At 40.1% G+C, this 68,529-nt stretch overlaps 1 protein-coding gene across 2 annotated transcripts; it reads right to left on the bottom strand.

The window, feature by feature from the left end:
* Positions 1-42,942: 42,942 nt before the first annotated feature.
* wnt9a (wingless-type MMTV integration site family, member 9A) lies at positions 42,943-60,718 on the bottom strand. 2 transcript variants are annotated; one of them, XM_019267108.2, is made up of 4 exons: positions 60,592-60,718; positions 47,259-47,518; positions 46,843-47,105; positions 42,943-44,055 (listed from the first exon to the last, which is right to left on the bottom strand). In XM_019267108.2, exons 1-4 carry the CDS (start codon positions 60,681-60,683, stop codon positions 43,549-43,551), a joined length of 1,122 nt encoding a protein of 373 aa, XP_019122653.1. In that variant the 5' UTR covers positions 60,684-60,718; the 3' UTR covers positions 42,943-43,548. The 2 variants fall into 2 exon arrangements, with proteins under 2 accessions (XP_019122653.1, XP_027146475.1); XM_027290674.1 differs by lacking the exon at positions 60,592-60,718 and adding an exon at positions 60,048-60,176.
* Between the last annotated feature and the right edge of the window lie 7,811 nt (positions 60,719-68,529).

Below are 68,529 nucleotides of genomic sequence, written 5' to 3' on the forward strand. Positions count from 1 at the left end.
TGGCTCTTCTCTGACATGCCTGGGAAGGGCAAGGAAAGGAAATGGGTGGACCAGCCGCTCTCTGTTCCCCCAGAGCAGGCCTGGGAGAAGCCAGCCCAGTGTTTTTCGACTTAGCCGAGCTTGTAAGGGAGCACAGCCCATCTGGTTCTAATAAATCCTCCATGCGGCTTCGCAACTGGAATTGCCTGACCTGTTTGGGGACGTGATCACTGATACAGTCATTTCGCAAAACAACAGGGAAGCGCTTGAGAGCAGTTGTGAACGTCATCAGACTTGTGGTCCCCAAACATCTTTGTACTCTGAGAGTGAGCAAAGCTCACACTAAGCAGACCTCCCCAAAAGCCTACAGGGCTAGGTGATGGATGTGTGGTGTAATGGTGACCATATTGTAAATATGCATTCCTGCCAACGGTGGGCAGTATATCACTGTTTCTTTCTTTATGACTCTTGGTAATTTTTCAAACACAGACACACTAAGGGGTCACGGCCAGATCAACACACATTTTTATAATGAGTTTTAAGTGCTCACTTAACCAATTTGTAATTTCTGTGCTATCATGCAAGCATTAGGTCAAGGACATCTTATTGGCATGACCCCTGTAATAAGCACAAAGTGTAAAACACTTTCCTGCCATCACCATCTAAGTGAAAGTGTTCTAACTTTCCTGCGAACTGCATTCAATATTTAGAGAGAAGAACTTGTACCCGCTTTGATTAGTATCACCTTTACCTCTATTACACCAGAACAGTAAATCTATTTTGCTGTGTGAATGAATGGTAGTATGGGCACACCAAAACAACACACTACGCCGTCTATAGCTGCCAGATCATTAGGTCATGCAGCGCTATGTTGGTAATGTCTGCCTCCCGATCCCAGGCATATATTTATGACCTGTTGGCTGCAAGAGACCTGCTGACTCGCGCTTATGAGGTCAAAGCCATCAAAGTGACCTCACCATCAGAGACAACACAACATCTGTCCTCATCTTTCACACCTTCAGTGGCTGGGTTTCCTCAGACCTCCCTGCCTCTCCCAGCACTCACTTCCCTCTAATTAGAAACAGTTTGATTTAGCACTCTGAACACGGTAGATAAAATAACAGGAGTCAAGCCTATTAAGACTTAACGGGGAAAAATTTACAGTGGCGTGTTTTACAGATCAGCGTAATGCATTTCGAATTAAACTCATCAGAAATGACTTTTCACGTGACATGAAAATAGTTACAGTTCTCTATCTTACAATATAAGCTTGTCCACTCTGTCTGCTGACATTTGACTGCCAAGGCTCGTGTGGAATGTGTAGGATTCAATGGTAGCGCCTATTCCCCCATTTTTCAAACACATCGACTGAATGAACAGTAGCAGTCTCTGTCCACGTATTTGTCTCCTCGGGAGTGAAATGGCATCTCAAAGCAAAGCATGTGATGCAAGTGTCAATCAGTTGTATATTAATAATATTAGCAACAATAATGATACAATATCCCACAGGTATTATCCTGTAATTAAAATGGGTAATAATAGGATTTGGGTGGGGGTTTAGGGCAGGAGACCACACATTGGGTAAGCTTGTATTGTACATGCTTAATCTGATTAAAACTTTAAATGTGATTATGAAAAAGAGTGACACAGACTTCACAGGAGTGTTGACATCCACTGGGTTAGTTCTTACGCTCCCTCCTGATAGGGCATGGCTAGTAATGTTACTATAAGTCTCCTCACTGCAGCTTTAAGAGACATTTTTTGGAGGATTTACACTCCAATATGGGCTGACAGAAAGTTAGTGAGCTGCTGGTATGGTTTTGCACATCTGGTACTGGATCATTTGGGTTCAGTAAAACACAGCGAAGAATAATAGGACTTGCTTCAAGAGGCGAGGGCGTCTGATGAGGACGGGCCTTTTGTTATTGCTGATTTCTGGGGATGAATCATACTGGGTTGGTTTTTGGTGTTACCTACAATACGCTAATTAATATGACAAGGGCCTGTCCTGGCAACTTTATCTACTGGTAGACATGAGCATTACCTCACTTGAAGAAGTCATGCAGCTCATTGTCTAACACCCTCTGATCTAAAGGGACTTGAAATTAGCTGGGAAATTAAGTTCCCCCCCTCGCCCTGCGCCCCCACCTCCATACCAAAGTGGTATGACAGCTTTGAGTGCTACACTGTGATAAATTCAAAACAGCCAACACCAGAAATTCACCTCACATTTTCCATGCATTTTTCTGTGAAGTGTGTGATATTGACCACCCCTTGACTTTTAAAGGAGACACCCATCAACCTGACAGGCAATGAACAAAGCCTCTAATTCCTTCCTTCTTATCTGTTTATAATCTTTGTACTGAATTCTTTCTTGTGACCTTTTTTGTTCATTTTGTCCATTGCACTATTGGCCTTTGCCTTTACTTTGTGTCTTGGAACTCAGCTATAATAAATTGTCTTAGCACTGTGGTAATAACAGAAACATCTGAGGGCCACATGGGATGCAACAGACCCCATTGCCTCTTAGACACAAAGAAATTAAAATTCATTTCTGCCACAGGATAGCACAATATATTTTAGACAAAAGGCAGCCCCTTTCACTGTAGCATACCAATATGTGTGTGTGTTTCTTTTTTTCCTCTTTTCTTCCAGGAATGAAACCTTTATCTTGAGAAGGCGACATGAAAAGACACCTGGTATGTATCAGTAAATTGAAGGGAGGAAAGGGAAAGCCATATGTCCACCTTCAGTCTTCAAAGGAGCCAGAATGTGTATCTAAGTGCATTCGAAGATTGAAACAATCCAAAAAGGAAATTTATCACTGAGCTGAAATTTCTGGGCTCTTAAGGATTTAGTTTCATAAACATTGCATGCTGAATGATTTTCAGCTAAGACCGATGCCATTTGAGTTCAGGCATCTGCAACTGTCGGGATATTTTCTGTTGACTTGCCAAAGCAATGCAAGACTTTCTGTAATAGTTTTACTAATGCCATATTGATCACTTCTGTCTTTGTGCACATACAAACAAGATTCTTATATGTATTTTTTTTATCATTGAAACTGGTAAAGAACAGTTTTACCTTTGAGGAAATGTGCTTATTCGCTTTCTTGACAGCTGAAGTAACATTTTATGGACATCTGTACACGTGCATTTGCTATGATGACATTACTTATGATCAAAAACTACAACTTAACACAGCCAAACATCAGTCAAGTGCAACAACTCCAAGACACAGCGGCCAACTAATATCGCTTATTAGTCCAGCAACAAGAAGCCCAGCTCTGCGTCTGTATTCCATCCTTTTATTTCAAGAAGCTCTCGCCAACGACTAAAATGATTTATTCTTGGCATATTTCTGGCTTTGGTCTCTTCTCCTCTGCCATGCTCTGTCTCTGCTGAGCCTCACAGCCTGGATAGCATTGTTAACTAAGTGAGCCAACTAGCAAACGGCAGCCACAAAGATCAGAAATCTTTCCTGGAGTCCAAAGTTATGTAGTGGATTAATAGCTGTACAGAGCATAGGGTGAAAATGACTGTAAATAACTGTATTACAAGTCAATGAAAAATCAATTTTTAATATTTTAAATCCAACTGCTGACTGTAGCTTCATATTTACATTACCATACACCAGTGGTTCTCACACTGCAGGTGGGGGGCAGAACCACTGCAGGGGAGGTGTGGATGACCAGGAGTGAAACAAAGTTGAATGAATGACCTATGGAGGGAAAATAAACACGAGTTTGCTGATAGGTAAGGTCAGTAAATTATAAAGAATTGCGTGGCAGGGGGACTTCAGCTTCTGAAGTAGGGCATGACAGAAGAAGTTTGAGGATCACTAAATCTAACCCTAACCCTGACCCTAACCATATTACTCTGTGCAAGAAAGCAGGCTTTTCTATAACGTTCAGATTATTCATGTAAAATGTAATCATGCCACATTTGGGATTATAGTGTCTTGATCTGGACTACCCATTAGTAAAATAGGCTGGAACATAAAACTTCTCGCTGGCTATCCAGTTTCCTCCTCATGGTCCACCAACTGCGACATGATGTTGATAGGATTTTTAATGGCCTTCCTGTGTCTCATAGTCTGTCTCCATGAATCATGCCCACTGCAGTAGACTCTCCGGACAGTGAGGTGTCATTTCATAATAAATAACATGTGCACTGTTTCGAGGGGGTGGATGATAAGTGGACAGAGAGAATCATCATTTACTCTGCCGGGGAAAACAAATACATATGGTAGTTAGATAAACTTCAAAGAGGGGACAGACATCCTGAAACCAGAGGGCTGCTTTGCGTGTCTCTTCGGACCATAGAGGAAAGAGAGATTTGGCTGTGTTTAGAATGCAGAAGTCCCCCCTGATAAGATATATTAAGATGTCTAAACAGAGATACAGTATTTGTTGTGTTTTGTTTCTTTGAATGATGCGATTTCTGGATTGCGCCTTTTCAGAATTGCTGCAGCAGTTCATATATTTATCATGCTGAATTTACAACCGTTTTAAGTTTTAAATATTTGTGTTTCCCCCCATTTGGAGGGTTTGGTTAAGATAAAAGATGTTTTGCATGTGATTTGATAGTACAGTGTGGCAGTGTAATGTTCATGTTTTCTGTTGTTTTCAGGAAATCTTCATATTTTTAAGTGAGCACACTTAGTTGCCAGTTCATTAGGCGCACCTAACTGTAACTAATGCAGTCTAAAAACAGTCCTTTGATAAATTATGTGATGCTGTAGTGCATCATTCTGGTGTTTCTATCATTTAGATTACCCATGCTGATCCGGGGTGGACAAAATAATAGAAACACCTGTCAGTATAACGCAGTACAGTTCAACAACATCACAAACTACATCCTCTAAAATGACCGTGAAGCTGAATCGACACCTCTAAAAACAACTTTATAGCCTCCATGGAGGTAGAATTTATTACTGCATCGGTGTTAGGTAGGTGTATCTAATAAACTTGTGTGTGTATCCACTCATTTACTCATTCTTTTGTTGACAGCATTTTAGAGAAACTGTGATGGTGAAAATACCATCATCAGAACATATAAGTAAGACAAACCTCCACATACATAAAAGCATTGGTGTGTGTATTTTTAGTCTGTATTGGGTATACCCACTTCCAAAGCCTCTCTAAGTGGTGAAGGCATGACACAGATGTTCAGTTTTCATGAATGGATGGAGTAAGGAATAAGGAATACTTTGCCCAACATGAATTAATTATGTAGTTGTCTCACCAGTCTGTGGCCGCCAACATTGACTTGCAAAATCTGCACCTCTTCTGTTCTTCTATGATCCTTACTCCCTGAAGTCAAGCAGCAGAAGTTAAGTGACAATGTGTAAATACTACTGGCCTGTTTTTGGGTGAGCTAAATATGCAAGTGTACCCTTTATAACGCAAGGTGTTAATCCTTTGCTGGACGGGCCGGTCAAAAAAAGAAAAAAGGAAAAAGGCTCCAGGCACCACTACATGAAGATCATCCAAAATCTATTCATTTTAAGTTTTAATTCTCACTGTCACTTTCTAGAAACCTTTACACTGTTTGAATATACAGTATGATGCATTTTCTATCTATGTATGTGAATCTAAAATATTTTTTTCAGTATAAGAAAGTGATTACATGACTTTAAAATACTCATTTTTTTAATGAAAGGACATGAATTAGGGCAGGGTTAAAATTGTAGACATACAGTATTCACTGACAGTGAATAGAAAAAGATTGGCATATGTAACATCCACGATTACCTTTTACCTGCATTTAGATGTAGCTCATTCTGCACCTGTTCAGTTCCAATGAACTGAATCTTGAAACAAACATTAAATTATTTGTGTTAAACAAGTTATTGACTATTACAGGCCGGAGCATTATATGCATTTCGTGGAAAATGAGGGGAAAATTTGAAAATGTTTCCCTTGGGTTTGAAATCGTAAGTCAGACGTGCCTGCAGAGAACTAAACAAACAACTAATTGCTAAAACAAACACACAAACATGTTGATGGACAGGCCTCACAGGCTCCCTGTTCAGGTGTCCTGTGTTTTCACTTTAGGTCATCCTTTACCTCCTGCTGCACCACCTTTGCCTGTGTAACTGGCTCAACGTCCCTCGTGGCCTCCACCCTCATGGGGCCCGCAGCCTACATGTGTGGCACCCGTCAAGCTAACACCAACAGATAGCATCATTGCAATCCTGACAGAGGCACAGACAGTGAGCGATGGTTTCCCCTGTATAACATTTGGCCCACGGAGAACGGGAGAGCTTGACACACAGAAAAGGGATTTTCCCACAGTTTTCTCCGGGGAACTGCATGTTTGTCTGGTACCTGTATGGTCAAAACAGAACATAAATACATCTCTTAGTGATATTTAAAGTTTTCAGTTACCCTCATAAATGGGAACATGTTGGAAAACAGCACGTCACCAGAACTTGGGATACCCAGAGAGCCGCCATAGTAACATGATAAACATCACGCCTGCCATTAGACGGAATAAAGCAAATAAAGTGAGTCACTGATTCTCATTTTTCATCCTTCTATCCATCCTGCATCAGCAACATATACGCTAAAGAAAACAAGTGGGCCAAAAAGCACTGGGTGGATTTTGTGTTTCAGTTTCAAACTTGGCTTTGCTCTCATTAAAATTGGTGAAGGAAAATGTGAGCTGAGGGCGGGGTCACGCCCAGTCAGCGTCAGGTGAGTCATTTTATGTGGCAGTTCAGGTTGCAGGCGGTCCAAACCGCCCGCGTCTTCTTGTGGCCAGCACAGGTCAAACGCTGGGTTTGGGGAGAGGAGGGGAAAAAACGAGGTAGACTTAATTCATCCTCGCCTGTGACAGGTGTGTGTTTATGTTTTTGTTTTCTTTTCTAGTTCACCTAAATCCTTCTTTGCTGGACAGGGTGCGAGTCGCTGGTGGCACTGCCAGATGTCTGCACTGCATCTGTCGCTGTGAGGCTTGCAACAACTCTTCACATTATTATTTGGACAACCTGCTGAAATGTTGTTTTGAGAAAAAAATCTGGTAGATTGAAATCATGTCACATAACTTCTCTCACACCGGTGCAGTTACAGACGGTACACAATCAGTTTTGACCATTCACCTCTATTTTAACTTTCTGGCAATTTCTCTACAAGCATGCATGGAATCTGCTTCCATTGTGTAAATAGATAAGATAAGGTTAAGAAAGTTAATAAACGAAGACGTTACAGAAGACGGAGATTTATTTCCCCCTGCTGATTTAAAAAATTTGATCATGTAGACATAATATGAACAAGCTAGCAACTCTGTAAGGCTGTAAGCATTCAGTGTTTCAAACTAACATGAGTACGCCAACATAATAATGTTAACACTGTGACATTTATGAGATATAATGTTTACTGTGTTCACCATCTACCTACTATTAGGCTGTTTGCATGCTAATTCATAAATCCACTAGGTTGAGATATTTCGCTGGATAACTTAAAACTTCACTGTGTTGGTGGAACCAGAGAAAACGTGTTAGTTGACTTCGTCCTTTTGGGAATATGGAGACTTTTATGGCAATCCATCCAATAGTTATTGAGATCTTTCAGTCTGAAACAGTGGTGGACTTACCAACAGATCAATCCTGTGTGAAAGAAGTGTCAAAACCTGTCTGTGAATTTCCCACAACCATTAGAAGAAGAAATATGTAATGTCTTAGAGCCAGTCGTGGATCCACTTAGACAAGAATTTTCATGCTGCTGTTTAAAACCAGTTGACGACAATTAGAGAAGAAATGGGTAGACGTGGTTCGATCCATGTGTTTTTATTTTCAGAAAAATTTATAAAATTCTTTGTTTTTGAATCCAGGGGTTGACCTGTGCCGTGCCTCCCTCCTTCTCACCCTCTCCAATCACGTTTAAGCCTTTAATCAAACGGACATCTGGATTGCATTGAGTGTTGCGGAGAGAGAGGCCTGATTGCTGTTAAGCAGACCACGCGATGATGTCACTTTTCATTAATAATGATGCTGCCCATAGCAGTCACATTTATCTTCCTGTCTAACGACGCAGAGACCACAGGCTGAGGACATGACAGTGACCATGGTCGTTCGACTGGCTCGCTGAGAAAACAGGCAGCCACTTTTGTGACGGCTCCTCTTTGTGATTGACTCAAGAACACGACAATGAACCAGAAGTGCGCTACTTAAAGAAGACAATGCCTAAATGACCACTAACAGCTTGCGTAATGAGAACAAAGACTCAATTTTTATCAAGTCAAATGACATGTAACTAACAAGATACTAACCGTATCACCAGGATTGATGGTCTGCGAAATGGAAAGAAACATTCACTGTGTCCTGACAGGTACGAGGCAATTTCAGATGCAAACATTTTCTCACCCTCTTCTCTTATTGGTCATGTTCTTGTCATGCATGTGGCAGTCAACTATTGCAGTGTTTATCCAATAAAAAAAAACTCACTGGTCGTCTGGGTTTTTGTGGTGATTTATTTAATAATTTTCTGTGAAACCGACTATTGGACAATTTGTTGACAGCAGAATGTATCCTGAAAAAGTGGGAAATAAATTGAAAATCAGCAAGATACTTGTTTTTCTGAAGATTTGAAGACATCTTTGGTTATTTCTTTGGCATTTGTCACATTTTTAAAGTTCACATCACTGTTTCCAGAGCTTTGATGTGACTACAAGCAATCAAATCCAGAAATGATTTATGGTGGCATTTCAAAATTAAGAAGGAAAAGGGAAAAATTGGGCAGGTAGAGTACAGTCCTCATAATGACCGATGTTACATGTGTGGAATAAAAGTTCACGTCTTCATGTGCACACAAACTGGATGACCCTGCAAAAGTTCATTCCTGACACACAACTACTCCGTGAACTCTCCGAGCCTTTCCTCTCAACTCAAGTTTCATTTAGTTTTGACAGTCAGGGGTGGGCTCAGTTTTAGGCCATTGTGTTCATAAATTTAATCTGTTACTGTTAAGTCTACGCCCTTTTCCAAAACTGTTATGACTGGCTTATATGCTGTGCAACAGCGTCAATGCAGATTAAAAGCAAAATGAAGAAGAGGGGGGTAGATGTAGGCCTTTTTCCTCTCCTATAAAAAGTTATGCTACGGTAGAGGTATGCCTCTTGAGTCGTAACACACATAACTACACAGTGTTGCTCTCTATTTATCTATTTAAGTTACAGTTTTTGCTAAATATGACATGGAAAGACAATGCATTTTTTACAGTAAAGATGTGTTATCTCTTTATTTACAGTTACAACACATCGTGGAGTGGCTCATTTTTCAATTATATTACCGGTTAGCAATAAAAAGTGATTAAAATTTTTTAAAAATAATATGCAAGAAAATCACAGAATCTCACATATGGCACCTTTAACCATCACAACTTGACAATCAATTTTAGTCATGATGTAATAAAATAAAATCCTCATTCACAGCACCTATGTCCTGTCAGTCTCACTTTAATGATATAATCATAGTGTAAATGTTTCTGTTACCCACTTATTTCTATCAAGAGACACAGACTAAAAGTGAATTTTAAAAAAAACTTCACATTTTTTAAAGGTCTGCAGGCCATCTGATATGCATTTCTGTATGATGTGAACTGGAGCACCAGGAGAAACACAAGGGATGTAATTATAATCACGATGTACTAATCATATATTAGAGCACGTTTAATTATTTCTTCTTGATCAGAAACCAGGTCAGACACCAATCACGGCCTTACAAAGTGACTGACCATGACTACTTGGCGAACAATAATGGATCACAAACACATTGTAGTTTTTTGTGAGATGGCTGCATTTCGAAGATGTCAGGCCCATTTATTAACATTCACTTAGAACTGAACACATCAGTGCATATGTAATAAAGAAAGCAGGTAGTTTGGGTAGTTTCCCAAAGATAATATTTTTAGAATAAGCAATAGATGGCTATTACTGTGTCTGCTCAAAAACATGTTAGTCTAGCTAAACTGTTTGAGTAGTGCTGTAGCCTATTTAAGTACAAATTTGAGGTTACTTGTACTTAGGTACACTTTCTACCACCGCAAATATTGTACTTTTTAAATTCAACTACTATGACAGCTTTACTAACTTCAACATTTTGCATACAGAACACATAAAGTTTCTAAAATGTTTTGTTATGAATCAAAGTATCTGAAATGATTGGTTGATTGACAGAAAATTAATGATGAGTAATTTTTGACACCAAAATATTTTGGCTTCACACATGTGAGTATGTGCTGCTTTCCTTTTAGGTATTTAATTCAGTTTTAATATTTTGAGGTTTAGACTGTTGGTTGGACAAAGCAAACATTGTGTAGGTGTCACTTTGGGCTCTTGGTAATTGTATTTCTCACTATGTTTAGACTTTCTCCAAACAGAACAATCAAGTATTAGAGAAAATACTCAGTAGATTAATTAGTTATGAAAAAAAAAAACAACCAACCAACTACAACTGCTTTGAGTAATGACTAATAATCTAATGATATAATAAATACAGTTAGTGCCAAAGATAATGGCTGTCTAATGGCAAGGTAAAGTAGTGAAAATATTCTTAATATAGCATATACTTGAATGGTTATTGACTTTAAATGTGGGCCCTTTTCATGTGGCTGAAATACATTTTTTCTGCTGACCATGTTCACAATAGTGCATAGCTCTTCAGGGCCTCATACAGTCTCACTTTAAAATACCCAAACTATCCTTTTAAGTACATCCTGATTATATTGACATACTTTACTTAAGTAAAGGCCTTGAATACTTCCTCAGGACAAGACCATCTCACGACCAAGACCAGAGAGTATATAGCCTACTAAATATTTGGTAGCTAAAACTTGCCAAATCTCTTTAGTTAAGGCGTCGTCCCAGTAAGCGCTGCGTTGCTGTTGTGTGTTTTCCTTTTTTTGGAGACTCTTTGTGGTTTAAGTGGCCAAATTTTATTACAAAAGATTTGGTTGACATCTCATCTCAGATAGCCACAGCTTCTTCTCCAGGCTCCTTTATTCACTTTCTTGAAGTACGAGCGCATGGCGGCAAATAAACCCTGACAATGTACAGGCAATTTAGTGGGGTCCCTGTAGTCGTGGTCTTGACTGGTCTTGAATTAAAATCCAAAGTGTCACTGAGAAAAGTAAAAGGTGCAGTCAACTCTGAGACTTCCTCAAAAACAGTTCAAAAAGGAAGGAGATTGCACAACACAAATAAATGAATGAGCATAAAAGATGAAGCTAGTGTTGTATGTTAGGAGTGAACGAGGGAGCAGAGAAGGTGGAGAAGGAGCAGGCCAGCTTTAAAAGGTCACTTGCTCAGAAGTCCAGGTGAATCTCGTCTCACTAATGAGCCACCACCACACTGTAACCTCACTTCCTGAAAGGACTAGCATGCAAACCAGATCAGATATACCACCAGTCATATGTTCATAAACAACTTGCCAACTTGTTTTCATCTGTAGACTATAAGGTCAAAGTTAACTTACCTAAATCTGTATTTATCTTAAGGTTTTCTCTGTGTTTTGGTACAACACAGTGGAAGAAATTCAACATTTTGACGTTTAGCCATTTTGTGGATGATAAAATGTTGAATTATTACAAAATGCTTTGATGCTATCTTGTAGTTTGTAGTCCATTGCATGTTCCTTTCCAAAAATCCCAACATTTGTTGGCTATTTAGAGTCATGTAAAAGCAATATTGTTCACAATTCACATTTGTTTGTCTTTTTTTGGTAATATTTTACATTTTTTTCCTACTATCCCATTAAATTTTATTAGATCTTATATTTACAAATGAGAAATACAACTATACTGCCACAACAGATAAAAAAAAACTTGTTTACAACTGCATGAAGAATATAACTCTGATGATGAGTACAGCACATATTTAAGTATAACCATATGTTGTATTGTATTTCAGTTTGCCTGGATAACTGTAGAGTGTAATTGAAAACAGCAGGAGACTTCATGTTGGGTGCTTTTAATTTGACATCAGCTGATAGTTACTAACAAAAAACGCATTCTTCACAAAATTAAATATTTCAAATGTTTTCGGTGTTAGAACAATTCTTGGAATAAAGTGATAGCATAATGCGGTATTTCTGAAGTTAATAAAAAAGCTTGAACTCATTTGTGGTGTTGAATGACCGCATATGACACACGTTTAACCGATGAGAGGCCTATTAGGTATTTGAAATGCTAAAACACGGATTACATATTATTTATGAATATTTTGCATGTAAATTTCACATCGATGAGAACAGCAGAAGACTATATTTGGACATCTTTTAAACATTTTAAGACATTCCTCTGCCATCTGCTTTTGATAGTCATTAAATTCTGTTTCTCCTCTAAATTATGTCTTGCTGTTTTGGTCCGTCTGTTGTTAGACTTGAAAGTTATGTAAATGGAAACTCAAAAGGATCTTTTTATTTAAAAAATGTGAATCTGCAGCTGGCATGTTCCTTTGTAATTTGCACATAAAACACTTTGGTAAATACAAAGCCAGATTTATTTTTTATTATTATTATTTTTAATGTATTTTTCATTTCCGCTTAAAAAAAAATCCTGTTTCATGTTATTTACGCCAAAGCCAAAATAATTGGAGTGACTGACATATTTCTAAACCCATTTGCTCGTGAACAATGAAGCTTCAACTCTTCAAAAGGGTTCAACAGAGCATGGATTATATCCAAACTGACTTAAGGGTTTAAACAAGAATGGCCTGCTTCAAACTTGGAGCTAACATTAATGAGGGAATACTGATTATGCTGCTTATGCTGAGTGGGACTTTTTAAAAAGAGGAAACCATTTATCTGTGCAGGGACAGCAGAGCTGGTCTGGAGAGCCTCACTGTGCTTCTCTTATCACGAAAAACTTGAGAAACGAGATTCAGTGCATAATGGCACCCATTTGATCTCGATGGGGTAACTGTCTACTGTCAACTACTGACCCTATCGGTTTCATAAATATGTATGTATAACACCATTCCACCAGTGTGATAAATTGGATTATTATTATTTTGCAATATGCACACATGGCCCTAACTGTGAAAACGACTGATACATTAAAGCTGGAGGAGTCACTTGGCCTGCTGTCGAGAAGTTGTCAATAATAGCGTGAAAGGTATTCACCCCACGAATAGTTGAGAATATTTCCATGAAATATTCTCCAGATTCAGAATAATAATAATAATAATAAACAGCATGCCTGTTCTGTCCCCAAGCAACAGTATGCTATGATCATACACAGGCTTTCTGTCAGTGTAGAAATCATCATTACCACAACAGTGCTTCTAAAAAAAAGATGAAAGACTGCATCTGGAGCGACGAGGTGGCCTTTAGCAGGTCTGGTGCACCATTGCGTGCTATCTGCTCCATCGTCTAAAACCTCAAGGTGAAGAGGATGAACTAAAACACATGTGACCTGGGAGTGATTTCACACTGCAGAGCCAGGGTCAGGTCAATCTCCATCTCCCTTTGTTTCAGGATGGGGTTTTTGAACCCAGGGGCCAGAAGCCTGCTAACTCCATCATAAACACAACATGAATCTTTCAAGCCATTCTGGTATGTGGCCAGCATATTTCAATAGCTAATACGCTCAGATTTGTAATGTTAGAAGATGTCACTATAACCCACAACGCTATAAATCAACTCAGGTTTTGGGGTTTTAGTTTTAGTTTAGTTTTTCAGAATACTAATGCATAAAAAAGATGGACGTGCATGCTTTGTGTCACAACCAACCGTTTTACAAACCCTGATGCAAGTTTTACACTTCTGAGTTTGGTTTTCCCACCTTCCAAACAGCCATTAGTTTATATTCATTTCCTTCTCCCTGATGTTCACTATGATTATGCAACTGCTGACACAATTAATGGAAAGTAAACACTACTGTGGAAAATTTTCCAACATAGTCTACCTTCCATCTAACATGCCCAGAACCTGAGTGCCTGATCCTGCATGTTACAAGTCTGAGATGAGCACGTTCCTGTCTGTCTTTCATGAGTGTGTTCTGTTCCCTGGTCTATGGGAACAGCTTTGACTCACTGGTGGTCATGGGACTGGATTTAGCAAAGCCATATTGATGTTGGCAGTTTTATTAGTAGTAAAAAAAAGTGAATGACAAAGTTCACAAACTTTTAACACAATAAACAAATCAAACACTTTCAGCTGAGCATTTCTGCGCTCTTATGTCCGTGTTAGCTGTCGTGTGTCTTCCTGAGCTTAACCCCTCTACACCTGTTCCTTATAAATTCCTTGCTTTGATTTGATTATTTCAGACAAACAAAAATAATGTAACTCACAGTCTCCACTTGGCTAAAGTCACCCACATAATCAGATTTAGAATCAGAATCACTTTTATTCGCCAGGTATGTGTACAGACAGGAGGAATTTGACTCTGGTTACATTTTGCTCTCTTAGTACAAACATCAAACATATATAGACACAGGCACAGTTAAAAAACAAAACTGAGGACAAAACCATAAGCTATCTACATATAAAAAGGTAAATATATATCGATAAATATCTATGTGTATAGACACATAGATATTTCTCCACGGCACCATCTTGATCTAAGAACACAAGACCATAATCAACAAATTTATTTTTTCATGCCCTGTAAAGCAACATATAGAAACATTTTCTGATCTTTTGATCATTAGAATTCACTGTTGACAAAATATGATGTAACATCATCATTGTTTGGGTTTAAATGATTACTTTGTTAAGGTTAGCGGACCTTAATCATCATGGTTGTCATAGGTTAGGGAATAATCGTGGTTTCGCTTTAAATCAACCTAATGTTGATTATCGGTCCCATCCATCCATCCTGACTTCTGCTTCTCCTCCCTACACAGACTTGTTTTGCTGTGTATGATCACCTGACCTCCATTGTTGCTGCCATCATAATTACAGCAGCCCCTAGGGAGCTTAAACGTAAACATGTTGCTGAAACGACTGATTCTGTCATTTTTGGGAGGTCAGTCTCCACTTGCAGACGTCACAGTTTCCACTTTGATGCTTTCCACTGAGGTATGGTGATGAATTCAGTTTGTTCTAATCTAATCTTACAACTCAAGATCTCCACTGTTGGTCTCCTGGTGTTTCTCTGGTGTGCTGATTACCAGGCAAATCTCTTTCTACAGATATAAAAGTCTGAAGGTGGATATTTAAAATGGTCCATATACAATATCCATAATAAGATGAAACTGGCAAAAATGTTATGGTCCTTTTAAGACCCTGCACACCTACAGAGGTGTTTTTAATGATTCTGGTTGGGAACAGGTGCAACTAATGGGAGAATCAAGAAGATGTCATTCAAATGGTCTGTGAACTCACAAACAGCCCTGAGATGTGGTTGAATCAGCCAAAAGTGAAAACACCTGCGTGGTATAAGACCATGAGGGTGTATGGACTATATATTATGACGGGGTAGATCTATGTATATTTATGATTTTACAAAGATCAAAATGCCTTTTTGCAATTCACAAAATACATTTTTTAAGCATTTCTCAACATCGACTGATATAAAAGCAGCGTTACATTCTGTGTTTGTCAATTTATCGTCTAAAAATATGGGAAATGTCTCCTGACAAACTCAAAATAACTGAAGGAATACAGATAGAGAGATATGGAAAAAAAAGAAAAGCTGCAAATCTTCACAAAAAAACAAGCAGGAACCTGCAAAATGTTTGCAATTTTCATTTAAAAAAAATATCCCTAATGTGTTTGGGAAAAGGGTGATTTGAGACTTCATATCTCTTGCTATCCTCCTGCATCTCTGATATTACTTGCTTTCGTCCACTGTGTGTAATCGGGTTATCTCTTTCGAGCCCTTCCCTTCCCAGCTGGTTGGCAAAAGCGAGCTTATAATTGTTTGATGAAAGGCACCCAATTAAGAGGAAACATGCCGGTCCTGATGTTAACGTTTGTATCCTGACAACGCTGGTGGTCATGGAGGCCTGGTGTATAGCAGACACTCATAGTGTGGGAATTCAACATAACCCTGTGAGACATTGCCGTGGCTCAGTATTAATTTCTTTAGTCATTAATGGCCTCTGCACAAAGTATTTCGTATATTGTTTTAATAGGGGAGCAGTGCTGACGTAAGGAGGGAGCAGTGTTCTGACTGCTCAAAAGGGAGGGGAGTCCAAAAGGTTTCCATTGTCTCAAATGAAGTTGGCAGTGAGAGTGGTTTACTTGGATTCTCCCTGCATGGTGTAATTTGTGAGTATTATATTGATAACCTGCATTCAGCTTCACTTGTGTGTTTGTCTGCACTCTGCTGTAATAAGAAGTGATGCCATATGTAACCGAGGCCAAAGGGAATATGATTTCAGCCAGACGGTTAAGTGAATCACCAACTGTGTTGCATGTGAAGTGTACATTTGCGTGACTTGTTGTTTATTGCCCACATTCAGCTTCGTGACTGTCTTTAATATATTGTGCCAAGTCTGAGGCCACATTCTTAAATCTCTCCAGTTTGTTGGTAGACAAAGTCATTTGTTTTCTTCGCTGGATAATTCGGATCCATTCATCTACCTATGTCTTGGGATATGTATGTTAAATAAATGCAGTACTTACCCAGTGTGTAGTATAAAGAATATGAAATGTTTGGTTTCTGGTCTTCTCCTTTAGCGCCAATGTCCTTTCCCATTTATTTATTTTCTCATTTGAATGTAAATTTGGTAAAAATACAGATGTGGAGCTCCTACCTCTGCTCAGAAGTCAGTTGAAAACACAGATCCAGTTTGTATTCTGTTTTCTTTAAATCTGCTCTCAATTTGGGATTGCACCGAGTAAACCAGAATCAGGCGCTGTAGAAATTAAAGATATGCCACAAGTCTGTGTCAGATTAGGTGTTTTGTCTGCTGGCAATCAGCAATTTAATTGGGACCAGCAGCCATCCAGTAATCCAGACTGTTGGGGACATTATTATAATTGATAGACTGACAAACAAATATTTCCCATCAAGTTGTAAACCAGGCTAAAACTCCAGGTGAAAATGTCAAAAACAACTGTATTTGGAATAGTGGAGCTGTTAGAAAACTAACTGTCCAACAAATGGTTTGCAAAGTTGACCATTACCTAGAAAGTATATGTGATTTTATTTCATTTTTTTTTTTGCATGTTTCCATGTATCGGGCAGTTTTTATCCACACAGAACACAAAAATTATGCCCTCTAGACAAATTCAAGGATATTGGGCTACATAAATAAAACTGACTCAAAAGACAGCAGTCTAAATTATTTTATGCTGAAACTCTTATTTTCTGCTTTTAAGTACCAAACAAGCAACAGGAGAATTTAAATCATAATCAGTATTCAGCTAGCTGATTGGCTGTGTGCTGATCATGTGATTGTATAATTGTGCCTGAGGTCAGTGTTTAAGCTACCCAGTATGCAGGATGTGTTGCTCTGACAGCAGCTGCAGATGATAAACTAAAAATCAGTAACATTCATTTGTTGCTGACAAAAGCTTGTGTATTTATCACAGTGTATACTTCACATAGCAGAAATTAGCTATAAAATGCAAACTCTTCTATAAAACTAACCCTGTTCCTGCGGGTAAATTTGACTTGTTGAAACTGTGAACCCACATGAACCACTGGGAGCTTAATTCAGGTCTGTCAAATGTAACATTAATGGTAGCTAGAAAGCAAGACACATGAGTGAAAGAAAATGAAGATGTAATTAATAAAAGACCAGCTTTTACTGAGTGATAGAGGACATGCATTAACTTGCCCTCCTGTTATTCAGAAATTAATTGCTGAATGAGTGTTTGCATGAAAGAAAACGATTAGCAGTGCCAAGAAGTACAGATCCCAATCTCATTCAACAAGACTGACTCGAAGTAAACCTTTTCAATCCACACTGTTTTTCACTTTCTGGAGAAAAGAAATGCATCCAACTGACCATATTTTTTAGTTTTTAGTCAGAGTTTTTCTTAGTAAAACTGAAATTCTCATGAAGAGTTCCTATGTGGATGTGCAGGCCTCACTTGTGGATCCATGTGTTGTATTTGGCATGCTGGCTGAGCATGTAAATGTGTTTGGCAGATCCATAGCATAGTTTTGTGACTCATTCACAAGTGTTACATGTTAGGTTTGAAGAGGTGAACTCAGCTGGTTTACAATTTGTCAAAGGTGCCCCTGCCAATAGGTCCTTTTTAATTTTATGGCAGTGCCAATCAAATTTACAGGAGGTACCTCTGAACACTTCTGTGAACTTAAAAGGGTCAGGCCTTAAAAATGCAGTGTCTTAAAATCTGATGACATGTATATCTTTCCTAAGAGGATTGCACGATTTGCTTCACTCAGCGCTCTCAAGAGAGGAAGTGGGGCCACATGCCAAAAACAATATCTTAATTATCAATATTGCATGGTAATGTTTTTTACATATTTCCTGTTTTTGCAGTGTTGAAAAGCATCTGCAAACCACCGGACACGAAGTAAATAAAAAAAAACAATGGACTCTAAAGTGTAGGTACACAAATTCAACCTGTTGATGTGTTGGTACCAGTGGAGATACAGCTGCTCAGGCTGCTTGTACTTCACATCAGCAGATACATTTGTCTTTTTGGTCTTTTTATCACTACACTCTGTATCTCTAACTATTAAATGGATTACCATAAAATTGTGTACAGATCTACATGGTCCCTAGAGAATGAACTGAAAAAACCTGACGATGTCCTGAATTTTCCTCTCGCTCCACAACAGGTCATATTTTGAATCTTTCCAATGCTTTGGTTTCTGACCAAATACTTGAAAAACTGAGAACATTTCCATCTGTACTTTATTGATGCTAACATGCTACACAAAGATGGTGACCAAAGTAAACATTATTCTTTATAAATATTACAATGTTGACATTTTCATTGTGAGTACGTTAGCATGCAGATGTGTGCATTTATTTTATGTGCTACTGTGGCAGTAGACTCTTAACTTTGCAAGGCAACTGGACTCCCAAGATCGAATGCATCTTGCCAGGCTTCAAGATCGTTTGCTTGAAAACATCTGTGCTAAAGGTTAGTGTACATGCTGCTGGCATCAGTTTTAACAGAAATGAAATAAGGGCAAAGAATGGCATTGAACGGCATTTTCTATATGGAAAATATGTATTTGCTCTTCCTCAGACTGACTTTGGTCAGAGCTTGACCACATTACAGTATATGGTATGATCTGATCTGTTCCAATACAGACTGTGATAGACAGATGGTTCATCCAATCACCTGGCCTGTATTTTTGGAAAGCACCTGCCCTTTTACAAAAAGTTTTACAACAACGATTTCCCAGATGGTTCTGTGTAATAAACCTAGACCTGCTCTTAATGAAAAGTGCCCTGAGATACAAGGTCCCAAATATCAAGAAGGCAACGTTTGTTGCTAGTCCAGGTCAGATCTTGAGTCCTCCGAGCTCCCTAGTTTTGTTCATTCACGTCCCAGTAAGCAAAGCAAATCTGGCTATGAGAGCACAGAGCGTATTTGGGTCAGATGGAGGTAGCATGTCGTTCTCACAACAAACAAACCGCTGCATAATTTGTTTGTGACTGGAGGGGGAACACTTCCCGTAATAAGTCTTGGTGTGGTTGTTTTGGTGAACACGCAAGTACGGTTACTGTATTCAAACCCGCACAAACAAATCATACCTACAATAGGGGGGAAAATAACAAGTATATCTACTTGTGCATTGCAGACTGTGGTATGGTACATCTTGTTTTTGTTGCGTTTGTATAAACATACTGTTTCTTTTTTGACATCTGGCAAAAGACTGGCTCATTTATAAGACACTTGAATCTGTGCTGTCAGTCCATTTAATGAGGATCGTTGTGTGACAAAATACAGCGCCTGTATGCTGAAAAATCTACGAGTGAATGTGCGCAGATGCACACGTCTTTACGTCAGCAAGGAAAGGATTTTTTAACTAATCTTTTTGTCTGAGTTTCTCATCAATGGGCCACATTTATCTGTCTCCATCTCCTTGCAGACCGAGAAACATGCGTAGTTACTTACGTACTGTGAGCCGTCTCGTTTCCAAAGCTGAGCAGCTTTCTGACTTTTGGAGCTGAGGGACTGCAGCGTGCATCGGCAGACGATTGATAACAGCATCAGCCTGTTTCAGACGACAGTGTCTCTAAGACTGGGAGGAGGTGTTCAGACAGCAACAATTAGAGTCCCATCTGATGAGTGATCATCATTTGAGTGCCACTTTTATATACTTTCCCACAGCCTGTCCCCTGCCCACTGGGACTGTTGATGCTATCTACTGCCAAGTGTTTACTTGAGATGTTAAAAGGAAAACGTCAAGAAAAAAAAAATCAATCATGGTGACCACATGAAATAAAAAACGCAGTGCATAATAATGAAGCTATCATCTGTAAAATATCAGGTGATTTTTGTGGTTTTGCAGATTTATAGGAGACAGTTAGATGCCACACATATTATCTACAAACTGATACAAGTGGAGTTAATCCAAACACCGACCCGCCCTGTGATTGAATATAATTACAGATGGCCTTCCAGACATCTCATTCACTAAACTGGAGTTTTCAGATTTTAACTAAGTAATATTAAAAAAGAGAAGTTTTGACAAGTTATTTATCCTTTTGTCAATTTGATTGGAGCTACTGATGGAGCTACTTTTTTTTTCTTCTTTTCTTTTAGGGATTACAGTTTTGTTCTTCAACCCAGACTGACCACAATTTCGAGGTAAGGTTGGGTTCAGCTCAGATCAAGAGGTCACATCCTACAGTATTTGTCAAGTTGATATACTGCTGGCAGCATAATTGAAAGGCAGGAGGTTGTCGGGCTGGCGGCGCAAGCACTTTACAGAGTGTTGTTTTCTTTGGGCGCATGGTGAATCTCGAACTGCATATTTTTCTTTTTCCTGTATGGATTTCACATTTGCATGGAAAAATCTTTCTTGTGTGTTTGGATTTCCATTGTGTGGACAACATAAAGGGCTCTGGGATGGGATGTGGGAAAAGGGAGTGTGCAGTTTGCCTAAGTGCATGTTTTTATGTCTATTTGACAGCCTTGGTCAGTGGCTGATGTCAGTACATACACAAAGTTAACGGCCATCCTCTTTCCTACTCTTAAATTCACTGAGGGAAACCAGTGAAAGGCTGCTACTGCAGATATCCCACAATATAAAAATGTGGAAAACATCCAGTACATACAATGTTCAATCATTATACTAAGCCTGGAGCACTTTAAACAACCGAAAAATTAAACATTTGTGGTTGCAATGATATAAAATGACTTGAAAGCTTAAAATTGATCAAGAATCTCTGTAATGTGGACTGTAAACGTGCTTGCCCTTTAATTTGAAAATAAGGGCTGATTTTCGTATTTTAGTGGTTCCTTAAACACTATTTTGAAAGGAAGTATCTCAGTCATATGATTTGTACTGACAAATTGTGGTCATGGACCAATTGGCCAAACAATCACTGTATAACTTTCACAGAAGTTTTTTTTTTTTTTTTTAACTCGAAATGGATGTCTGCTCAAAATGTATCCGATTTTATCCTCACTGCTAATTATTTGTATAAAGCTCGGATTTTCCCATGACTGCTCTTTAGTCTGCTGCAGCAGACACTGAATCAAATGTGGATATTGGCATTAGTTTCAAATAAAATCAATAAATATACATTTTTTTAACATGCACATCTGTCTTCCTCAGTCATCTCTGTGTCTTGGCTCTGCCTGGTTGAAGAAAGTTTGCTATGGCTGACCCTCATGGAAGAAAAAGTGCCTCGCTGCTTCAGCTGAGCATGAAAAGTACCTGAGCACTTTGTCACCTCATCAAGTCTGCATAATGACCTTAGGTGAAGCTTTTGACAAATGCAGGGTGTTGTTTCCAGATTAAACTTCCTAAAAAACTGGCACACTTACTACCCCCATTCTTCTCGAGGTTCCCAGCTTTATTGTTTTTTCCGGCTTCTTTCGTTGATGTCTGTATGAGGTGAGGTGTTTAATAAGTGTCCACATTTCCTCTGTAAGAGGAAATAATAAATCCAAACTCAGTATTTCAATAAACACAATGTACTACTATCCCTCAACAGCTAATGAGAGAAAAGTGTGTTTGGCACATGCATGTAACAATGATATGCCAGGTGCTGCTATTCTGTTATTGAGACTGTCTGGCAAAGACGGTTTCTTGGCATAAACCAAGGCAGTCATAATTTTGCTTGACACTTAGCAACTGAGCGTGAGAGTTTTTTTCTGGGTTATAATAGGAACTGACCTTGTGGTCACAAGTATGGAGTCATTGACTAAATATTGGAGCATGAAGTAAAGAAATGTCAAGCTTGAGGCAATCGTCATCACAACGATTGTTCTTTCTTATCTCTGTTCACCATAACTCAGGCTACCTGCAGCAAGCTTTGCAGGCCTGGCCCGGATCAAGGTAAAAGTCAACCCTGACGACATCGAAAGTATGAAGCTGTTGGCATGAAGGATTGAAATACCTTTCACATCCCTGTGACTGATGTCACCTCCACAGGCTAAATAAAACCATCCTGGGTCTTGTTACACATGCAAGTTATGAGCGGTTAAACTTTATACCTCTCACAAAAGTGAGACAGTACTACAGTAGACGGTTTTCAAGAAGAATATTGCAACAGACTTACTTGTCACGACTTTGTTTGGGCACTGAATGTGCTTGAAGTACTTATGTAACTCCTTACTTAAGTAAAAGTAACAATACCACACTGTTAAAATACTCCAATACTGCAAAAAAATAATAATTTAAGAACAGAAATATTACCAACAAAAGTACTTATAAAGCAAAATTACCTTCTTACTTAATTATTTACTTAAATTCTAAGATTGTGAATGCATCATTAGTCATTCAATCACCTGTGTGAGTCAAAAGAAATCGTCTAATTCAAAAGTCAGTTCCCCCAGTTTTCTTTGTTCACGTCCCCCTTCACAGGGACGTCAGTGTGCAGAGTCAGCAGCAAGGGATTAAGTGTCATCCTCAAGGACTCTGCAAGCAGGGTGGATGTTTGCCAAAACCAGGGCTTGAACCTGGCTTCTCCAGTTAAAGGACAGCTGTCTCCCTCCTAACCGCAGTAACTCTGGCAGCAGCAGTATCACTGCCAACATGGGACGGAAAGAGAATCCCTGACCCAAGTCCAAAAGACAATAGAAAATATGACATGGGAACGTCTCAACTCTCTGGTTCTCCAACACTGAACACCACTAGTCGGACCAGCGAGGGGATCCCCACTTCCAACCTGGGAGCTTTTGCTTTGCCTCTCATCCTGTTTTTTCTTCCTGTTCTCTGAACGACCACAGCGAGGGATCCCCACGCTTCTTGAAAGTGGAAAATGATGGCCTTGTGTCATTTGGACAATGACTAACAGTCTCTCCCCATATTCCAAAGCTGTTAGGGGAAAGGGATTTCCACAAGGGTAAGCAGACGTGGGAAGCTCTGTTACAAGCCGGAACCAAACTGGGGAGACGTGGTCACTTTAGCTCACTTCTGAGGGGCTGACTGAGAAAACATCTCAGTTGTAGGAAAATTAGATGTCAGAAATCAATCATGAAGTTGTATTTTTTATATGATTCTAGATTAACCCAATCCTACCCATGCATGTAAAGTCTATCTTTCAAGTAGAGTGCTTATCCTTTGATTCATTAAGACAAAATGAATCACAGTTTACCATTAATTTGACCTCATTTGATTATAGCGTTTAAGAGAATTAGGGTACAGTATGCTTGAAATGAACTAGTTTATACAATATTTTGTTCGACCATGTCGCAAGGAAAAGATGGTTATACCAGTTCCGAATGGCTACACTTGAAACCAGGTTCAAAAGCCTGCCATCATTACCTTCTCCTGCATCACACTGCCTTTCTGATCTCTCTCTGTGTCTTGAAGATCTTGAAGAGATGAAACGTACGAACACGTACGAACACTGCCTGACTTTCACACTTGTGCACACCTGGCTAATCGCTGCAGGAAGTGGGCAAGATTTTGTCAGATTGTCTCTTCCGGAAAGTAGGTGGCTCGTGCTGATTCTGGCATCTGAAAGGGTTTTTTAGACATCGGTAGGTGATGCAGCACACACCAGCATACTGAGGCCTTCAGTGTCATCTCCCAAGTTGATAGAAAATACAGTCTTCCGACCCACTCGTGTGTTCTTTGTGTTTTCTTGTCACCTATCTGATTAATCTCTATTTGAGCCCTGTACTCAGGATTTCACTTTATTTGGAAAGTCTTCCTTTCCTCCAATCTCTTCATCATCTATTTGCATTGGTCTCCACTGCTGTCTGCAGATATTGGCCTAATATAAACATAGCTTTCATCGTACCAGGGGGTCAGTTCAATAGTTAGGTCACAGGGGTGGACACAAACATCCCACCCCTCAAAAATAATTCTCTCCTCTCTTCCAAAACCCATACAAATCCCACACCAAGCAGCCTCCCACAGTCCTAAAATGCGTGCTGCAGGAGTACAAAAAAGGAACAAGAGCTGCCTGACCAGTAGGGCTCTCTCTTTTGTTTAATCGAGGTTGGCATTCTTTCTCCCAGCGTGGGCCTGCTCTGTACTACATGGGTGCAGCTCCAGTGGCTTAGGCCACTGGTGGCACCTGTCTCCTCTTCAGCGCCAGGCCGGGGAGACTGCCCTGCCTTGATCCCCTTGCTAATTATTTTCAAAGCAGCCGGGATTTATATCACACTCATGCAGGCGCCAGTGGCACTACAGCTCCCCCAGGAAGCAGCTTTTCTGGCTTTTCTCTCTTGCTTGGTGGGCAGAGATTGTTACCATGGACGTGAGCAGCGCTCGGGCACCACAGAAGCATCTGGCCAGCTGGTTGGATTTGGATGTTTTCCAGATTGGGATTGCTTCAGTATATGTACAAATGGTCTCACCATTCATTCCTCAGCAAACCAACAAGGTTATTCAGCAACATAAATCACCTCTCCTTCTCAGAGAAATGGACATGTACATGGAATACACAGCAGTACAAACTACACCAGAAAAAGAACTCATTCATGACTGAAAGCAAGTCAAGGATACTAAAAAAAAAAGTCTAAAACAAGCTGCTCAAACTGCTTCTATTAAACAGTCTCTGTATCTCTTCTTTGTAGACATGTAGCAGACGACTAATCAACACTTATGATACGTATACGTGTCTCAGAATAATGACATTTTGACATGTTAGAAGAAAAGGCTAAAGCAGGCAAAATAAAATACGATTCCATTAAATGGATTTACAATATGTCCTTTGGCCAACGTGAAATCAAAGCAGTTTTTTTTCTTGGCAGCTTCCAAAGCTGACGCCACATCCAGGATGTAAAGCCTGCCCATTTTTAAATAGGTGAAACATTATGGTTCAGCAGATTGTAAAACACACAGGAACTTGAACTGTGACCTTTTTCATACAGTAGCCTATTCTCTCTCCTCTCTTTGTTTTGCGCAGAAGTCAATCTGGATCATTAATTTTACGGACTCCCCGGGGCTCGCTGCATTCTTTGATGTTTTCTGATACACTGCACTTAACATTCCTCGTCACTCTCAGGCTTGACGTGACTGACAAATAAGTTATATCCCATGCAACACGCACTTATCTAAGCGCAGAGGAAAGTAAGGAAAAGGCATGTGTTCTTGGCTTTTTGCCAGCCTACAGTACACCACTGAGATAAGGTCTCCATTTGATGATGTTGCTTGAAGAATAAGACTGACTTGGTAGGGTCAGTGTACTCTTGACTTGGGCAGCACACATGCGGCCGCACCTACAGAATATAATGGACCAATTGACACAGGTTAAGGTTAAGTTCTATGGTACAAGGAATCCCAGACTACTTGTTCTCTGGTGAATTTGGAAGATATATTAGTCCCAACCATATGAATAAATGACAAAATGAAAAGGTTTAAAAGCCAAACTGACATGTTTTAATGCTCAAGTTTTGTGTAAATAAATATAAACTATAATGATGCTGCAAATAATGTGTTTCTTCTTTTTTTTTTTTACAGATTTTTTTTGGCCTTTTCAAGCTTTATTTTCAGTAGAGACAGCTGAAGAGTGACAGGAATGTGGGGAGAAAGAGAGATGGGGAATGACATGCAAAGAGCCACAGGTCGGATTCAAACCCTGGCCTGCTGCGGCAAGGATTGAGCCTTCATACATGGGGCATGGGCTCTACCAACTGGGCTAAACGACACCCCAACAGCTAATGTGCTTTTTTCAATTTTTCAAAAGAAGATAAAACAACACATCATCCTCTCACTTCTAGTCCAAAGCAGAAACACGAAAAGCACAAAAAAGGTGAAAGGCCATATCTAGAGCCAGTCTTTGGTTTGTCCATTAAATTTGGTGGTTCAAGATGGCAGACTCCATGGAAGACATAATGAGTGAAACATAATGATTCTTATTTCCAGGTAATTATACTCAGTTATGAATATTATATCCCATTTCTTCCATATTCTGTAAGTAGAGGCCCCTAAATCTGACACACTGTATATTTTAAAAAGTTTTAAAAAGTTTTAAAACTATCCTCTATTCAGATCTGTCACTTTTTCATGGAACCAGTTGTGGTAATGGCAAATGACTGTCAAAACAAACACCAAGAATATATACTGTATACAAGCTGCTCATTTCGGAGCAAAAAAAACTATTTTAATTGCAGTTTAACTCTAGCCAAACTGTACCATTAGTTACTATTGGAACGTGACCTATAAGATTGAGTCATTTCTCCTTAATCTCTTCCCCCCCTCCTTGTCCATTTTAGCCATTGTTATGAAATGTTTACACTTTCCAATCTGGCAGGTCCATAAAGGCATGTTTGTCTCTAATTGACCAACTGGCAGGGGTGCTGTTGGTCCTTATTGCCTACAGGTAAAAAGCCTTAAAGTTATTCACTCTGCATCCCAAAGGAATCCTAGAAAAAACAAACCACCATGTTTGACCTTTGCAGAGACTCTTGTAGCAACAGGCTCCTCTTACAACTCATATCAGCTTCCATTGAAGTGCAAACAAAGGCTCAGTAATAGTAACCAAATAGACAAGCTGAGCAGAGGTCTGGCACAGACGGGGGAACATTATGAATGTGTGGCAGGTCCAGACTACATTTAGACTCATTATAACCAAAAACAATAAATAACAGTTTTTAAGTAGGTTTCCATGCCCGGTATTTGTGGACAAGTGGTCTGGTAGCAGAAGAGAAAAAAAACATTATGGATGTTTTTAATAAAAGTTCACATTTAACATCAAAAGTCACAATTTTCCAGCTTATATCCACAGTGACACTGGACAGGATGGTACTGCCAGGGGAGTAGCCCATTACAACTGATTTTATAAATATTTAGGCTTATCCACATTAAGCTGATTTCGGTACTTTACTCTGCTGGTCTGCCGTGAACACTTGAGTCTAAATCTGCTTAATTTGTACTGTGCCACTCCGCACGAGTTTTGCATTCTTTTGAGATAATATAGCTGCCTGATTCTGCGGTTACGTCATCATGCATTTCTTTATATTTAATATGCATGGATGCTGTGAGGCTTTTTACTTAATCACTGATGGTGAAGTTTCATAGAATTTGATCTGGTATTTTTGGAGGCTCTGAATACAAGGAAGGCTCCTGTCATCAGCTGGGAAAGTCTGAGCAGATCTGCGATAATTGATTTGGGAAGCCAAAGACCCTAGAAATCCTGGCAGTTTTGAGTTATGGGTGAGTAAGTATCCAATACCAGGTTATTGTGGCGAGACAGCGGAGATGTTGTGGTCAAGGGCTAGGCTAAACTCTCTGGGTGAAGGGTAGTGATCCTTGTGGTTGACTGAAAGAAACAATTACTGGAAGATTAAAAAGAGCTTCAAGAAAAAAAGAAAGAAACATGATGAGCATTATAAAGGGCTGAAATAGAGATGTTTGTTTTTCAACTACATGCTTCACTTCATTTTAGATGTTAGACATTTTTGTGGAGTTCAATCAAAAAAAGGGGATGCAGACGAAAAGACTGTGGTTCATCTTTGATCCGTGGTCTCAAGGTGCTGGCTCTGACCGCTCTGTAAAAAACAGGAATTTGATTCTGTTATAAAATTAACCAAAGTGGGTGTGTTTCATACCAAGCAACTGATGTATTTTAACATCTGAGTCTAGATCCATGCAAGTGGTTCTTTAAGGCTGTACTTAGGTACAGCACTGCTTTTAGCTAATGTCGGTATGGTAACATGGGCACGATGAATATGCTTACATGCTGGTGTTAGAGCCAAGCAGATATAATGTTTACCATGTTCATCATCTTCTTGCTAATTAGCACCAGCTACATTTGAGGCTGATGTGAATGTATTGATGGCGCTGCATAGAAGGTGATGGGACTACCACAACCAAGTTGTTACAGTTCATCCTGTTGTATGGTAATCCATCTACTATAAACAAAAATGTGAACCTCACAGTGGCACAGTAGAGGAAAACTCAGAGGATCACCAAAGTCATAAGGACTCACAAATATCTTGCACAAAATTTTATGTCTGTCCAGATACTGTAATGTTGAGATATTTCACAGGACAATTAGAATCTTTGTCATGGTGGCGCTGCTAGAAGAAAAGTCAGGAGATCACCAAAGTCGTTTTGATACATCATCTGAGGGCAGTGAATGTATGTGCCAAATTTAATGCTGATCCTTCTAAGTATTGTTGAGATATTTCAGTCTGAACCATAGTGCTGGATATTGCCATCCCTAGAGCCACACCATCAGCATGGCATTACTTTGGAATTAAATATTGCATGTTGATATTTCTGCGAAAAAGGCACCCAAAATATTTACAGTGATACCCATCGAAAGCCCCTCCTTTGCTGTGCATCAGCGCTGCAATTCGATCTGAGGAGAGCCTGTTACCCTCACCAGTCTCTCCCTCACTGAATCTACTATCTTGGGCAAAATTCTTAACACAGTCACCGAAGAGCCAATGACAAGCTGGTCACACAAGTATTATGTTTTATGTTTTCCCCATTGCTGTCTAATGTTTCACATTGAGGTTGGGACCATCAAGCAAACTACAGCTCACAAAAGAATGGGCCCATTGATTCCCAGAGGAATAATTTTAGTGGAGGGAGTATTTAGCACAGGCCCAGCTAGAAAGAGCTATTAGCTGCTTCTCCAGCTCTGTGATCCATGACTGGAGAGGCTCAGTGTGAGGAGAGAAAGAGGACCCTCGCCTGGCACCGCGTCCACACTCATTTCACCCTGCACAGGCAGTGTGCTGAAGCCATGTTTCGTGGTCTCATATTAGCCATAAAAACAAAGCCAATATGACTTCCTCCTCATATTTTTTTATCTGAAGCCTAACCAAAGCATCTGATTTCAAACAACACCAATTACAGCAATTTTATCTCTTGATATGACAGCAGAAAAGAGGGAAAAAAACACTGGAAATGGTCTGTTGCAGAAAATCTGCAATAGATATAATATAAACAATGTCAGTGTGCAAGAAACCATTGCGTTCCTTCTGTGTAGGATTGGACCTAAATTCCTATTTCTCAGGAGAAACCAAAGTGGTCCATCATTACCTCCTCCAGACTCCCCCTTTTCCCATTTCAGCACCACACTGAGCTAAGATATCAGCTAACACATTATCCTCTTAGCCCTGGAGACTGATAGCCAGTGAGGGCCTCCAGCCAGGAGCAGCCATACAGGTCAGGGAATAAAACAGGCGTCACAGTTACAGCAATAATAAATTTACCACTAATCAGATATTGCTGACTTGTTGATCTTTTGACCAGTTGCAATACGTGCAAAGTGTTAATCTTCCCTTTTTGCAGTAAGTTTTGTTTAAAAACAGACAATGTGTTTTTCTTGCAATCATCCATAAATATCTCGTACACCGAGATTACAAATCTTATTATTAACTTTTTGATTCAATAATTGTTGTTTTAGGTCTATAAAAAGCAGGAAAATATGTGAAACTTTACAAGTAGGACTAAATAAAAGTCCAAGCAGACACATTTGTCATTGTCAATTGTTGTTTTTTTAGTAACCAACTCTTGGTAAATTAAAGAAAGATTAAAGATTAAAGAAATTAGGCCCACCCTGTCCATTTTAAAGTTACACGAACACTACAGTAACCATTAGTTCGAGACAGTAACTTTAAATCATTATCCCAATATCACTGACTATCAGGTGACGTTATCCTGTCTGTGTTGCCCACCATAACTGACTTCTTCAAGAACATTTGATTGTATTTCTTGGCTCGGACCACTCTACGTCAACACAGGAAGCCAAACCCACCAGGTTTTTATGATTAAGTGGACAAAGTTAGAAGGGTTTTATTCCAGACGTCTTGCCAAGGCATTTTATATCACTTCAACAAGCCAAAAAACAAACTTATGAAATTACATTAATAGCTGTCAATGGTAATGTAGGAGAAACAAAAAGTCCATAATAGCTGAGAGATGTTTTACAAGCAAATCTGGCATTCCTTAGGCACCATGTTTTTCATCAGAGCTCAGAGGCATTTTATGTAATAGCTCGAGCCCTAAAAGTGAGATGTCATGCAGCTAAAAACATTACAGCAGCCCCACATGCTGGCAGCGGTCCAAGATGCACCTGCACTTTCAATTACTCAGCGAGTGTACTTCCCACTCCTAGTCTAGACACCCAACACCTGCTCCACATTAATCTGTAATGGTCTCCGCCGGATATTCCCGGTTAACAAGACAACATCTGATTGCCACACCTTTCTCTCCTTCCAAGCACGGCCACGCTCCAGGGTCTGTCCTGCAGAGGCCGGCATGCTCAGCTTCCCTCGTAACCAACTGATACCTGTCACCGAGTGTGTGGTTTGGGGCTCGGCGAGGGGGGGGAAGCCAGGAAGGTGGCAGACCCGCTTCACATGAATTTGCGTTTTTGGCAGGGGCATCGTCAACTTGGATGAAACTGAACACCTCCAATACTGCTTCACTGGAAGGTTACAGTGTTTCTGGAAGTGGTTCATGGGCTTGGTCCTCTCCAGCCACCCTCTTCACCAGCTGACGTCATTATTCCCTGTAGTCTCAGCTCAGAGCTGACTACAAGTTAAAAAGTAATCACGGTTTGAACTGCATACTCACATTTTAATGACTTCCAATCTTTAAATAGCACTAAACTCAGCATGCATTCTGCTTCTGCACATATACCACAAATTAGCCACCCAAACCTTCTGGTTAAGTCAACTGGAACTAAAAACGCAGTCTTAAAAGGTGTTTTAATAAGAGAAAACAGTGACGTAACATATTTTTTTAAATAAAATGCTATTCAGTTTCTTTTTGTTTGAGCTTTACTTTAAAGCCCTGCATGAAACCACTGTAAGAAATTTACTGTTTTTAGAACAAAACAAAACTGCTCAAGAAAGAAAAGCTCAGCAAAGTGTAAGTAGACAGCTGTGCACGCTCACGGGAGTCAACACATTACCAGTACTAGTGTATGAGTGGCTAGTGTGTGTACATTTAACTCAAATGTCAGAGGTCATTTTACTGAAAACACACCTGTTTTATAACTATTTGTATTTTTTGGCTGGACCAAAAGTAATAGCTTGCAGCATCAGCACAATATTTAATAAGTTTTTAAAATTGGCAGATCCCCGCGGTGAATTATTCTGTTAACCATGAACATGTTTCCCTCCCTAGAATCTCAGTTGTAATAATTTAGAGACTGCACTCTCATATGGATAAACCAAAGAACACTGAATCACCCCCTTAGGCCAGCAACTATTGTGATTTTGAACATGCAAAAAATGTATTGGCAAGATGCAACATTACCCCCAGTTCCTGAGATTACTTGGCTGAAATTTGCTGCTGTTGCTGGGTGAGTTTCCTGTGTCATTTGACTGGTGTTTTGAAGAGCGGGGTGAATGATAATGACCCGAGGTCACTGTGATCTGAGCCTGCAAGGTGCACTCATCTACCCTGGCTGGCTGCAGCCAAGGAATGGAGCACACACTGACAGCTGCAGCGCCGTGTTGAGTAAAGTGAATGTAAGGAAACACAGGGAGAAGGAGACAGTTGCTCAACCTGTCGACAGCTTCTGCATAATTCAATAAGTCAAGGTGGAGGACCATTCCTGCGAGGCTACAGCAGCTCCGTAAATAGCTGTCTAGCTTGGTGAGTGTTTTTTTTCCATGGTAATCTTGCTTGTCTCTCTCAACAAGCCCGCTAACATAATTGAAAACACGGACGTGAAAAAACACAAGTTTCACTGACACAAGGAATGTTTCTTTGTCCTGGATGGTTACGCTTTCACTGTCCTGTTTTAACATGTTCCAAGAATCTCTGAATCCGTCTACAGGTCAACATGTTCGACAATGCACCCCTTGTTCCATTATCTTTAAAATGAAATTATTCATCACTGTTTTCATGCATGATGACAATGTTTCTCATGTTTACATTGCTATGGAAATACTGTTCTGTCAGTGTGCTGCAAAGGAAAACATTTATTTAAGATTCCCGGCCTTGATTGTGGGGGTTTGTGAAATTTGTCCTCTCAATAAGTCAGTTTAAAATGTATATGTACTGCCAATGGCGCCTGGGGTGTTTTGTTGTATGTCAAAAGTTTTCTGTATTTCTTATGTTTTACAATTTCAACATATTCACGAGTAGTGTGGACAGTAGTTAAGGACTTTTCTACAAACCTACCGCAGACTGTTGCTTCAATTTCCTCTTCAAATTCCCCTTTTTGTCAAAGGAAAGCAGTATTTCAACTTTCCCACCATCTCCTTTCAATATATCTGCCCCACTCCAATTGTGACTTAAGTCTCTGTTGGACCCCGGCCAGCGTGTTAACTCCAGCTAAATCAATGGATTAACAATTTACCCCAACCCCACCACACACACACACACACACACACACACACACACACACACACCACCACCACCAACACTAATCTTAAGGAGCTGACCTCAGCCAACAAATGACCAAATTCACACAAAATGAAGACCCGCCCCCACCAACAATGCGGTCTTTCCTTTCTTCTGTCCTTATGAGAGGCTTCTATTGAAGCAGCCAGCCACACTTGTTGAGATTGTGGTGACAGATCCTCAAGTACCTCTCTGTTAAACGAAACTCCACTATCCTTTGGGATTCGATTTAGTTGGCAAATGTTTGTCACAAAAACAGCAAGGGTGGGAATCTAGCTAAAGCAAACTATCTTGCATTTATAGACAGGATTACTATCTCCTTAGCTCATATTCCCACACCAAATTAGTTGTTGGTGTTGTAACGGTAGAAGTGTTGAGTGAATGAGTGAGTTGCCTTTCCATATGCCATACAACTTTAGCCTATTTGTGTTACAATGTCTTAATTTATGGGCAATAGCATTGGTTTCACTGACTCCAGTTAGCAGGCAGTGCTGGTTGTGACCCATGAGGTCAGCGTTACTGTTGAACCCATGCCATTGCGTCTGGTACAGTCAAACGGGCAATGTGCAGCTGTGCAGGGCTCGAAGGCTGGAGGGCCGCTCACACACACGATGTTGTCACACTGTTTGTCATTCCACATGTCAGTCATTCTAAGTTTTCCCAAGCCAACATGAACACATTTTAGTAAGAGGATGCAGGAGGAAAAGTTCTGCCTCTTCCTGTGTTAGCATCAATGTTTCCCATATTTTAAAGCCTTCCCATGCTGTCCAGTGTGAATATGTTCCAGGAGTTACCATTTAGGATAGTTAGGACACGTACAAGTCTTTATTTAGTTTTATTTATTTTAATTTCATGATCAGCATAGATGATGCAACATTAAAATAGCATGCTTTAATAAGCAGATTTCCTAATTGTGCCTTAAAGGACCTGTGTGTAGGATTTAGTTGCATCTAACAACCCTATCGTTTCACATCCTAGCATTACGGGGAAATTACGGTGGCCACAAACGTGCAGAAAAGATAAAAGGTTTTGGTTTAGTTTGTCCATACTGGGTATAAACATGGCAGTTAAAAATGGCAGACTCTGTGAAAGAGAACCCATTGTGTCTGTAGATATAAAAGTCAGTCTACGTTAACAAAAACATAATTATTTTACACTAATTAAAGCTTAATTATGCATATTATACCAAATTTCTGCTAAGAGCCCTCTAAATCTTAAAATTGGACCTTTGGAGAAAAAGGGTGCCTACATGAATACAAATGCAGGCTGTATACGTCATAGCGAACATGCACCTTCTCAAACATCTCACCACATTGGTGCTATGTGTATGGAGAAACCACTCGGAGACCACAAAAACTGTGATTGTGTTATTCTGAATTCCACATATCTGTAATTCCCTAATCGTTTTCGAGAAACAACTGTGTAATTTGGTAATAATTGCAGGGAAAAGTTGACTGACGTCTGATTCATCATTGGAAAGTTAAATCTCCATTTGGTATTTGTTGAATTGTATGCTTGCCTGTTGATAAATTTCACATTTTTGCATATTCAGCCGCCCTACTGTGCTCTGAGTTAAAGACTCTGGCAATTCATTAAATGAATTTGAAGTTTACAAATTGAACACTGTCTGTATTTACTCTGCAATGTTCCAGCCCCAAATTACATAGTTCTTTCCAAACTTCCTTGGAAATGATTAGGAAATTACAGACCCGTAAAATAAAGTGGTATCGTTTTCTTCCTGCGTGTTTCTGATGATGGTGAAGATTGTTAACGGGGAAGAAAACATCAAGTGTGTTGAAAAAAGACTTAATCATTTTCTCCTTTTCATTAAAACCAGACACATTTTGTGATCTGGCAAAGCCGTTTTCATTAAAAGTGATGAAATGAATTAAATGAAATAATATGAACACAATTACTTTGGGTATTAATGAATGCAATAGTCTGCTGTTTAGTAACATTGGGAAGGCAATTAATGAAATTTAAGCATGACCTGATAACACATTCATCTTCTGTTGCAGCGGTGCTATCAATGGACAAAACCTGATGCTGAATTGGAGGCATTGACAGCAGGGTCACTATATTATAGATCTAGCTGTAGGAATAAATATTGGTACCAGTCGAATCCTGTTTTTTATTTCCCTTGTGTCATAAAACATTTGTTTGATACCAAGCAACTGGCTCAACAAACCCTGGTCTTATGTTGGGTGATCAATGTTTGTGGCCTCTGCAGCATCACCCGTCCATCCTTTTGCCTCCCATCTTATCTCATTCTACATTCTCCGGGTCAGAGGCGCCTGGTCTAGCCGCGGTGCCATGTATCCTAATCACATAAGCACACGGGCTAATCCGTAGGACAGCTGGGGAATCTTTACTGCACAATTGAAGCATGAGCTGGACAGAAGCTTCATGGTCCATCTCTGAAAACCCCCTCGCTTTCATCAGCCTGCTATTGTAAATCCCCCCCCCCCCCAACAACACACACACACACACACACACAGTCACTACAACTAATTTCCCCACCATCACCCCACACACGACACAAATGAGCGGTCGTAGGTCAGCGCAGCTGCTGATAGAAACTTCCAGGTCCTCCTCGATTCACAATTGTACAACTTTCCCGTATGTGCTTATATAACATCAACAATTTTGGGAGAAAACAAAACCCACAATTTGTCCCAGTAGTTAATATTTCATACATCCCTGATGCACAAAACAGGTGGTGACCTGGTTGAAGCGAATTTCTGCTTCACTGTTGTAAATGGCTGTTCTACTCTGACATTTAATGCTATGTAGTTATGCTATTGAATATCCATTCAGTGATCTCCAAAGTACTTACTGTCCAGGTAAATTGATGGACTGAGGAATATACGTCCATCGCATACATCCTTCTGGTGATACATCAGAACACTCTCTTGTCTGGGATATCTACCGTGAAGAACTGTTTTCCTCCAAACAGTCTCTGCTAGAACAGTTAGAGCATCCATCTCCTCAGAGATTCTGATGAATAATGGAGTAATAGGAGGAATTTCCTCAAGAATAAAATGTTTCTAACCCTGCACCTCTCCTGGCTAGCACTCCAAATCTCCTGGTGCAATTGCAAGTGCGGCAGGCTTGCCAAAAAACCCAGGCGTCTACACAGATCTATGTTTATCCCATCCCCCTAGAAACCCCGCTATGGGGTCCCAGGGGCTCCCCCCTCCACCCCCCCACCCCCCCTCCAAGTATGTTTGCCAATGTAAGAAACACATGCTCCATTATTATTTATAGAATAATTTGTTTGTTTATTATTCTATTTTTCCAGAAGGAGAATGTCGACTCAGGTCGCCTCAGATTTTGTGCAATTTATGGGCTGTATTGAATTCTTCATTTGGACTTGGGTAGGAGTGTAGTGTGTTATAACAGAAGGAGGGGTATTTGAAAAATGAGCTTTGTCATGCGAAGCTGACATTTTTATGATTGTGAGCAAGTGTTGAAAACCTCCTGAGCCAGTTATCATCATTATCCATCGCGTGTTGTGAGGAGGCCTCTGACGTGGTCAACGAGCTGTCTCCCTAGTCGAGAGGAAAACAAGCTGCAGGGACCTCCAGTATGGAGCAGTTCACTTCCAGTAAAGAAAAAAAAAAACGCTGATAGTTTTTACAGCGCATGTATCACAAGACATATTCAAGATTTATTACACATGGATACTCTTACTGGTCTTTAATCATTTGAGCAGCCTGTCCTGTAATCTTAACTGAAGTGATTATTGAGTTAATATTGCTGTTACCCAAGGAGTACATAAATGAAATGTGTCTCTGTGTCACAAACAGTACTATAAACCTTTTCACTCAACTTGACTGACATTCTGCATGATGATTCAGACAAGTCATCCTTGTCTGAGCAGCAGATTCTCACCACCAGATATATACAGGGCACTAAGTATTTTTCCTTAATGCACTGCGTTTTCTTAATTTGCTCCTGTTTAGAGAGATGCTGAGCTCACATGTTTTTCCAGGCATGAGGGACAAGCGGGAGCTTTGACAGGTACTTAACAACAATCAAAAACAGTTATAAACAGGGTAAGCTATTGGGCAGGGCGCAGGAAGGAGGCGAGGAAGGCACATACCCTTCAGACCCCTATCACACTTTCCAGAGAGGAACTCGCTTTTTCCCCACGCGCTAAAAAAAAAAAAATCATAAATCTGTGAGTTCCACAAACCCGCGGCATGAGCTAAGGTGTTTTCATAGTACTCGGCACATATGTTTCACCCAGTGAGTCTGTCTTTGAGCGGCTAATGCTTGGATTCACATTAATTACCCTCAAGTCGTACAAACCTTTGTCAAATTTTATTGTCCTTTTAAAAAACAGTCCAGTGTGTAACTTTTGAAGGGGGAAAAAAAAAAACGACATTGAAACTGAGAAGTTTTAATTCACAGTACACTCAGGTTTTTTGCTGCTACAGCCTTACTTGGTCTGAGACCATTACCTCTTTCTGTAATTTACGTTTTTCTCTGTGCTCTTTTGTCACTGGTTTGAAGTGGGAGTCGCTCAGTCCGAAAATGGCAACATTGCATATTTTGGTGCAACAATCACAGTTTAGGAACATCCAGCTGAGGCTGTTGGCCGGGCACATTAACTTCCTGAAGTGTTGTCATCACTGTGAGGTTGCCAGTCTTTGTGCTAAACTAAGCTGTAGCTTCATATTTACAGTATGGCATAAGTCTTATTGATCTTTTCATCTAACTTTTAACAGCCAAGTGTATTGAGTTTATGTGTCACGGCTCTGCTGCATCTTCGGCAGTGCATTTAAAGCTGTGAAGTCTTCATCCACTATCATGATCCAGCGCAACTAAATCACAATAAACACTCGTCAGCAAATCCTCCACAGGGCAGCACGTATACATCCTGAACACAGGGGTGATACTGGAATAACAAATAAGCCTCAGCCTCACTTTCAGCATTTCAATCTCACCATCAGCTCTGTTTGCTTGACAGCCCCTGCATGTCCGAGCAGACCAGGGGGATGAGAGTGGGAATGGAAGGTAGTCATAAGGAGGTGGAGGTGGAGGGGGGGGCAAAGCTTGCTCGATTTTTCTTTTTTACCTTTTTTTCAGTATGTGCTTTAGTTGCACCCACTTCCTTCATGGTAACAGCTGTCAAAACATTGTCGGATTACAGTTCACCGCAAAGTTGCAGCTCATATTAGAGCCTGGTACAGGGCAGGAAGTTAGGAGGAGTCCAGCAAGCGGGGTACATTAAAGCCTCTCAGTTTCTCAGAGCAAAGCAGCTAGGACCCAGGGGAGGAATAGCTAACACCAAGAGGGTGCTGCTCCTGCACTGCTAATTTAGGTACACGTGTCAGGGATATCATGGGCTTTTCCACTGATGTTTTAGGTATTAGAACAGATACACTCCATAATTGTGTATTGTTTTCTCAACCGGATGTCAAGTTCCTATTCACAGCCTGGGATCACAAAGTCCCTGTTCTCTTGGATCAGTTGAGCTTCAGGGCTTGTGTGATGAGGCCACAAGATATTTCCAATGTTGAGAGAGAAAACTCCCTGAAATCTCCACTCATCTGCTGAGGGAATAGAGCCTGTTGAAACAATATCAGTTCAACGGGGTAATTCTCCTGCACGTACGTACGTACGTATGTTGTAAACCCAAAACAGAACTGTTTATATCTTGCCCTAATGAGTTTTATCGTAACTTTGTTTGACATTGAAGTAAAAACATCATTGTCATGGTACGGTGTATTTTAATATGACAGAGGCCTTGATAATCAGTTTACACTAAATCAATATAAAATGTCATAGCAAAGTGAGGGTGATCCTGCATGAAACTGTGAAAATCCAACAAGGTCTGTATCAGATTCCCATAAACACTTACTGTAACCTCAACAATGACGTCTGATCACATAGAAGGAAGAATTTCTTGCTGCAGTCACTATTTTTCTATCAAAAGGTGGGCCTCACACATTTCCCCAGCGAGCCAGGGGATTTGAACAGGAGACTTTCTGGTTATTTGCTGGAAAACCCTAAAGTGACTGATTTGAACAGATTTTTTTCTCTGTTGCAGAAATGTATGAATGATAATCAGTGCGCAAAGACCAAACAGTCTCAACTCAAGTTTACAACAATATCACGTTTAAGTCGGCCATCAATTAGAGGTCCTAAGAGGTACTCAAGAGTTGTGGAAATAACATGTATGTTTCCATGGCAACTGGGCAAACTAAATCTGCTTGTGAGGACCATGTGATTCAATCGAAATCTCCAAAACAAGCCAGTAAGTGGAGCTTGAGTTGTGTTTTGTCAACCGCTGTTTCCAATGACACGAATGGACTGTCAAGATCAACATTTTAAATTGGATTTGAAAATCTCTGTCATGCAACAAAGTGAAAATCTGTTATGATCAGCTGCATATTACCTGTTTTTGCAGCATTTTTTATTTTTTTTTGCCAAAAGAAAAGGCTCTTTGGATAGCATTGAGCAGATCCTCCAGTGTGATGCTGTAAATGTATTTGTTAAAGCATGAGAGTTGTTGCTAGTACTTCAGTTTTACGTGCATCAGTAGGGCTGCAACTGGAGAATTATTCATTCATGAACAAGGCTCATCATATTTCTTAGAGCCAAATAAAACATACATAATGTATTTATGTTGTTTAATTTGTCTTTGTATCAGTTAATCGACAGGTCGGTGTGCCAATAAACACTATTAAAACCATTGATAAAACATTATCATGTGATATTTAATTACTTCAGCGTAATATACTCAAAAATGACACCACACATGAAATAATTTAAAAATTCATTTATTATTTCAGATTTTTTCGCCTTTGTTATACAAAGATGTTAAATAACTTAAATACATTCTTACCAGTCATTTGTGATCTGTTTATACCTACAAGCTATACACATGAGGTAGAGGAAAATAATTTAGGGTTCCCATAAGACATGAATAAGTGAACATGGACAAAGCTTTGTTGGTGTAGTATTGTCACAAAGGGCAATACATGGTTGGTGTGTTTTATCTTTGTTTTACAAGCACAGCACAAATCCTAACAAAAAGTACATGTACATGTAAAGTGGTCCAAATGTATAAACTAGTGCACACTGATGCAATCATGAGTTTATAGCGCATCATATGGTGATCAACATTACAAAGTCTTATTACAAAAGTTGATTATACAAACAGATCAAATCCTATAAAAAAATAATAATGTTGATGACTGTGATTTTGTTTGAATACTCTTAAAAAAATGTGATCATGATCGTGTGCATGAATAAAAGACAGTTAAACGTGAGTTGATTCTAAATTTGTTAGGATTTGTTAGTGCTTAGATAACAGAAAACGATGAGATATGAAATGAAAATATGTTTAAAGTATACACTGCTTCTCGAAGCCTCCACCCCAAAAAGGAACAAACACCCAAAAGAAAAAGAAAAAAAAACGAGTAAAAAATACAGGATATAAAATCAATTTAGACTTTGACGTTATTTACACTAAACACATGCTCATAATATATTTAAAAATAATTTATCTTTTATTTTTTTCTACAAAACAGAATTTTGTACATGATCCACTGACGACTAAACAGTGCAGAGTTTTGGATTTGTGAATATGGATGACCGTGACATCTAAAAACCGACTGGCTGCTGCATCATGCTCCTCTTTCTCGGGAGAAATTTTTAGGCCTATGTACAATCTATAAACAAACAAAAAAATGCACTCAGTGTGCATTTGGTATTCCTGTCATGCCTGTTCTGAATCCGTTCAATAGTAGAGAGCCTCGGTGTGTTTAGGCCAAGGAGTGTGTGTATGGAGAACGCACACACACACACACACACCAAAAGCTGTGGGAAGCAGGCATTTATGCTTCGAGTCTCAGCATAGCTATTATGGTTTCCATGTAGCGTGCAAAGTTCTATGTATATGTTTTGACCAGTCTTTATTTGGCATGCCTTCTCATATCAAAATGCTTGGAATTCATCTCCTCAGGACAAATAACCCATGCAAGGCTCGCTTCATAAAGCATGATATTGCTGTCAAGGACGGTGGTTTAATTTCAAATATATTGTGATAATCATCTAAACCCACTGTTAAAAGGTAAAAGCCATTGTGAAGGATGTTTGGCATGGTGCCGTGTCGCTGATCACAATCTGTAACCATCTTGTAATGGCAGATGTGTGGCGTTTCCACAAACATCTCACCCTCAACGTTTCTTATTGCCACCGATTTCTGTTTCAGTTGCTTGTGAGAGTTGAACATGTGCCTCACTTTTGTCTCTATACCACAGGAAAAGAAACCTTTGCTATTTACAAATTTTTCTAAAAGAAAAAAAAAAAAAAAAAAAAAAGGTACTGCACTGCACTGTAGCCATAAATACAGATCTTAAAAATACTTTAAAGGGCTTTTTGGGCTTCAGTGCGTGAATGGCGCTATAATACAAAGCTGGGTCCCTCACTCAGTAGTTAATTCACACCCATCTAAATCAAGGCATATCTTATAGTAGATAACATAATGTTCTGAGAGTGCTGAGAATACAATGAAATATTGTTGTCTGCATTGTTTGAGTGTACAGAGGCATTTCTCATATAATTAAACATTTGACTTCATGGTCATGTCTTAAAGCAACAGTTCGACACTTTAGGAAATATATTGGGTTTCTTGACGAGAGTTAGAGTGGCCGGTAAATTTGAAACTACAGCCAGCAGCTGGCTCTGTTCAGACATAAAAACATGCACCTACCTACACCTCTAAAGCTCGCTAATTACAATGATATACCTCGTTTGTTTAATCCTAACAGAAACTGAAGTGTAAAAACAACAAAAGACAATATAACACAAGATATAGCATGTTAATGAGTGAGCTTTAGCCGTGCAGATAGCCGTGTCTCACTAAACTGAGCTAACTGGCTGGTAACTATAGCCTTTACTGGACAAATATGAGATTGGTATTAGTGATCTAACTCTGGGCAAGAAAAAGTATTTCCCCCAACATGTCAAACTATTCCTTTAAACTGTCACTGTAGCTCCATGGCAGGGTTCAGTATGCTGCATTGTGTTAACTGTGTCACTTTGTGCTAAGCCACAATATAAAAAAAAAGCAAATTAACTTGTGTTATAACAACTTCACTGACTTCTGAAAGAAGACAGTAGATTTGCAAAGCCCTAATGTTTGCATTAAGGCATCCATTTGCACAACATTACACAAATATTAGTCTTATAAAATATATTTATATTAGCTATGAGACTTGCGCATTCATCTTCACTTGAGCAACTCTGCAGACACGTCAAGTTAGATTAGCGTCTCAGTTGCTCGGTACTGTTTGGACTGACTGACGCAGCTCTCACTGCACATGCTGCACGTCTACATGTGTTGAATATGGCTCAATCAAATCGTGGCAGCTGAAGAGGAAAGAAGGATGTGAAATGGTAGGGGGCTACATTCCTCCAGTTCTCCACAGTTTTCTTTACAACTTCAAAGTATTAAAAGTTAAACAAAAAGAAAAAATAAAACTAATAAGTGGATTTATGCTCCGCGGAGCTCCACAATTTCTGATCTGAGTCACACTTGGACTGTTTGCTGGTCAAGTGATCACCTGTTGTGGTGATGTTGGCTGCAATAACAAGTCCACTGTCATCTCCAGCTTGGATATTATTTGTATTTGCACAATTTCTCTTATATTTTGTCCAAATAGTTATAGTGGTTTAAGTTATTCCCTGAACACTGGTTCGCTCAAGGCCGAGAATAGCCTAAACTGACTGGTTTAGTTATTTTCTGTTAATGCATTTACTAACAGCTTCATATTATATTATTACCAAAAAAAAAAAAAGGAAAAAAAATGAGATTTCTTTTCTCCCTGTGAAGGAGTAGTCCCAAAGGATCTATAAATTATCCACAGCAAAACGACGGACACAAGTGTGCTGCTTTCCAAAGGGCCTTGTCAACATGAATCAAGAAGAAAAACGAGCGAGAGCACACAAACAACAAAACATTTGTGTGGTTAGTGGTTTCTTTTAACATAGTTAGATAAGTGGCTTGTATAATATCATTACAATATAACTGAATTTATTTACATACATATGCAAACACACCATGTGTGAGTGTAAATATGTGCGTGTAGAGTAAATCTTACACCCTGTCTTTTTTTTTCTTTTTTTTTCTTTTTAGCAGTCTCTGAATATGGATTTCATCGCCATAAAAGTCGTCATTCGGACCCCCCCTCCCCACCTCATCATATGCTCACATACAAACACACACATGTAAAGATTGACAAACACAAACACACACACACACACACATACCATTCTTCTTTGGGCAAGGCCCCAGAAACCAGTCTGTTGGTGTTACTGTTCTTGTGTTGGATCCTCATTGACTGGATGCTAATCTCTGTTTTCTTATGAAAAGATGCACTTGGATTTTTTTTCATAGGAAAATAAAAGCTTCTCTCTCCAAGGCAAAACCGTGATTTAAAAAAAAAAAAAAAAAAAAAAGCTTGAGATGGTGACCCAGTTGTCTGAGAAGGTTTTTTTTTTTTTTTTCATCTGCAAACCCCAGACACGAGGGCCACAGGAGCTCTGAAACCTAACCCACAGAAATCCCTCAAAGTGCTTATTGCTTCTCCATCGGCTCGCTCCTCTTTTGTTTGCAGAACACTGTTCCGACAGTGGAAGCAAAACCTTGTTTGAGAACAAAACAACCACTCCTCTTCAACACAACCATCTTTCACTTGCTCCACTGATCGTAGGGGCCGACAGGTTTACCCTTTGCAGGTATAAACTTCTTCTCTCTGTGTGCACTGCTTGCATTCAACGTAGCAGCACCAGCGCACCTGGCACTGGCAGGGCCGGGTCACCTCCCTACTTTGAGTGTTATGGCCTCGCCCGCAGCAGATAGCGTCACAGTTCTTGTCCTTGTAGCACTTCCGGGCTGCTGTGCCCGATGAGTACTTGCTGGATCTACAGAAACTTGGCGAGTCCTCGATGTGGAGCAAGTCCATAGTGCGAGGGATCTGATCGTTCAGGCCGGGCAGGGGCTGCGGCGGGGGTTGCTGCGGAGGCAGCTGCTGGTTTCGGCCTGTGGAGATCTCTCCCTCCCCCGTGGCTTCGTTGGTGGAGCTTCCAACCTTGACAGAAGTCTCGTAACGCTGCTTCAGCTGCTTGCCGATCTCATGGAAGGGCAGGAGCTGCCTCCAGCAGGTCTGGACAGTGCAGGAGCCGGAGACGCCATGGCATTTGCAAGTGGTCTCTACTCCGGCCTTGATTACCTGGTTGAGAGACAATGAAATACTGTCAACTTCCACGAAACATTAAAGGAATGTAATGAAAGCTATGTGATTTAATGAGCCTTTGTTTTGTAAGCAGCATTTCAAAGAGCCAAATTACCCAAATATGCTCCCATCTAGATGATTAGGGCGGAGTGCAGTGATTTAGGGAGGAATGTAAAGGTACAACAAAAAATTATTACATTCACTACTCTTTTTGATATCATAAAAAAGGGAAAGCACTGAGGCTTTATTTAGTGTGTGCGCGCTATCATCATAATTCTTAAGGTGAACAATATAACACTTTGTCTAAGCCTTCATATAAAAGCGCAAAAGAATATTAGTTTGTGGGAGGATGGATTTGTTATGACCACGGATGACATTTTGATTAAACTTAATAACTGTTATTATGATAAGTGAGGGGAGGTTTTTACTAAGAGAAGTACTCTCAAATAGACAATCCATTCAGACAGCCATGGGAAAGAGGATAATATGTAGAGGCTGGGCACACTGTTCTTATCTTTTTACTGTTGTGAGTTGATCAAACCTTAATTATGCCATAACACAGAGCATATGCAATACAAACAAACAGCTGGATAGAGAAAGAACACTGAATAAAGTCTTCAAATCATACATGATTGCAAGTGAAACCTAGAGATCGTCAGCAAAAATGACCACAACGCGTTATTTTAACGCTACTTGACCTCTCATCGGTCAGCCAAAGTTCATTTCAGCATGAACCACAATGCCAAGAGCAGTGTGTGTGTGAAAATCAATGACAATAACACATTGTCTTAGATGGGGTTTGGATAGCATGTACAGTTGTTGTTTTTTTTCTCTCTCAGACTGTGAAAGAGATCGGGGAACAGGAAGTGCATATTCATCACACCAGCAGGTCAAGAAAATTTGATAGGTCAGCTTTTAAATGTCGGGGGGATGCAGAGTCTAGCACATTCCAGTTTTTGTCCACTGTGTGGGAATTCATCCTAAACGAATGCGGTGTACCTCACTACATGTGCAAATCACAAAAAAAGAGCAAAAACAATGTTGTAAATCTTTTATCACAAATAAAATCTCCCGTGAGATTGGATTTTGGAGAGCCAAACTGAAAAGGAAGAGCCTGCATTGGTCTTCTGGGAGAGATTTGTGTCTGCTAACATTTGGGAAGTGTGCCTCTGCTATAATTCATTTTGAAACCAAAATGAAAATGGCTACAATATGAGAAAAGCCGAGTAAAAGCAACAGATTCCAGACCTTCAGTTTGCTTTGGCTTGACAGATTAATACCATTCCCTCTTTTTTATTTTACTATTAAAAACACTTCCAAGATGAAAAACCCATATTTGCTCACCGCAAACAATTGCTGAATTGTGCCAGAGCACAAATGAGAGTGGTTGCCTATCTAATCTGGGAAAGAAAACCAAATATTGACTAATGAGCACTTTCAGATTTCACCAAATTTACAGTGGCAATTACTTTTATCAGTTGAGGTTTCGGTTTCTTATAGTTGCTTGAAAATCGACACTATTTTTTCAGTAATTTTACTCTCCCAAGATGCCCCATGTATAACTCTATCAGTGTCATTCAGTTGTGGTCATATTAAATTTGCCTTTATTCATTTAAACCATATATTTGGACAGTGTGTTTTGTCTTGGATAGCATTCATTTACCAGCACTGTAATGTTTAAACTCCAGCATTACAAAAGCAAAACCATAGATATGGTCGTAGACTATATCCGGGATAAGGTGCACAATGAATTGGCACTTCACTTTGCTGTTTGTCTACATAATTACACAGAACTCAGACTGTATTATATTATCACAGTTTTCCCACCGTTTAACTGATTCATGTGTGTAATTAGGCACCAATTCTGTTTAAATACTGTCTGTGACTCCAAATGAACACTGACCTCCTTTCTTTTTGAGCATGTCCGGGTTGGCCTCTTGTGTGCAGCGTTATAACTCAAACGCCTTTCCTTGCCAATTTTTTAAAATTATTACTTTAATAAAAGGCAAATTTATGACAGTTGGGTAAATATACTGCTATAAAATTATTGTGTAGTTAACTTTTGTCTTGCCTTGGAAAGTAACTCCCTAAAATTTTTCTAACATCGCTGAGTCACTAAGTCATACTTTAAAGTTTGGATAAATTATTAGCTAATAAAACACTGCAGTCGAAGTCACAGATGAGATATGATAATCAGTGAAGGAGCAAATAGTTTGGGGAAACACAAGAGATTAAAGCAAGAATGCTGCAGCAAAGAAATTCAGATTTTTTTGTCCCTAGCAGGGGGTCAAATTCCACTAGACACTAGATCCTACACTTCTCATGATGCAACGTATTCGCATATTGTGCTTTCTGCCTGGTAAACCTTCCACATGGTTCAAACTCTACAACCCAGTTTGCAACACATGCAAGCTCTCTGTTAAAAGAGATAACGTGAAACTGCATTAATTGCTTTGTGAGTTTTATCACCTCATAAAGTTGTTATGGCAACCTTGTTAGCTAACATATGGTTATTTACAGACCCAGCAGACATGGAGCAACATTATGAATACAAGTCCAATACTTTTTCTTTCAGCTCTTTAGCTCCACTTTGTTCACTGCCGTTTGAGAGTGCTTTTTCATTGAAAATAGCTGCCTTTCATGGTTTGAAACAGCACTAACAAGAATAAAAACATTAAAGTTGCGAGCTTGAAAAACACAAAACTGTAGAGCTGAAGGGAACCACAGAGTCAGCTGATAATTCTCAGTTGCTTTGTGGTTTTTCTGTTGATCCTGCACACTTACTTTCATGCCCACGTTTGTGTTGTGCATGTCTACACGTGCACGCAGGTCCTTGTTGGAGCGTTTGCCCAGGAAATCCTTGACAAACTTGTTGGCGTATTTCAGATTGTCTCCGCAGCCTCCCCACTGCCAAGCCTTGCGGTTCTCCAGGTCAGGGGCCTCGTCACACGTGCAGCGCTCCATGCGACCTGCGCTGCAAGCTTTGGCCATCGCATGGGTCAGGCCCGCCGAGGAGATGGCATACAAGAAGGCTGTCTCTTTAAATCCTGGAAAAGCATATTAGAGAGGCAAATGAGAAGAGCAAGTTTTAAGCACAGGTGAGTAAAATGCCTAGATGTTTCAGTTGCCTTCCTCACTGTACAATACTGGGAGGATATCAGATATTTTTAAAGTTCAAATATAAAGATGAAAGCCCATACCTCTCTTTAGTATGTTGGCTCGGTGGCGCCCCTCTAAGGTGCAGTTCCATCTCTCAAAACGGAATTGATACTGGCATTCTAAGGCGCTCATGGTGATGGCCTCTCTCAGGGTCTCGGCCACGCCCGGGTCTCGTCTGCACATCCTGCGTTGCTTCTTTTCCAGTTTGAGCCGGTCGCACAGCTTGTAGTGGGCCCTGCCCACGTTCTCCTCTGGTAGAGAGTTCAGTGGCAGGATAGACAACGGTTCATTACCTGTCAACCTAGACGGAAAGATCACAGACACACTCAGGTCAGTTGAAAAAGCGCACAGAGAGGGAGTGGATACATCTTGATAAAGGTTCCAATAAAACGCAGGATGCTGACCTTCCTGGATAAACAATGAGAGTTGCAAAGATATACTACATAAACAGCACAGGAAGCACAGCTGGGGCATATAATGCTCAAAAGTTTGGTTAATGTTCAAATGAATTCAGCTGTTCAGTGGTTAATGTTCAGGGGAATTCAACATTTGCTGGAGATTGAGATCAACCTCCAGCACAGGCGTGTCTGTGTATCGAGCAAATTCTCCGCAGAGGTGGAAGAGTTCTTTCTTTTCATTCCTGACACTGTTTTGTCCCTGTTTTGGACCTCACACAGTAACCAAGTCACAGCACCAGCAGCCTATCGTATTAAGAATTTCAGATTGAGATTACAATTTGTATAAGTAACAAAGCATTCAGATGGTATGGGGACACGTTTTGAACAATGGCATGCAGTGAACGTGACAGTCATACCGCATGCATGTGAAACAGTAGCCAGCACATATGTGGTTTAATATTTATATCATATCCTGAGGGAGGGGACGTCACTCGTAGCAGCATTGTATAGATTTAAACATGATCACACGGCAGGATTTTCAGTGTCATTATAGGATCCCCATGACAAAAGTCCAGTATTCAGGATCTTTAAGCTGCAAGCCATTTGAAATATAACAAGCGAGAAGTGTCAGTTCTAAACATGGTATGGAGAACATGTGGTAGACTTGCACTCCTTTCGTCAGTTTATTTAAGGGATGCATATATAAAACACACAAAGCGGGGACTGCCACATAGCTGGCAAAACCGACGACCAGCGTTCTGAGGTTGTGATGGGGAAAGCAGAGCATTACTTTCATAAACACACACAGGGGACATGACTGTCAGCCTGTGACCATTTTGGTCACACCAACTGACAGGATTGGCACTGTAGTTGTTCATTATGTGGAATTGCTGGCCTCTTTTACACCCTTAAAGTGAAACTGAAGAATAAATGGATTTACAGAACTCACAAAAGCACAAGTCTTAAGGCCAACGTGCCTTTGCAGACAGACTTGGGACATTTAAAGGACAATTTTGTGCATTGATTGACACCTCGCCTAATGCTGCATTTATAAAATGCAGGACTTTTCTGCTTTCTCTGAAGATTAAAGGGGTATTACTACAGCATTATTGAAATCAATATCAGAAATAATTATTACATTTGTTTTTGTCATTGACACATATCAGTATCACAGTATATCCTATGGAAGTTTGTGATGTCTAATGAAAGTTCTGATGTCAAATAAAACTGAAAATGTAAAAAAAAAAATTGCCTCATCAATTCAAATCATGCATTACGATCCTGTCCCGCCTTTTTTATATGAAGTGCACGTACTGCCACATTTATATTAAACAAAGCCCAACTATAAGACTGTGCAGAGTAACCGCAGCACATGGGAAACCTGCCACACAGTTGGATTAAGCCAGGCAATGTAACAGAAATTGTTGCACAATATTTTTGTAAAGGTACAGAGCACCTGCTGAATGTCCACACCGGTTTAGTTAATGTACCAGAAGCGTTGATCGGTGATCTCCATTACTTACATTCTTGACTTCATTACTATTTTCCAGAGAAGATTCTGTCACCACTCATATTCCCTTCAGCCTCTAGCAGAAGGTCACAGTAGTTCTTCAACAAGAGATTTGTTTTATTAAGTCCAATAACTGACTGAAATGTTTCCCCTTGAGTCCACAGCCTCATACCAAAGGACTTAATAGTTCACATATGCTATGCGATATTGTCTTTACAATGCATTCACAGCCCGGTTGAGTATCCGAGCAGTCAAATCAAATAGGAGGCATCAGGATTTGCTTTCAGATTGGGTCAAATGGTTTCCTTTTTACAAAGCGTGTTTGCCTTTCCTTAACTTGTCTGACAGCTATGAATTTTCAAATGGAAACCTGGCAAGCTGCGTCTTGACAGAGATTGCTCTCCCAACACACTTAGAGACTAAAAAAATGTATGGTTTGAGGCGTACAGAGAGCGAGGCATACACAATGCACGAGAGCTGTGTCTCTGTGTGAATAACTAACATTTTCCTCTTATTTGTTTCATGCTTTGTTAAAATACACTCTGCTAACAATGCCAAGGAAACATATTCAAAGTGCCAAAACAAACAATTCCAGTCGACCCAATGTGTTACATGTGACTGACAACCGTTCCACAACATTTCAGTGGCAAGCAAGCAGTCAGGGATTGAATGATGGCGCCACGTGGAGTACCTGCCTAAGTCCATTTGGAACACTGTGGGGAATTAAAAAGCAGGTAAATTCATGATACATTTCAAATTTACACGACATCAGGAAGAGTTTATTAATTCATACCTCTGCAATTTAAATGTGTACTGTATACAGCTTACCAAAGAGGTCCACTAAAAAATGGTGCTCTTTATTTACTGAATACCACCAACATGACGTGTACATTCCTTGGTAAGACGTGCATAGTAACACCCTATCAGTGTCAAATCTTCCAAAAGCCCTCATGCCTGCCAAACTAAGAGAGCACTAGAGTGACAGGCCTCAACTGTCTGTGTGACGTCCGCCTGTCTGAGACAAAAAGATGGTCTGAGTAGAGCTGGAGGGAGGCCAAAGATGACATGACACTGATCTCCGCGCTACTGCCTCTGTGGCTTTTTTACACAAAGGCATATTTCGACTTACAAAGACAGCCTAGGGGGGCAAAGTGTGGAGGGGAGAGATTTGAGAGCGGAGAAACACTTTACGTCTCCAGAGAAGAAACTACTGGCTCGCTCTCATGCATGTTTCCACTCTGTGGTAGACTAGAAAATAGTCAAATAATATCACAGATGTACACTGATTCCATCTCTTCTATCTTTGTAAAATAATACAATGTAAATATAAAGCGATCTATTAGTGGATTAACTTACTTGATATTTACAAGATTAAAAGCAGAGTCGATGTCAGCGATTCCTCTTTGATTCAGGTTTGCTGGAAATTAAAGATAATATTTTCACTGGATGCAGGACAGTGACCCCCGCTATCGCACAAAAAGGTCACACATTCCAATATGGTGATCGGCAAAAACAAAAAAATATATCACGCGGCTGTTTGCTGAAGAACGAACTCATTCAACTCACTCAGAGGGAAGGAAAGAATTGGAAAACAAGGGCAGTGGTTCAATCAGACTTGAAATCTTCGGTCAAACGGAAATCATTATTGTGTTTTCCCACAGCGATGACCACTTTCCTTTCGCACGAGGGCTGCATTGGATCTGAGCCAAAAATCTAGTTATTAAACAACTTATTAGCCATTAATCAATGAATTACCAACAATTAAAGACGCATCAAATGATTATTTGTATTCAGGGATACGTCTGCAGATCATTTTAATGAATCCATTAATTGTTTGGCTTATTAAATGTCAGAAGAAATGTGTTATTCATTATTTTTTTAATTATTTTTTAAGTTTTGTTCAAAGAACCCAAAGATAGTAAATTCACTGATTTATGAGACAACAAAAACAGCAAACTTTAAAATCAAATTTTGGCTCTCATTGCTTGAAAAATGGTTTAAACAATGAATAAATTCATTTTCTCTTCAATTAATCAACTAAGCAACATTTATAAAACATACTACTACTATTTTTCACAATTTGGCAACACAAATCTAATGTAATCTAATAACTAACCTATAAATCATTGATTTTTTTATTAACCACGATAAAGCCATTAGTAACAACCTGTAAACCCTTAATAAAGGGTGCCTTATTATGAGAAGGTACCAAGTGTAGAATAAAGTTGCTTATCATATAAGAGTTGCATTAGTTAAACAGTAAGTGAGGCTCAGGTGCGTACACGGTATCTCCGACACACTGAATTAAGTACAAACGTGTAACTGTGTTTTCACATCATGGACCATTTTCTGTAGGTGTTTTTGTTTGAGGTGTTGTTTGAGGTGTTGGCACAGCAACACCAATTACACGTGGAATATAACCCCAACATATAAAACTCATTATTATCCTACGTGAGGTGGGATTCTTGCTGATGTTTGCTCAGCTTTGCTTTTTCCACTCACACACTTGCCTCTACACACTTCTCGCAGACATCGCTGACCCACTCTCACGCTGCGCCTCCTTCGCTGTCTTTTACTTAGTAACGCTGCAGTTTGTTTAGTCCTTTCTCTCTACCTGTCAGCACCTCCCATTGCCCGTGACATTTACTTTATATACATTTTCCAATGCAGCGGGTTGAGTGAAAACGGTTCATTTCACACCGCGGAGCCTCAGAGTCGATCCCTCGAGGAAATCATTGACTAGCACTAAACTTCGCCATCATCACTCCCTCTCTGGCTTTACATTACAGTCCTGGAAGTGACCCTCAGCTGGTAATTCTGCTCATTCTTCACTGGTTTGGTATGTAAATAGTTAAGAGAGTGCAATAAAACCTAAACTCTTAGATAGTGGAAAGCACATTATCTGTGTTACTTGGCCTAATTGAAATGAATGCTTTGTGTATAGGGTACAGACACATATAGCTTTGTAACTGCTGGTGTTATTCATATACTCACACAGGCATATGTAAACAAAGACAGCTCAGTCCATGTGGTATAGATTAATCTCAGGACGGTAAAGCAGTCCATACAGCATACTTTACAAATATTACATCAAGTGTTGACGTAGTGTCGCAGTATAGCAGTATTGACAATATTTGTGACGTTTAAAAAAGAAATGTACATATTGTGTTAACAATACACATATGATAATATGTGATAAATAATCCAGAACATCTTGGATCTTTTCCATCTCTTTCCATTCCCACTTTGCGGCCCCGCCAACATAGCAAAACAGTATGAATTTCACACCCAGAATTTGTTTTTTTCCAATTTTTTAAAATATTCTATTCAAATTTCATGCATTTCTTTTGAGACCACGATAATCATGCAGTGAAAATCTGATGTTGTGACAGCCCTATGCTCAAACAACTTGTCGAACAATCGATTAATTCCAGTCCCAGCTTTTAAAATGTAAAGATTTGCTGCTATCCTGGAGCTGTGGGAAGGTATGAGAGTCATTTTTCACGATTCTTACCTAATACCTAACCTAAGAAATAACAAACATATCAGCCAATATATGTCTAAGGTCATTCAGAAACTGTGTTACCATTATACAGTTTGTCCAACATTATTTTTCAGCTGTAAACGGCCGCCTCATTGTATACCTACAGTAGGTCATAGTCTCAAAAGCTAGGATCTCAGAAGTATTGGTCGGCTCGGCTGCACTATATAGATATTTTTTCACAACGACACTGACATTGACATTGTGTAAACATGTAACATTACCAATACCTACAATAATGTCATGATCAATACTTCAGTGTTTCCATAGGGAAGGCTTTCGACTGTTGAATTGTAAAATTCTGAAACAACAAATTACCAAACAGTTATTTTTTTCAAATGTGGAGATAAGAATGAAAACAGCAAAACGGAGAAGTGTTTTGCAGATTTTCAAGCCGTGTCTGTTTATTATCTCCACTCCACAGGACGAACAGGTGCTGGCTACGTTTGTGTGTATAGTTACATATACACGTGTGTGCGTGCATATGGGCTCTTACTACCTTAAGTCAACACCTGCAATATTCAGTCGTGGCTGAACGCGCCCGGGCAGAAAAAGCACAAAAGCCACAGTTTCTCCATCAGCCTGAACTTGCAGGTTGTGTGGTCTGGTGTCTCCTAGATCACAACTAACCCACCCCCCTCCTGCTTCTCCTCCTTTTTTTTCCTCTTCTGCAAACTTCCCCTATTCCCACTGGTCAATTACTCTAAACGAATGCCAATCATTCCACCCAGCTGTTGGCTCAAAACAAAGCCCCCTCTAGACAAAACCACCGCTGTCTACGGATCTAACTTACACAAGACAATGACAGACATGAACATGTGTCCTGGAACAGTTTGGCTGTCATGAAGACAAACTACTGTACTCACCTGAGATTAATCTGTACATATTTTAAAACATTTGACACTGAGTTTTTGTAGGAAATTAAACTCGCCAGTGCTGATCTCCTTTTCTCTCTTTCACTTTTTCCTCCTGCCTTTCGCACTGTTTAAAATGCTCCTTTTGGGGGGGAAAAAGTGTGTGCTTTTCTCAGAAATGTTGGATGAACTTCAGACCACCCTGCCCAAGTCCCATCTGGTGTATCACAGCCCAGGCCATGCCAGAGGTTGTAGGAATGTGAGTGTGTGTGGTGTTTTCCCTCTGGCCCACTCTAACTATGGCTGACAATGTGCTCCAAAGCTTAAACGTGAATAATTGAAGAAACCATGAATCAGTGTCGAATGACTCTCTGGTACAGGGAGTCTCCAGGCTATTGTCCACCTCCAAGAAGTTTATACGAGATGAAATCCTGCACTAAACTCAGACATTTTCTCTCTGACAGCCATAGTGACACCGTTCATTCCCTGAGTTATTAAAACCAGAAATAGGGGAAAGAGTAAATGGTTATGTATAAGGCTAAGATAAGATTAGTCACTGCTTGAAAGCACTGGCTGTTGTGACTACTCCTAACAAGCTGTGACTGACACAGTACAGTAACATGACAAAACGACTTTGAAAATAAAGTAGTACTGGCCTAGGACTTAGTAAGTCATTATAAGTTGAGTAATGAGCTTCTCTGCGTAGCGACGATGTCATGCAACATCTCAAAGCACTGCTATTCACAATGTGTGGGGGAAAAGTCCACTATCTTGTATGACTTAACAGGATATGACCAAATGTTATATCATCTGCTGTCCCTTCTGGTCATTTACAACCCACATAGGCCGTGCCAGACTACTCCCACTAATTGACTGATCAGGTCAAGTTCCCGTACATGTACTCTCCTGACATTTTGAAAGCAAATGACACGTTGCATTAGGCGTATTTTTTCACTGAGTCAGTGTCTTTTCCACACCAAATGTGCCACGGGAAAGCTATCTTTCTTTTCTTTTCAGTTCGTAGGGGGAAAAGAAAGGAAAGTTATTGTTCAACCTAATTTTTTAATCCACAGCCGTGAATGTGAGCGCTAGTAGCTGAGCAGTAGGACTACAGGACCTGGGTTTGGGAATGGGAGTGTGGGGCATGGTAAGAGGTTTAACTGCTATGTGAGAACTCAAGGCTTCTAAGGTCAGCAGCTCAGTTATAGTCACTGTGTGACTGGCACAGATTGGGCGCGCAGCAGTGTCCACATGACTCCCCTGTTCTAGCCTACACCATGGCACAGAGCAGCCCTGTACCAGCGCACCGACGCACCAAACACATTCAGGCACACATACTGTACTCGGCTTCTCACCGATTCGCACATGACTACGGTTTGTTTGGTGAGAGAGCAAAAACAGTTTTGACTATAATAAATGTTGGTGCAATTCTATAAAGCAGATATTTAAAATTGTTCAAAGACTGGAAATGTTAGGTTTGTTCATTCCTGTCAAACTGGGCAAAAGCACTCCTGTGAATAAACCGAGCATTCAAGCAAGTCAAACCACAAAATCCAAAACAAAACAGTAGCTGTTTTGAGTCACTCATGGTTCAGTAAGTACTGTAAGTAAGTGCTGAGTTCATTAACAGTTATTGAATCTCACTACTGGGAGATTGTTGTTGTTTTTTTCCTCTACAGAACACAAATGCAAAAACTGAAAATGCGACATGTTGTTGTTTTTTTTATCTGCTGTGTTATATATTAAAAACACTTCTTGTGTCTCACCTGACAAATATTCCTCACTATCAGAAGTTTCTCTACACGTTCGCACAGCTCATTTATCGCCTGGGGTGCGAAAGTCTGACTCTTGACAACTGACTGCTGATTAAACCAGCAGTAACCAATTGAAAGGCATGCAAATTAGCCATTTTCAGCAGGAAACAAAAAACTCCTCCGGGGTTAATCACAGCAGAAAACATTTGCCATGCCTAGGCCCATTCATGTCAGTGTATGTCTGACTGTGTCCATACACAAACTAATGCTCAGGCTTTATGGATAAATATGCCTTTTGGGGCAAAACTTAAGTCTACGTAATAACACCCATTTGGCAAACACACATATTTAAGTGGAGTATTTGAGTGCATGTCAGGTCAGGCTTCTATAGGGTTGTGTTTGTACAAAATGATAACGTGCGGGGAAAGTCTAGAAAAGGTACAGTCACCTTTGTTTAATCCTTTATGAATCTTTTCAACAGGTGCATATGATTAAACATATGATTTTATATTGGCTGCTGTGAAAGGACAAGTTTTAAATTGTGACATTTGCATAAAAAAACAAAGTTAGACATGGGAAATGCACTGAAACCAAAGCCTTAAGTCAGGGTTTGTCAATCTGCTAATCTTGGCACATGTGAAGTGCCATGTCTCTTCTATCCCCACAAACCAGGCAGAGAAAAACTCCTGCAGTCAAGGATGGAAAACACAGGACATAGCGGTCACACTAACTAGCATCATCTCATCAATGCCTGACCACTAAAAGGATCTTGAGTCTATATTAGTTTTCCTGTTTTGCAAATTGCCCATGTCTCCAGCTCCATCTGCAAAGATCATCATGCATGTACAGTTTTACCAACAAGAGTTTCCTTCCCATATCTTCTGACTATCCACCAATGACGTGCACGGCTGACTTGTGGGACAGTCCTTTTAAAATCAAATACGTTTTAGCTGCGGTCTCTCCGGCATGCTGATGACACCAGAACTGTAAGTCAGATGTGAGCACGTCAAAAACCCATTTTTAAAAACCTTACCAAACCATGTAATCTTCAGAAATATACAGAAAAACCAGGTTATTATACAGTATGAGCCTCATAACAACCCACTACAGACACCACTGAAACCTTCATAACAAAGATGTGTACCACTCTGCAATTTTTGATGATTCAACCTGCAAAATAAACAGCAACACCGTGCATTACTTAGTTCGGAGAATACATCATATTCTGTGCAGAGAGGTGAATTTCTGCTCTGTAAGCTGAATTTGAAAGACACTTCGTACATGTCATGCAGGTTGACCACAGCTAAGCATACGTAGAACTATTTTTCTTTCCTAAATTATTTTTACACAGTCTTGGCTGCCTTTACATTTGATGTTTTCACATTTCATTTCCCACTCTCCTACTGTTACACAAAAAGGTTACAAAGTGCTGATTGAGGACTGATCCTGCACTCTCAGAAGGCGCTGCACCACCCTGTGGCATCCACGGGCATAGCAGGTCCTTCATCAGGGATGTTATAGAGCGGGGAGAGCACTCAAAGCAAAGCACGGCTTAGCTCAAATCCGGATGTATCAAACAGAAATATAAAGAAAACAAAGCTCTCTCTTTTCAGAGGCCATGCGGTCTGTTATCTAAGCCTCCAGGTTTGCGTGATCTCACCACGTTACATGGTCACAGCGCCGTTGCTGAGAGAATCCTATCTTCTTGGCTCACAGTAAAGTGATACCCTTTGAGGTGTGGCTATAGCCACAGGATATCCTATGAAGTTGGGAAATCCCTCTATCAACGTTGCTCCCCGCCCTGCTGCACGTCAGGGCTAATCAGTCCTTAAGGCCTGGTAATGAGACGCCCGCCACCACTGTCTGCCAGGCAACGCCAGCCTGAGCCCACACTAACTCTGCTGCTCCTAATGAGTGGTAATCACCCAGCAGCTCCCCACAAACCACTGCAGGGATGCCGGCACGCACATGAGCCAGGCAAAAACCAGCAGACAGGAGGGGGAGAAAGAGGAGGCAACCGAAGGAAATGTTTACATGGAGCAGCTTAAAAAACAACTTGTAACATTTCTGTGCTGAAGAAATGAGGCTCCTTAAACTTTAAAACGCACTGCTGTTTGATACACACCAGGAACTAATTCAGCACAGTGATAAAAAGCTTTTACAGCTGCAAACTCAAAAAATCACTCCTCCTCAGTAAATTTACACACATCCCATTTGTTATCCTGTTGTTTTTGGCATGCTGCCTCACTTAATGGAGCGCTGAAAACAATGATACCATCTGAGAGGGCATCAGCTCAGCTTCGGGAACCAACTGATGATAGAGTGCTTGAGGATATATTTCAGTAATTAAATAGCAAGCAATAGCAACCACTATATTTGCTTCTTCCGGATGCTGCGGTGCCTCTGCGATTGGTAAATCCCAGTTGCATGACTGTGGGCAGCCTTCCTGTATATGTCGCACATGAACTAAATAAAAACAAACTCTTGACTCAGTGTTAGGACTTGCATTCAGCACAGTTTACAAGACCACAGAATGACATGCCTTTTACCAAAACTCAAATTTAAACTGACAGAGTCGTCGCAGAAAGCGCACTGAGCCCCGATGGGGTCAACTGAGCAATCGAGCAATCACTTCCTTCTGTAACAGTTTACACAATATCTCATCAAGGTGCTGTGACCCATTAAGTCAGGTAATGAAAGCTTGGCGTACATCTCCCGATTCAAACTCTAATGATAACGGATTTAGCAGAACCAGCACCTGCCACAACAGGCTGAGGGAAAGAAAATGAGTACTCACATTCTTGTGGCAAAGGATGACAATTTAAGCGGGTGCTTGACTACGCCAGGAATCCCACCCCACCCTCAGCTGCGCAGACTATGGGCAGGAGAGATTGTGTTTATGTTACACTTACGCTCCACCGCACTCTGGAAATTGGGTATGCAACATTGACCCTCTATTTTGAGTAAATCAGTACTCAAGAGGCCCTAGGATGCCTCGTGCTCATGGAATATTTATTTGAACAGGTTTGTGTTAGCATGTTCCACAGTCGAAGTCGAGCAGGATTGTGCAGGAGTGTCACCGGTGTCGAGTTTCTGGGAAGTTGGCCACGGGGCAGTCACATTTTGTATCTGTGTCACCTGTGCAGGCTCTTTCAGTATGCTTCATGTTCCTCAGCTGCAGGGCTAAATCATTCACTGACACTCATTCATATTCCCTCCTCACCGGGCCACGGAATAATAAATCTGGAGTATCGTAATACCACATGTCTCTCTGCACTACACAGGCCACAGATAGAGAACAGACTGACAGAGGGAATTGAAAACAAGTGCTAACTGAATAAGTAAATATGCATTACCATTAGGACCATTAAGGCTGATGTGAGTGCCAATTTGGCACGTCAGCCTTGATACACACTGCCTGCCAAGGGCGACACTGCTTACAGGGAGGGAGGCAGAAACAGAGAGCGGGGTTACATTTGTCCTTCTAATGCAACTTTAGAGCTGAAACCAAATACAGAGACAGAGAAAGTTCTTGAAAACGTGCATGAGCATTACAGATGATGACGTTTTTACTGAGAAGGGCTGAGATATTTCCATAATACAGAACTATTACAGGTGCCGTATGGCATGTTTGCATCACTCAGATGAGCACCAACACTTTGGTGCAACACCCAAGAGAACATTAACCCAGGGACGTGAAAAACTGAGTAAAATTCAACAACGAGGTTTATAAAATGATTCAGTACTCTCAAATTTGCTGTTACTTTTCTACTTTTCCTGCCGTTTTTTTTAACTTTTGGTAAGATTTGTTGGTACGACAACACACCTTACAAAGGACAGCGATACATCCAGGAGAAGGTAACTTCAACAGGTCTAACACACCAGTCTGACGGGCCCTTAGGGGACACTTCCTATGCTCACAAGAGTTCCCAGATCACCTAACACTCCTGGATCCTGCACAACACCCATACCTACCATAAATTTGACTCTGCTAGAAAGGCTTCAAGTGTCATCACCCCACGGTCTATACAGCCATTTGTCTCAGCACGGGTCTGCACTGTTTACAGCCAACGGGAGCACTAACAACACCCATCAGCACAGATGTTTGTAGATATTACGGAAAAGCAATGAGATCTTGTCAAGCTGTCGCCTTGGCGGTTTTTAAAAAGGTACATTTTGTCCTGTTAATTACGTGTCAGCGTGTCAGTTTGGGGACTTTTATTTTTTGTTTTTTTGCACAAAATCTTCAGTTCCAGGTGAAACATGGCTGCTCTACCACCTGACATGCTGACCTCATTTGAATGACCTTGGCTTCCCTACAGGGTAAATGTTCTTCTGTGACTTAAGACAGAAAAAAAAAACTTAAGAGTGCAGTTCATGTGAGCTACACAAACTGGAGTAGCCACTCTGAAAGTGGAGGTCATAGTGGGCTACACCTAAAATCCAAGGCGTTCCCTGGGAATGACTTACTTTGAAATATACACCCTTGTGCTCTTTCTAAATTAAACATTATTGTGTTTATGACATGATTCATGAAACGCTAGATTTTTCAGATTGATTTCCTAACACGTGTTCCAAGTGTTTTTTAAAGTTGATGGAGGCAGCAGAAAAAAAAAAAAAAAAAAAAAAAAAAAAACCCTGCCAGAGTTGTGTGATGTTTATGCTGGATGGGGGAATTTTCTGTGCAAGCTGAGCAGACGTTTCGGCCACCAGTTCAGTCAGTCAGATTGCTTTATTGTTACCAGCTGTTGAGTCTGAGGCATATACACTCACCTTTCGCTTCGCGGCTGTTTTCAGAGTCGACTAAGGATATGATTTTACAAGTGTTTCAGCAAAATAATCACCAGACCGCTACCTGCCATTCAAACGTGCCAGGGGGTTACTTTACAGTGGGCGCTGGCTCAATTGTCAGAGAAAGAATGGGGGGTGAACTCTCCAACATTACTCCAAGGCTGCGTGCATCTACCTACAGCTGTTGTTTAAGGGCTAAAATACTCGTACTTATAACAAATTAACTGTCTGTGGCTTCAGTGGGGCCAAATCCTGTGCAGACAACCTGCTGCAGCCACCAGCTGTGAGGCCGCTGAGCGCTGCGCAACCGCCGCCAAATGACACCTCACTGACCCGCAGATATTCAATGCAACTCATATAAGAAATTTTAAAAAAAAAGAATCTGTTGCAGTATAAACTTCTTTTAAAGAAAGTTTTAAGTGAGTTCAAAAAGAAATCAAAAGTTGTTACCTGCTTTGTATTTCAGGAACCAATCAAATCAATGAAAGCAGCATCATGGACACACTGTATGTCTGTCAGTCCTTACCCGAAATACGCTGTGGTTGGTCCAGGCAAGTTGAGAAGATACACTATAACTGTGAACGATAACCATCCCAGGAGTAGGTGTCCATCCAGCATTTTGCTGCGGCTCCAGGGCAGATCATTTCGTTTCTCCTGAGTAGCTGTGTAAAATCCCTTGTTGAACGTTCAACACTTCTTATACAGAGAGGAGCTGCGCTGCGCTCCTCCCATCAGCGGAGAGAGGGAGCGAGAGGGGGGAGAGGAGAGAGAGAGAGAGACTCAGAGAGAGAGGGAGTAATATGGCAATACATACAGAGAGCTGAACTCTCAGTTGTCTTTATGTGTGATTGGAGTGATAGTTTCTCCACTGTTCAGCCAGTGTTTGTGCAGACTGAGGTCAGTCTGAGCTGCCTTGTGTATGATCAAATACTTGTTTACCTGCAGTCAGTCAGTCGCGATTTATTTCTAGAATAGCAAACACACAATTTGTATAATACAGCACAATAATAATAATAATAATAAAAAGTCCACATAGAGCAATGTTCAGTGTTTGAAGTGCATATTGGTTAACAGAAGAAAAGAAAGCAAAGATGTTGCAGCTGGACTTTGTATTTCAAAGTGGTTCGTGTTTGTGCAGTGGTGTAAAGTGACTAAGTGTGTTTACTCCACAAGTATTCCACTTAGGTACAATTTTGATAGATGACAAATAAGGGACTTACCAGAAGGGATAGTTAATCTTCTAAGGAAGATAGTGTGATGTGACTCAAAGTTCCAGAACAGCAATTTTAACACAAGTGGACCTGATGTTGAAACTGTTTTTGTCACCGGCTGTTTCCACCAAACCAAGACTTGCACTTCTGAATCTGAAGTTTTGTTTCCATGTTATGCTTTATACTTCTATTTCACAGCTGCTCAGAGGCAAATATCGTACTTTTTTTTTACTCCATGACATTTATGTCACAGCCGGAGTTACTGGTCATTTTGCAGCTACACAGGAAACATGTGATGGGCTTATAAAATATGATGCATTTTGTTAGACTGTCAAACTGTATTAAGAAGTCGAAAGTAGCTCCACCTGAGCCAGTAGAAATGTGTTCACTCGCAGAGCCCACCACTGCTTTGTATGCATTGTATGGAAACATTTACTCACACTGGCTTTGCAGTATTTCACTCATATGCCCCATATGTATCATCATGTCTGTGTTGATTTAGTCAAAAAGACATCATCATATATGCAACAGGAAAGGCTCCCTGTTTAGTAAGTTTTTGGTTAAAGATTGTCTGTCGAAGTTAAATATCAGTCTGGTCTTGCCTCTTGCGAGACACAGCCATCAGTTCTCCTAAACCGCTGAGGTGAGTTCATCCGCAGTTCACGATGAAGAAAGCAAATTTGTCCGCAAATATAACTGCAGGCGATTTCACAAGAGCTGAAGACAAAACCTTTAATCACTTTGCAAAATATCATATTGAGCACCATAAATCAATTGGCAAACTATCAATCATTCTGGCAAGTAATGTGAACCCTTTGGCAGGCCTGCTCATGAAAAATATTTACTCTTCCTACGCATTTGATTGCATAAGATTTGGAGATTACCAAAACGTTTAGTTATTGTCACAGAAAACCTCTTCTAACATGCAAACATTATTGACACACCTGTACTAGAAAGTTAGATGTATTTAAAATACACACATGGGCATATAATGTAGCAAAGCTTTATTTAACTGATCAGTGGATTCTTAATTAAAGGACTATTGATGACATTATTTGTTTTTTTCATTTTAACGTATTTGATTACAGACTTAGATAGTTAAATGACAGTAATTCCACCAGCATGACAGTAATATTTACAGGCTTATTCACAATCATGTCAGTCATAATGAGTAAGGAGCAGATTTGTTGACTAAGTTGACCTCTTGATTTGTAAATAATATCCACACGCTGTTTGCCAGTTGAGAATGTCTTCAGTCAGGGACAACTCTACTTAACTCCTGTGTAAACACCTTTCAGTGGCTCAGCTACCACCTGACATCTTTTGTGTCCACACACACCTTGATTTCTGGCACATAAAGAGAGAGAGAGGTATCTGAACTTGGGAAGGGTCCAGGTTTTCTCAGCTACACCTGGAGAGCGCTCCTGCCAGGATTCGGGATGAAGTCTATTCATTTCCAATCTCAAACAATATCCAGCCCGTTCACCGCAAATCACAAACAGCCTCAGATGGGCCAAGTTTGCTTCACAGAGCCAAGTTTCTGCTTACTGTGTGTAAACATAATAGCACCTAAAAGTGAGCAAACTTGATAATTAAGGTTGCGTGTTTCACATGATTAAATCTCTCATGATCGCTCCTGTCAACAGATCGCCAGTTATTCAGGGACCTATAAGAGAGAGAGTATGATTGAAGATGGCAGGATGATTTGATGCATTGTGGAGGCTGTTTGAAGCAAATGTTTGACATTTAATACTTCATCATTTAATACTTTTCATAACTTTTTAGCGTATGGTAAGATGCCACTATCACATCTGTCTGTTGAATATAAGGCTACAGCCAGTATGATGGGGTTTTATGACAGGAAGTTATGACTGATTCTGGTTGGGTGCAGTGACTTCAGGTGAAGTCTTGTACTGATTAAACAAATTGAAGTGATCTAACATTAATTAGTGAGCTGTTGATAGGCTGGTCATGTTACCTTCAGACAGAGCCAGGCTAGCTGTTTTCCAGTGTCCAGAAGCCTGAAGCTTCATATTTAACACTGAGACACAAGAGTGCTGTCAATCTTCTCATTTAATTTTCAGAAAGAAATCGAATTATGTGCATTCATTCATTCTACATGTGTAGGCTGTAAAGTTATGTTATATTACGCCACACTGTGTTACGTTACACTGTGTTACATTAGGCTGTGTTATGTTATGTTACGTTTCCCTGTTACGTTACATTACATCACATTACACTCTGTTACGCCATGCTGTGTTGCATTACGTTCCGCTGCGTTACGATAGGATACGTTATGTTACATTACAAATGCAAATTAATATTTTTTACATTTCCATTTTTGTGTGGATTAAACAAACAAGATATAGCTCGAGCCACATTTAAACAAAATGCTGAATGATAGACATATAGTTGTGTAACTGGGCTAGTCAAAACAGTAAGAGCAAAAACTGTAAGGGGGTATTTGCGATGCGCATGATTTCACTTTTAACTCGTGCTCAATATCGTTTGAGAATTCACACAGGTGAGCACGCAAAGCAGAGGAATGCACTTTTTTTTTACATTATCAACTTGTCAGTCACTCTGAAAGGTTATTCAAAAGCCTATAGGCCCCCAGTAAGGGCCCTGCTTCTTAATAACACCTGGTTTTAAGGAGATCAGCGGGAGGGTTTGTCAGTACATGACAAGAATGGACACTAATCCCGAGCAATACCCACTGGTCCTGCATGTCTCTTGAGTGGGATAATTGATTCCCACACCCTTCTTAAAACACACTCGCCCCCTCTTCTCAGACTCAGCTACCAAGAAAACAGAGCTTGTTTCATTCTGGTGTCGAGGGAACATAGCCATGAGGACAAAAGTGTGTAGGGATTTTTTTACCAGGGCTCCTATGAGGATTGAACTGAGGGCTGTCATAAGTGTTGTAGGTGGTAGCAGAAATTTGTTTGGTAATGGACACTAATCTCTTTAGGCTGTCAGGAAATTTTTCTCTCCCTGCTGTTGAAGATACGACCTTACCTTCGTCTACCTTCTCTCTCAGAAGCTAACATGCATATATAAATGAAGAAAACGCATTATAGATGTGAATATCGTTGATCCTTCTGAAAACAGTCATATCTGATACCCATGAGAAAGTCACCCTTAAGTAACGCTGCAAAAAAAAAATCTACTTTGTTTCAGCTCCAAGTGTGACTAGAATACTCAGTTCAGATTAGAGTGTTACATTTCTTTGCAATTACAATGAGGTTCCTCCGGGCATTGAGGTTAGTCTGTGCACCGACTATTCAAATGAGATGGAATGTGCTATGGGATGTTGATGGAGTTTGAGGTATTTCCTTGAAAGGAACAATCTTCTAAAATGCATTTCAATTGACAGTATATATTTTTGATATACACTGTGTGCAAGGCGTCTGCTGCATGTCCGTTTCATTTAGACAAATAAAGAAATCTGGAAAGATGTCGATAATTAATATAATGCAAGACAGATTGTGTAATGTTAGCATAAAATATGGTATCGAATTCTATTTAAAAAAAAAAGTAATTTTGAGTAAAGAGCAAAGATTCGATTCCTCCTCCCTTTCCTCAGACTTATGTATTAGCCTTGGTCTGACCTTGTCTTGATATCACATCCCTGGAGAGGAATGTAAATCGTATCCGTCCAATCCCAACCCAGTTACCACCAAACTCGTCGTTCTCACCACCCCTACTCCGCTGCAGGGCCACATGATCTTTTCCATGTACCAGACATAATTTGTGGCTTAGGTTTGGAGGCTGACGGTGCGTCTGCGCCACTCTGCTGTTTCAGGCGTCGGGTGCACCGTGTGCAGCAGTTCTCAGGATTCAGGAAAAGTCCGTCCTCAGGGGCTAGAGAGGTAGCTGTTGTTTTTGAAACCTCAGTAAAAGCACTGTCAACCTCCTGCGTTGACTCGATAGCATCACAGAGAGAAAACAAACCAGATACAGCTAATGAATACATTTTAAAGGAGGTCAAATGAGAGCAAGGAGCAAAGAGTCAAAATATCCAACAAAGAAGTAACAAAATTAAGAAAAGATGCCACTTAAAAGATGTCTTCAAAGCTTAAACGGTTACAGATCTTCTGCTGAATACTCTCCTGGATTTACTTTATGTGCAGAAAGCAAAACAGTAGCTGCAGTTTAAAGAAGGAGCACCTTACTATCAAAAAACACCGTAGTGGAACTTAATCCTAGTGCTCCGTTTGTGGCATGTAGCCTATGGTCCATGCACATTTTCTAGTGAAGTGTTATGACACACTTGAGCCAAATTGTACGTGAGCATGTGGCGGCTTGTCCGTTCTTGAAAGTGTTTAAGTAGGCACATCTAAGCTGCTGCTGCTGCTGGTGCTGCTGCTATGTAGCAGTGGGAGGAATACCTTTAATGCAAGGTGAAATAGTTGTAGTAAAGCTCCAAAAGTGAACACTTAACTTTCATTTTATTAACATTCTCATCTCATTGGCTGCCAAGGGCTTTGCTCATTCAAGCATTAATTACATTTCCTGTCTTGCAAACAGTGACATTAATATCAAACCACAGTCTACTAGGTTTTGTATTGCGAAAGCTGCATGATAGAACCGACACTTTGGTTTCCCAGCAACCTGTGAAACACCCTGCTTGAATGGTGTTTACAGAATCGCAATTTTCTATTTGCCCTTGAACAAACACGGCCATTCATCCAGGTTCACTTCGTCTCACTGGAGAAAGCATCTACAATGACACAACACAGTCTCAACAGTAAAAAAGTAGTGACATGTGAAGAGTTCGAGCCAGGAAAGTACAGGTTGCTGTACGAAGACAGACGATATGGTAGATGCATAGTGAATGGGTTGTGCTCTTGACCAGCAGGTGGTGTTGATGGAATGGTATGATCTGCTTTACTTAGCGTTAATGAAACAAGACAGAGTCCAGCTGAGCAGCTGCAGTCGCTGCAGCCTGCCTCACAGCTGATTGCGACCTGGGATGACCCAGAGAAAAGTGTCATTGTGTGGAAAAGACCAAGAGAAGAAGAAGAGACTGAAGGAAGGTGGAGAAATAGAGCCGTACACCCTCTCTCTGAGCAGTTGATAGAAAACACTGCACCCTGATATGACACACGGGGCTGTTCTTGTAATTAAAACTGCATTTTCTCTTCTTGTTTTCTGGCCTCCAAAGCTTCAAAATGTGTGACCTCAGTACAAACACAACTATCTGAGTCCCTCTGAGGAAAAACCTTATGACCATAGACTCCCACCACAGACTGTCAGTTACAAACAAAATGAGACTTAACAGGCTACACATGCAGGCAGACAGACTGATTTTAGGCCTTCAGGTGCATCTGATTGCTTCTCATGACTCCTTCTTTAAACTGAATGATTAAAACCAAACCAAACATCTGTTTTATTGCTTTTAGATCTTACAGCTGCTTTTGATACAGTTGACCACTTGACTTTAACTGAAGTCTTAAGTACTGGGTACATACAATGGGTACTGTTTCAGATGTGTTTTACCCCTACATCTTTGAAAGGACATTTGTGTGACTAGACATGACTGTAAATCATCAGTTACGCTCATGGAGTACCACAGGGTTCATCCCTCAGTCCTCTACTATTCTTTATCTACTATACTATTTCAAAGCTCTGCATCTATTTTCATGCAGATACTGAGCATTAGATACTTCTCTTTTGATTTGAATTAATCACATAACGTCTTTCAACTACACTCTGATAAATAAAGAGTCGTCGTTAAATGTCCAAACTCGCCACTTGATTAAGATCCTCACATTTAGGGTTATGGTCTTTAAAGATTGGCAAAATCTCAGAGTCACATTTGACAACAGGCTCCTCAAGCCCCTTGAACATCATTGTGTGACATCTGTTGTGCAGTCTTGCATCCAGCATTTCGCAAATGCAATCATTTCTCTCTGCAAAAACACTTTTTATGATGGTGAGGAAAAGAAGCTGAGCAGCTATAGCTGAACTGAACAGCTGTCCCCATGCTTAGCTACCATAAATGAAGTGTATAGGTGTGCTCTAAACTCAAAAGTAACACATCTGACCACAGAGACTACAAAGACCGTTTACATTCAGATTTGAAAGTTGTTTCCCATGATTCGTCTTATCAGAAGCCTTTTTACACCCTATATCGCTGAGAAGCGAGTAGGCGAGATAGGGATGTCAACGCCTGTGGTAATGCCCATCCTGAAGATAAAGTCAAAGCTGAGGCAGACCCTTTTGCTTTGTTTCCCATGTCTGGAGACCAACGGGGAAGAACAAGGGAAAGTTGTTTCCAGGTGTGAGCTCGTGGGGTGTGTCACAACTTATTGAGGCACAACTCTCCTCCCTTTCCCTTGGAAGGGTTGTGACTCAAACAGAATTACACAAGAGGTCTTGGCCTGCTTTAAGTCATCTTCTCTCTGTCTCTTACGGAACATCTGAGCTTGTTTTTGATGATCAACTACAGACAGAAAGAGGCAACTTGGCAACACAACGCAACAGATTTGGAGCTGGATATTAAATTCTATCAACTGAGGTTGCTTGAACTATACATCATCAAATCACTGATCAAATTTCAATCAAACCAGGTCCCTTTCTAGATAATCCACCATAGAAGTCTGTCTTCTTGAGATGCACTAATCCTGCCACTTAAAACCTCCTAAATATAAACATAATTTTACAATATTGATATAATAATATAAATAACAATCACTAATATTACTATCAAAAACAAAACAAAAATTAAGTTGGTCTGTGAGTGTGTTTATTTACTTGTGTATTTATCAGTTTTTGTCTTTGTATTTTGTTTTACCCACGTATACACATGTATATAAGCACATGTGTGTATCTTCTTTGTCTAATTTTAATTTATTTAATTTTTATTGTTGTTCTAATGTATTTCTTTTATCAAATTACTTTGAATTGTCTGTGTTGTGGTTAAGAGAAATTCTACAAATATACAAATAAATAGGTTGTAAATATATATATATATATATATATTATAGATATTATATATATACACACACACACATTTTGTATGGACTACATGTGCTTCCATTTGAGATGTTATACTTCAGCAGTGACAATAGATATTGTAAATCCATTACAATGCTGACATCTAGTGGTGCTGTCACATTTGTACACAACAAAGATCTTAAATCATTATGTACAGAAGCTGTTTAGTCAAATATTCTTTATGCATCTTATTAAGGCACTTAAATGCACAAATGAGCATTAACAGCTTTGTGGCACATCAGGAAAATATT

The sequence above is a fragment of the Larimichthys crocea genome, chromosome II, assembly GCF_000972845.2.
Source record: "Larimichthys crocea isolate SSNF chromosome II, L_crocea_2.0, whole genome shotgun sequence".
NCBI classification, from domain to species: domain Eukaryota; kingdom Metazoa; phylum Chordata; class Actinopteri; family Sciaenidae; genus Larimichthys; species Larimichthys crocea.

Coding starts and splice junctions, on each gene's coding strand:
- wnt9a (XM_019267108.2), bottom strand. CDS start 60,683: ATGCTGGATGGACACCTACTCCTGGGATGGTTATCGTTCACAGTTATA. Junction 47,519..60,591: donor CCAACCACAGCGTATTTCGG/GTAAGGACTGAC, acceptor CTTTCCGTCTAG/GTTGACAGGTAATGAACCGT. Junction 47,106..47,258: donor AGCCAACATACTAAAGAGAG/GTATGGGCTTTC, acceptor ATGCTTTTCCAG/GATTTAAAGAGACAGCCTTC.